The following is a 72,089-nucleotide window of genomic DNA, read 5'->3' as shown; positions in this document are numbered from 1 at the left end:
AAAAGTAGTAGTAAACTGAATATTTCTGAATTTATCTACGTAGAATATGAAAAAGTTCTAAACAAGAAAATTATTTTGCTCAGAATGCTGTCAAATTATCGGTCCTGGTATTCGTCATTCTTGCAACAACAAAAAAAACTGTTTAAAATCTTCACGCCTTAATTATTTTTTAATTACTTGTACACTAGAAAAAATACCTGCTGTTGGTGCTAGTAAAAATATACAACTTGTGACAAGAAAAAAAACTTCTTAAATCTTTGAAAAAAATGTTAGGAATAATGAAGGAGATAAAAAAGATGTTGGAATACAGGAGAACACCTATGCTGATATTACGATCAGGTCACGCTACTTGAATAGGTTTTATAATGTGTTATATTGTCAACTCAAGAACGGTAAAAACTTTCTTGAAAAATATATTCTTTATTTTAATGATCTATCTTTGCTTGTAACTGAACTTAATTCGAAACTTTTAATTCTGTTGCACGTGTTAGTATTGATGAAGTGCAGGGATCTCTAAAGATTATCATAAACATGTTTGACTCATCAGTATTAAATTTTCAAGCAAGAAACCGGAAGTACACCCCGGTCAACAAAGTGATTGTTTTAGACATAGTTTGAATCTATAAATATAAGAGAATCATCACAATTTGAAAACACTTTTCTAACTTCTTTAACTTAATTTATCAAAGTTTCCCTTGGCATCTGACCTCAAATTGATCAACGTCATCCTAGGATTATCAGTACCATATTTCCATATCTTGACTTGATATGCAATGTAAATTTTAAATAAGCAAAACCTATAACTTATTTTCTATAATAAAGAGTCACTGTGAAAAATACTTGTGTTGCTATTGTGATAGGCTAATGGACAAAAAAGGAGTTCAAAGGACTTTTGAATCACTAGCACATGAGTTTGAAAAATACCAATTTGATAACAAACCTTGTATACAGATGCAATATTATAAAATGTTACTAATCCATGTCTGTTGGATGAGAAATTGACTGAGGAAGTTATCAACATAATTCCACCACCTGAATATCTTTTGTGCAGCCGTGGCGCAATGTTTAATAAATATGTGTTAATAAATATGTGAATAAAATGTGCGGCCGTGGTGCAGTAGTTAGAGCGCTTGCTATAGAAGCAGGAGATCGAGGTTCAAAACGAGCTCTAGACAAAATTTTGACAAAAAAAAAAATCATCTTAATAAACACCATGTTAGTGTAATTATTGAACTCCTCTCCACTGATAAAAATCTAAAAGAATTTCTTGAAAAGAAAACGGTCATAAGGCATGACTATAATGGTGGTGGTTTTGATGGACCTAACTGTGTTAAAGTTTTAAGATCTTTCGCAGTTACGGATCAAGGAATTTTTGGTGAAGGGGGTGGGGGAGGAGGGAGGTTGGATTTTGAAATATTTTTGTATTTTGCATCACATTTGCGTCTCCTAAAAATAATAAAATAAGTTCATTCATTTCTAAGATATTTTAGAACTTTCAGATTCTGGTAAGGGTATGGGGGTGGGGGTGGATGGGTGGGTAAGCATATCTCTGATCTTTGGACATCGTCACTGATCTTTGGACAAAATGATACTTCATTCTCCAATTGATATTTGGAATTTATCGAAACCCTGAGAAATTTAAAGAAGTTGTTTCATTGCTTTTTAAATTGTTTTTAACACATCTAAGAATATTTTTAGTTTAATTGGTACAGGTAGGGTACTATTAACCTACCTGTCTATATAAAGTTAGGAGACACGAATATGATAATACTATTATTATCAGCAAGTTAGTATTTGGTTAAATTTTGTTTGATTTAGTTGCTGAATGCTGTTATGGGATGAAACTCGATATATCCTACAAAAAAAAAATAGACAAGTTTGTGAAGTCCATGTTTCATTTAAAAAAATATGTTCTTAATGTATTCGCAATGAAGATTTCTCTGAAGTTTCACATAATCAGGTTCCATCTCAAGGAATCCCGCTCGGTTTTACACCTGAGCAATATGCACCTGAAGCAGTGCATAAAAACTTAAACAAGACACTGAAAAGGTTCGCTGTGTCTGAGAAAATGTCTATCACGGTGAAAAGCTAAGAGCTATGGTTGTTAAATAAAATTCAACGAGATTGTAAGATTTTTCAAGAGTATTTTGAGAATGAAAAAGTACTATATCTTTTTTGTAACATATTATAATATTTAAAACAGTGTTTGTAGCATTTCATTTGTCTGAACTTGTTATTGGAGATTTATTTATGTTTTGTGTGTGTCAGTAGAGACGGAAAAATTATTGCATTTCTAATAAATTTTTGACAAGTAGATAATAACAACTAATGTTTTGCAATCATATCACTAGGTCAGGAATTCCCTTTAAAAACGCCCTCTGCATCCCCCGCGTTAAATTTTAGAACTCCCTTATTTTTTAGTCAAAAAATAAAAAAAGATAATTCGTTTTTAACAGTTTCTATTTCATGTCAACCTGCTAGAATGAGAGCTTAAAAAAAAACTGAAGTGAAATCAACTTCAACTTAAAACATCTAAAAAAGCCTAACCTCTATAGCAATTTTTTTTAACTTTGCTAAAGATGCTTTCTTAACTGTCTGCTTCAAAATACTTCATTGAAAAATGTATTAGACATAAGACGGTACTGTTATATGAATAAATAAAGCGCAGCTTGCACAATACGATGTTGTGTCTAATCAAAATTAAAGGTTGAATTAATAATGGAAAAAGAAATTTTTTCATAAATTTATTTAAAGTAATTCTATATTAAAAGAATAGATGAAAAAAACTGGTTTACAATTATTGCAGATTCTTGAAGTTTAACACCTGTGTAACAAAAAAAGTTTTTGAAATTCTAGTAGCGCAAGTAGTTGTGAAACTATAATTAGCGGTGTGTGTAGCTTGTAAATAATAAGTTTTGTCTTAATTGCTTTTAAAATTTTTTTTAAATTTATTAATTATTATCAAATTACTATTATTATCACTTTTAAAATAGAAATTAGGAATATAACTTTAAAAAAAAATCATTGCCTTTAAGTGAAAATTAAAAGTGAAACTGAAAGCTGTCTAAACTAAATGCAAGCTTTAGAATTAAAGAAACAATAAGAAATTTAGTTTTATTTACTTTTTGAAAAATTTTATCCATCCAAAACCTTTGATTACACCTTACGTTCTATATATTAGTAAAAAAATTTCAGCTCGTTCTTATGCAAATACACTTTGTCATTTTTTTATTAATTATGCGAATATTACACAATATTACAATACTAAACAACCTTACAAAACTAAAAAAAATCCTTTTTTTTTTTCGAACATTATATTTTGTTGTTTAAAAAATGTTACAACCTACATAAATTTACAAATAAAATTAATGGCCGGAGCACGAAGAAAACATTATTTTTGTCTTATCGCCGAGCACAGTGTTACAATATATATTTAAAAAAAATTTTTTTTCAAGAGTATAAAGTATAAACTAAGCAATAAGATGGATGTTTACGAAAGTATTAACATTAAAATAAGACCATCTTAATTAATAAGTAATACCATAAATGAATTAGATAAAATAAAATATAACAAACAAAAATAACAAAGATAATAACAAACAAACAAAACAAAACAAAGCAAAAAAAAAAAGAATGAATGAAAAAGAACTAAAAAGTTTTTTTTTTTTTAAATTAGTGAAGGATCCAGGGAGAGGGATTGGGTTATACATTAATTATTTTTATTTTTAATTTTATCTGAACATTTTTTTCATTTGTAAATAGCTTAAATCCAACATAATTGTCATTCAAACTTTTGTAACTAACTCTTTGCAAAATCGTCAAAGTGGTTATTTATAAAATTAATTACTTTTCTTATCTTACCGCTTATTGAATAAAGTTAAAAAAATTTAATAAATTATTTCTCGTGATCCAAGTGATCTAGCATCTTATAGATCGCATTTATACAAAATGATAGGCGGATGATATTATGAAAAATAATTCAGGTCTCTACGATAAGTGGAAGCTGCTTCAAAAACTAAATTTACGCAACCTATGGAACAACTGCCAGCGAATGTTGCAACAGTATAAAGAGAATCGTTCCAGTTATAGAACTTAAAAGAACAAAGAGTGAATTTTAAAACTTTGATGGAGGAGAACGTTTCAAATACACTAAACATAATGTGAAAAACATACTAGGGTTAGGACTATTGTAATTGTAATTGTAATTGTAAAAATTAAATACAATTACACATTACAATACAATAATATTGAATTGTAATATTACAGAAACAATAAAAAATTTTATTTTGGTATTGTATTGCTGCGATGAAAAACAATTACAATAAGTGTTGCATTGTTTTTTTTCTAACAATACAATAAAATTCGAGAAGTATTGTATTGTTTTATTGAAATAAAATTACAATAATTATTGTATTGTTTTGATGAAAACAATTACAATAACTATTGTAGTGTATTACTTTACATTAAAGTAGAAAAGCTAACGTATTTTAACGTATTTATATTCATCTCTGACGGACTTACTATTATTTTTGCTAATTTTTATTTACGGATTAGCAATATATTGCAAATTTTATTTTTACATATTTAGATTTCGCATCACCTATCTTGTTATTAATTTGATGAACATTCTGTAGCTTATTATTGTAAAATATTCTCTAATTTTTAAACTTAAAGAAAACTATTAATTTCATTTATATTATTTATTTTACCTTTCTCAGGACTTATTTTATGTTGAATCGCTGTCTTAGGTCTGCCGAATTCCTTTCATTTGCAGAAAAATAGTGGTTCCCTTTTTTTTGATCCCGTTAACTTTGATTTTCAATATTTAAAGTTGCCCAATTTACCATTCTGGCATACCTTCCCCTCCCATTATGTTTCAGTAAAATAGAATCAATCATTAAATATTAGTTGAACCCTATTTCAAGGGTACAAGGGTATATAGTTGGCAACTGGACTATTAAAACATTATTAAATTTAAACACTAAAATATATTTTTTTATTACAATAACAGTATATTGTTATTGTATTACAAAGACGAATTACAATACAATATTTATTGTTATTGTAGTGGGTCATTACAATACATATTTTTTTCAGATATTGTTATTGTTTTATAAAGATGAATTGCAATACAATATTTATTGTTATTGTATTACAGAATTACAGTAGTTGTAAATCACAAGTATTGTTATTGTTTCTAAATTAAGTTAATACAATAACAATAATTATTGTTACTGTTATTGTTTTCATTACAATTACAACAGTCCTAACCCTAAAACATACTATCTAGTTGTCAGTACAACTAACAAGGCTAACAACTTTGGTTAACAACTAACTTTAGGCTAACAACTTCGGATACCGTGTTTTTTTACTGGTCGTAATTTTAGAAAGTAAGTTTAGTATAATATTTTACCTGTAATTTCATTTACTGGGTGGTAAAGAGAAAATATAATAAAATAAGCCTCCGAATCTGAAAACATTTTTTTGTAGTACTTACAACGCACAGTGGGCCAGAGGTGAGCAAAACCCTTCAAAACCAACTTTTATACTTAAGTAATTTTTTTTTGTAAATGTAATCTAGAGACCCCTAGCACTCTAAAACTGATATAATTTTTTCCCTACTGTGATATTTGAGCTCAGTATATCAATTTTACTACAAAAATGGCAATATTTTATTTTTCAAATATTGCTAAAAGTGCAAAAAATCATCAAAAATGAAATATGAGAGCAGCAAGACAATTTTAAAACATTTTAATTTCTTAACGGTTTATACTATTCCATTGACATCATATATTGAAATAAGAAGAAGAAATATGAAATTTTTTTTTTATGCTTGCTTTTTTTCAAAGTGTTTTTCAATAAAACCCCTTTAATAAAATTATTTTTTTTAACACTTACCTTTGCACAAGCAGAAAAACACTAGGCCGCTCTAGGCCACACATGTGATCTACTTTAACATACACTCTCATATATAGATAAAAAGTTTAAAATCAAATTTTCTGACCTCTGGTGAGCGCATTGGGTGCTAGCCTTTTTATTATAAATGATATCCAACCGTAGATTTTGCTTTAAAACTGAAGAAAAACAGTTTTAATTATTTAAATTTTGTTAAAATTTTATTTAAATAGCACTTTTAATGTTATTGTGAAAAGTTGTGGAGCATTTTATGAAAGAGGATGGAACAAATAAGGGTTTGGAGACTGGGAACAGGTTAGCCCCAAAACCTTATCCCCCCTCACCCCAAACGTGAGGGCTAAAAGTTGATAAAAAATTTTTTGTACGAATCTCAACTAGACTTTTATTCATTAATAAACTTTAAGTTTTATAGTATTGTCTCTAAGCGTTTAAAAATTATGACCATATAAAATTTGTAGCCCCCTCAAATTGAGGAGGGTTTGAACATTACATGGTCATAAATTTTTAACGCTGAGAGATAATACTATAAAACTTAAAATTTATTGATGAATATAATTCTAGTTGAGAATAGTACAAAAAGTATTTTATCAGCTTATAGCCCTCACGTTTGGCGTAAAGGGGGAGGGGGGGAGAGGGAGAGATGATTTTGGGGAGATAATTTTGAGAAAAATTTTTAGGAGAAATAGTTTTGAGAAAAGATTTTAGGGCTTACTTGTTCCCAACCTCCAATCATCCCAATTTTATGCAAAGCATCATTATTTGACATTGTATAAACATACAAATGTTTGGAGTTTACTCCACGTTTGGGAGTTAGCTATCTCAAACACCAAAAAATACTGGATCCACCAATATTTATTATTTATATTAATGCATGCAAAAAAATTTATTAAATAGTTAAAATTTGATACTTTACAAGAAAAATTTTTTATTTATTTTCATGTTGTGTTAAAAGCGAGAAAACTACATCATCTAGTATTTTTAGTTTTAATGTCGTCTAAATAACTTTTCTAAAATGCCGTTTTCATCTAGAACATTGTACTTTAAATGTGTTTTGTTCATTTCAATAACGCCTATAAAATAGAAAAATATTCATACACCCTAATATTAATGTTTTAGACTAAAATAACAGAGATCACTACACAATGAAACTCTCCAGGCCTCAAGCATGATCTTATAATGAAAATGCTTTGCAGCTACGTTACTAAGGTGTCCAAAATAAGGAGGAGTTAGGGAAAGTCAAAGACTCCAACCAACCTGAGGAGGCCAAGGGGCTCTTAATGTACAAATGTATGATTTATGTCATCACCTAGATTCTTCTACATATAAAAAAAATATGTCAATAAAGTTCAATTTTATCGAATGTTATTCGTTTATATTCATAATATCAAAGAGATTAAGTACATAAAATAAATAAAAATCAAGCAAACGTCTTGACAACCCGTGGCCACACCTACCTGTGAGATCATAACCACTCATAGATACCAAATATGACCAGATTTAATTTTCCTGATATTAATTTCCTATATTTAGACATAAAACATGTACCATCTAATTGAAAAACCATCAGGATATTCCAGGACCACCCTTGACCACCCCTAAAATAATCACCTGAGCAGTCATGACCACTTCTGAAGACTGAATATGCCTAGTTTAAAATTCCCTGTCCGCAGTTACCTACATTTAGATATGCAACATGTCCCATCTAATTGAAAAACTATCGAGTAACTCCATGACTACCCTTGACAACCCCTAAAATAACCAGTTGTGTGGTCATGACCACTCCAAAATTAAAATGGGGCCCTAAAATGAAATCCTTGGCCCCAAAAACCTCTATAAGCATGTATCATATGTCTATATTTAACCCATAAATAGTTTTGCCATTTTTAGTCAATTCTAGTCTACTGTGCAACGCAGTGAAATTAAAAAAAAATATACATTTTTAATTTTGCAAAATAATAACTCCGACGAATTTGTGAAGTTTTTCTAATGAATCTTACTTTTTCTTTTTAGTAGGAGGTAATTATCCATTTATCTTTTATGAAGCAGTTTATCTATTTTAAATCTTTAAGTATTTATAAGTTTGAAGTTTTACAATTAATATCTTAATTAATTAATATCTAATATCTTTAGTTTATTATAACATTTGACGATATTTAATTGAAATAGGAGGTTGTAAAAAATAGGGATGAAGTTAAAAAAATTTTTATTTATTGATAATTTTAATTCGTATTTAACTTATTTTATTAAAGAACAAAATATGTTAAAAGTTGAAAAAGAGAGACAAAATATGTTAAAAGTTGAAAAAGAGAGATATAAATTTAAATCATATATCTTTTTGTTTGTGATTAAAACAGAACAAAAACCATAAATAACAGTAACTTATATATGTCACGCTCACTACAAACCTTTTTCATGCAACAAGAGGCCTAATACTATATTTTTTACGTATACGTTTTGTTTCTTCATCTTGGTAACTCCCGTATTCTGTTTTGAAGCATTTTTGTGCGCTATTGACTTTTATTTATTACATTTTATTCGGTTTTCTTCAGTGCCATTTTTATTTTATTCCGTGATAATCCTTTTAATATTTGTCACTAGCGTTAACTTTTATTTTGATCTAGGCTTAACCATGACCTTGAAGAAAATCTTTTGGAAAAATTTTGTTTTTGCTTAATTATGCTTTCGCCAATTATAGCTTTCGCATAAATTATATCCAATAAAAAACTCATCCACATGCGACTTAAAACAGTTAAATACAGGTAGTTTTTATTATAAGAAACCTGTTTAGAAGAAACTTAATACAAGAAGCCCCGAAATGTTAAGAAACTTTTAGTACTAAGTCACTTTTCAATAAAAAAATAATTTATTAAGAGTTCGAGTAATATTTCCTAGTTTTTTCCAATAAATCGCACCAACATAACGCGAAGTTTAAAAGCAATATCTACAACTAAGAATAACAACTTAAATGAGTATTTAAATTACACGCACAATCGAATGAAACTCCAAACGGTTTTACTCCATACGATTGCGCACAATGATATATTATAAATCTTAGATATTTTAAATAAATCTTTAATATTTTTTAATATATATATATATATATATATATATATATATATATATATATATATATATATATATATATATATATATATATATATATATATATATATATATATATATATATATATATATATATATATATATATATATATATGTATATATATATATATACATATATCATTGATTGCCCGTCAAATACGTTATAAATAAGATTTATACAAATTTTCATTTATAAATATATATTCAATTTATGAATATATATTTACAAGTCTCCGGCCTTATTTTGAATATTCATGTAAATTTACATTAAAGTGGAATCCGATTTTTACTTCGAGATAACTTTAGTTCCTTCGACTTTTTTTTGTTTAAATGTTTATAGATAAGATTCATAACATCTGACATCTGATTTCGGTAGAATGAAATCTTTTTCTTGAAGTAATTTACAAAACTTTGTTTTTTTTTTAATTTTTGTGTCTAATTATCAATTACCAACGACAGAACGACTTTCGTTTAATAATAAGCAAGGTCGATATCAGCATTGTACCAGTTATTTTTTTAAAAACCAAAATGGCTTTAAGTTTTAGATATTCTAACATTTAAGGAATTAACGCTTTGTGATTAATTTCAGTGTCAACAAAAAATGAAACTTCTGATGGTCAGGAAAAAATAGCGTTGAATAAAAAATATTTTTTAAAAAAGACGTAAAAGTTTTAATTTTAATTTGATTTGGCTGTCTTAATCTTTATTTACGTTTCTAATATAATTTAATAAAACTTTATTATAAGTAACCTGACCCTGGTCACATTGCATTTAGCTACCTGAATCTGGTCACATTACTTTTAGCTACCTGAATCTGGTCACATTACATTTAGCTACCTGAATATGGTCACGTTCTTTATATCTATATTTAACTTTTTTTAAACAGTTAATGAAATAATCATATTGATTTTTAATTTAGCAGCGAAATAAATAAAGACAATAGGAGGCGAATTTTTTATATTTAGATAAAACATAATAAAGTAGAACATTAAGAATAAAATTTCTGAATAAATTTTCAAAACTTATCAAAGTTTTGTTATGTCCACTAACTAAATTTAACTCGTCAAATTATTATCTCAAGAAAAAAAATCCAATAAAAAGGTACAATCTATAAATTCATGCCAATCTGCAACATTTTCCTACACTTCGTGTAAGTTTTTTTCAATATTTTCCAAAAACCAATCAGCGCTTTTGAAGTTCTTTTTTAAAATAATAAAAATCTTTAGCAGTCACTTATTTTACTCAAACAAAATTCTTTTGGCTTAATATTGATGTAAAAGTTTAATCTTAAAGTAGCTGTTTTCGCAAATGTTTTAAGATCTTGAATATAGCACATTTAAACTATGTCTGTTTGTTTCCTTTTTTTAAAGGAATTTTTATTGTAAAATACATTGTTTTGTATCTTTTAACTTTGATAATTTTTTCAGTTTATTTGAGTTATTGACTAAAATAAAACTTGAAAACTGATCTGATTTAACTTTTTACATTGCTTTTTCATTTTTCAAATGAGATTTCTAATAAAAAATTTGTTAATAGTGAAATCTACCCGTTGTACCTTTAACCACGTTTTACTTCCATGCGTTTTTTGTCTGAAAAATAAAAATGTACAATCGACTTAATTTGTACATATAACCGGGGTGTGAGTTTTTGTTTTAATGAGAAAAGTTTTTTTTAAAAAAAAAGAAAAAAAAGTGCTAGTATTATTTACAAAATAGTTTAATGATTGCGTGGGATCTGATTTACGCCCTATTATTTAAAAGTTATAGAGTACTTATTGAGTGTGTTGATTTTCACTTTTTCTAGAAATATGATAACGGCTAGGTTTTTATTTATAAAACTGAAGTTTGTCATAATCTCCGCAAAATGATTACAATTCGTTTCCAAACGTAAGCAAACAATTAATACAATCCCAATACAAATCACTTGTTTTAAAATTTTAAATAACAGACAGCACTATAACAGTTGTCAAATATTATATTTTAATTATTTGCTCTCGGCACAGTGGGCCAGAATTCACTTTTAATGGAAAAAATTATTAACTAATTAAATACTAGGTCTTTATTTTCAAAATTGGGCATGAGTAGTAATATGAGGTCTGCGCTTCTTTTGAAAGTGATATTTTTACATTTGGTTGCTATGGATACCTAATTTTGCTAACCAACAACCTATTTTTAGTTGTTGTAGATGTTTTATGTGTGTTATTTACATTATAATTAGTTTGTGCATTAATATGAGGTTTGCTCTTCTTATAAGGAGGATATTTATTATTTGGTTGCTATGGTTACCTAGTTTATGGATATCTATTTTACATAGCAATAACCTATTTTGATAGTTGCAGATTTTTTACAAGTGCTATATTCACTAAATTTGACAAGAGTACTAATATGAGGTCAAACTTTATATGGAAGTCATAATTTTTTAGTTTAGTAGCTATGGATACCTATATTGCTTAACAACCAGATACTTTCCTTAGTTACATAAAGATAAACAGATTTTTGAATGAATTTTTATCGGAATTGCAGCCGTCCTATTTTAAATAACTATTAATTATTAAATATTTAGGTAACTAATTTTGAGTAAAGATTTAGGTTATTATTAATAAAAACTAAAAATATTGAAAAAACATTGACAGTTTAAAGCACTTTATTAATTTATAAAATATACATACATGCATAAAATAAGAAATCATATTTTGGATGAGTCGACAATCGGAGCCTGAAGCAAATTACTAACTCCTTCTGGGAGTTGAAATTTTAAATTTTGAAATTTTTACCTCCTCATGCTGCTGATTATTGGGTTTGATAAGCACGAATGTTGGCATAATACACCATAGTTAGTTTTCGAACGACTGCATTTGCGTGTGTAATTTTCATGGAAACGTTTGAAATTCTTGTTTCGTGCTTCCTGTACCCTTTCAGAGAACATTCCAATAGGCAATAGCATTCTTCTCAAAACCACATGTCCATATAACAATATCTTGTGCAAACTTTGTGGCATGTAATACCATGGGTATCTCTGTGCAAACATGAGCCACCTAAAAGAAGCAATCAATCATGTAATCACAAAGCTAAGTTAGCCACGGCTCAGTATAGAAATAATATTAACAAAAAATTTACCCAGAGGCATTACTTTTGATATGCATCTGCATTAATTAGCAAAGCTGATGACAATGTGGCCAAGATACCATGCAACTTTTTCAGCAATAGTACATCCAGCTTTAAAATTTCAGCCACAATACTTTCAGATTGGAAAAAACAACGAGCTGCATTTCCATTATTGGATGTCCCAGAACCACCAGATCTGGGCACATCAATAATTAATCCAAGACAATTTTTAAAGGCATCTTGGATTCTTTTTTTGTTTGTCGCCACTGATAACTTTTCTTTTGTGCTACGCACCTGCTATTTTTGGTTATCCAATTTGTAAGCAAAGTGAAGACAGCATTCAATTGTTCTAATTCATGCATGTAATAATGACAAGCCATACTGTACACTAGAGTAGTTTGCATTTTTAATTTTTGCTACCATTTTTCAATATTGTTCATCTCTTTTTGTGTGCTGCGACACACTGAACAGGACTGTAATGCATTGGTTTCAACTGATAAGGCTAATTCCACTTTACCATCTACCATGGTTATTTTAATGATATTTGGCACATTTAAATAATGAAATAAAACTTTTAAGTTATGCCAATTCAACTATTCATTTATTATAGCCTAAAATAATATTAGCATCCATAATGCAGCTAAGTATTACCTTTTAAATGTTAAAATGTAATGATATAGCAATCAATACTGTTGTTTTGCAAAATTAATAAAATATTAGGTATCTATAGCAACCAACTAAAATTATAAATTCCATAAGAAAAGTGAATCTCATTTTAATATAAGTATTAAATATACATAGCACGAATAAAAAACTGTTAAAACACCGTTAATATAGAAATAAGTTGTTGCTATGTGAAATTTGGTACCACACAAATTGTACTCAATGTTTGTTTGTTTGTTTATTTCGCCGTTTAATAACTTTTACAATTTAAAAGTTTATAAATAAAAAAAAATGGCGGGGCAAGTAGAAGACATTAATTTGTCTTATCACCGAGCCCCAATCGTACGTATTTACAATAACCGTATTTATACTTTACAAACTATTTATTGAAAATTATAAAAGTTAGAATAAATAACAATTAGGTTAAGAAATACTTCAAGAACAATATTCATGTTAAGAGAAATAATCAAGTAAACAAGAAAAACTAAAAGAAAAGTAAAAAAGAAAAACAAAAAATTAATTAATTATTTAAAGGGCACGTATTTACGAGAGCCCTATCTACCTATCTACGTATGTTATACAAAATATGTATTGAAAAATATGAAAATAAAATATATAACAATTTGTAATAAAGTAATATTTAAATAAAGAATGAAAAATTAAAAAATAAAAGAGTACTTAATTTACAAAAACCGTAATATTTATGTATATTTTAAAACCTATTTGAATAAAAGTAAAATATATAATAATTCATAAATAGTTAAAAAAAAAAAAAATTCAAGAACTCAGATTAGATTTCAACAATAACTTTTAAGATTAGAGGAAACACCATAACTGAATTAAAGAAAAATAAAGTTGACAAATTCTGAGACATATTTTATATAATTGAATTTTAGTTAAAAGAAGCATTTTTTTTTTTTTTTTTTTAAACACATTCATTAAAATTTATTTTTTTTAATAAATTTAAAATATTTTTTTTTTTTTTTTTTTTTTTTTGCCGTTTAAAAATATACATTCCGTAGTTTACTAACAAAATATAAATATAGCAGGGGCGAGAAGAAGACTAATATGTCTTATCACCAAGCCCCTTTATAAATTCCGTAAATATAAAGTTTGATTTTAAAATAAGAAACTTCGTTAAATTTATAAAATAAACAAATGTACAAAAGTGGTAAAATAATAAATAAAACATCTATTAATAAAAAAAAAAAAAGTGAAGAATTAGCTAGAAGTGCTATAGGCTTAGCAAAAAACAAAAACAATAAGAATATATATATTAGGATATAAATAAATTTAACTCAGTCTTTTTCTAAGATTAATATACTTTTCATGTATTTGATAGATAAATCATAATGTAATTTCAGAAATAGTTTTGTGGTAAATCATTCTCTATTAATAGCTGTCTTAGTTTTGTCTTAAACTCATTAAGCATTGTTAGAGTTTTAAGTTCAGTTGAAAGTATTTTATTCCATGCCTTTGGTCCTCTTATTGAAATTGAAAAATCAGTTGCTGCATAATAACTCTTGGGCTGTATATATCTGTTATTTGAATATCTAGTTAAATATTTGTTTTCCTTTATTTTGAATAACGGGTTAAATATTTTTGGAATGATACTTTTATTAATTTTGAACATAAAAATTAGGAGATGATAAATATTTATTTGGTAGATATTTAGTATATTTAAGTTAATAAATAAGGGTCGAGAGGGTGTATAGCGGCTTTTATTGAATATAATCCTGATAGCATGTTTTTGCATATTAAAGAGTTTTTTCAATTTATTTTTATTGGAACTACACCATGCAATGCTAGCGTAATTAAGATAGGAATGAATAAAGGAGAAATATAAGAGTTTTAAACAACTTAGATTTAAAAATGGTTTTGCTCTATATAGCATGCCGATGTTCCTTGATATTTTACCTTCAATATATTTTATATGACATCTCCAAGTTACATTTTCGTCCAGGAGTACGCCTAGAAATTTTAATGATACCTCTCTTTTTATTTCATAATTGTTAATACAAAGATTTGGAAGTTTTAATGGAATTTTGTCTCTTTCATGATAGCGATGGAAAAAAGTATATTTTGTTTTTATTACATTTAGAGATAATTTGTTTGCTCTAAACCATTTAGAAAGATATTGAAGTTCTATGTTTACAGTTTTAAATAAGATTTTTATGTCATTGTGAGCATAAAATAGGTTAGTATCATCTGCAAACAAGATTGAGTCTAATATACTACAAGATTTACTTAAGTCGTTGATATATATTAGAAATAAGAGCGGTCCTAATATAGAGCCTTGAGGTACTCCACAAGTTATATTCATATTGTTAGTTTTACTGCAATTATGAGAAATGTATTGCTGTCTATTTGACAGGTAGCTTTTAAACCATTTAAAGTTCGAGTGTTTAATACCATAGTTTTTTAGTTTGGTTAATAAAATATTATGATTTACAGTGTCAAAAGCCTTACTGAGATCAATAAACACGCCTAAAAAATATTTATTTTCATCAAAAGATTTCAGAATATCGTCAACAAGATAGACAATTGCCTGATCAGTGGAGTGACCGTTTTTGAATCCGAATTGTTTATTATAAAGGATGTTATTAATATCTAAGAAATGGTACTATCTTTTATACATAATATGTTCTAGTATTTTTGAAAAACATGGTAGTAATGAAATAGGTCTGTAATTTGCGACACAAGTTGCATCTCCAGATTTTAGAACTGGTATCACCCTGGCCACTTTTAGTTTGTCAGGAAAGATACCTTGTTCTAAAGAAAGACTAAAAATGTGCAAAAGCGGAGTTTTTAAATAAAATATTGATTTAATTATTATATTGCTACTTACATCATCAACTCCATTACCTTTATTTGATTTTAATAAATTTACAGCATCAAGTAGTTCTTGTTCAGATAACTTATTATTTTCCATGAGATCATTATTAGAGGTCAAATATGACTCGAAGCTAGTTTTGCTGTTTTTTACTTTGGAAGCCAAACTCGGGCCTGTATTAACAAACTCATGATTGAAAGAATTAGAAATTAACGTTTCATTAGTAATTTCACAATTATTTATAATGAGTTTTTTGGGAAGTTCATTAGCGCTTATGTTTTTTTTCATATCACCTCTTCCATTATGCGCCACATTTTTTGTGCATCATTTTTGCAGTTATGTAATTGGTTGGTATAATACTGTTTTTTCGAATACTTTATAACTGTCTCGAAAAGACGTTTGTAATTTTTATATTTTGTTTCATTTTTATAAGTTCTTTTTTTTATAAATTTTTCGTACAAACGTTTTTTTTTTGTGATGACTTTATTATTCCCGCCGTTATCCAGGGATTCTGATGGGATTTGGTTTTGATTAATTTACTAATAATTGGGAAAGCTTCATTATAGTGGTCTTGAAATATGCAATGAAAAATATTATAAGCTTCCTGAGCATTTTTAGTTTTTAAAATAGTTTCCCAGTTTGTTGTGGATAACAGATTCATAAAAGTCATAGTGGATGTATCATTAATTATTCGCTTTTTAATTTCTTTTTTTTCTGATATTTTATAGATGCTTTTTTGTGAAATTATAAAAACCGGAAAGTGGTCTGATATACCAGTGACAAAAATTCCAGTCTTAACTTTTATGTTTTTGAAATTGTTTATTATGATTTGATCGATCAGTGTAGCACTATTTTTTGTTATGCGAGTTGGTTTATTAATTGTTGGAATAAAACCATTTTGAAATATAATATTAGTAAGATTTCTGACGTTTTTATTATTTTCATAATCGAGAAAATCTAAATTGAGATCGCCTACACAATAAATTAGCTTGCCATAAGTATCTTTTTTTGTAATTAAACCTTTAAAGTGTTTGCTAAATGCTTTTATATTACCTGAAGGCGGTCTATATATGACGTGCAGAATTACGTTTTTACTGGCATCGTTTAAGACCTCAACGGTTAGTAACTCAAAATCCTTTGTTATTGAGCACATTTCTTTACGCAGTTTAAAATCTAAAGAGTTATGTATGAAAATGCACACTCCACCTCCTATTTTTTCAGATCCTCTTATTTGATGAATAACTTTATAATTATTAAGTTGAAAGTTAGAGTTATTTTCGATTTCTTTATTCCTGCACCATGTTTCTGTTAGACATAATTTGAAATTTTATTTTAACGCTAAACAAAAATTCTTTAAATTTATCAAAGTTTTTTTGTATACTCCTTATATTTAGATGCAGAATGGATAGTGCATTAACATCATTATTGGATGCCATTATTATTGGATGTGTAATTTTTTGCATTAAAATTAGATAATAAATTAGTTTCCATTTTAAAATAAGAACTTAAACAATAAAATAACAAATAAAAAACATTTATTTTTCTTTGGGAGTCCATTCGCGAATGATTAGTTTATCGCACGATATAACCGCATATTTTCCGCCTTCTCGTTCTTTTTTCAGTTGTTCTCGAAGCTCGTTTCTTATAATTGTAGTTTCGGCGCAGTAGTCTTCGTTTATGTAAATATTTTTTCCTTTTAAATTTTTCGCCTGTTTTAAAATTTCTACTTTGTCTTTATAGTTTAGTAGCTAAACAACTATTGGGCGAGTTTTGTGTGTGTTTCTAAATCCTGTCCTGTGAGCCCTCTCAATTTGTATACTTTTTAAACCAAGTGTATCTTCAAACATCTTTTGTACCTTAGATTCACTTACACTCCAATTTTCGTTTTCGCTTTCTTTCAGGCCTTCTCTTCTGAGGTTGTTCCTTCGTGAACGATCCTCGATTTCTCTAAGCTTATTCTTTATTTTCAGTATTTCGCTATTGTCTTTAATTTTATTGCTTAATTCTTTTGTTTTTTTCTTTACTACTTCAAATTTATTCGAAATAATCTCATCGTTAGTTTGGATAGATTTCATAATATCACTGCAATCAGATACAAGTGATATAACTTTTTTATTCGTTTCATCTAAATCCATTGCAATGTTATTAATTTTATATGAGTTTTCGCTTACGACTTTTTCATTCATATCTAGCCGCTCAGTAAGAATTTTCATATTTGCTGCAGTTATAGATGCGAATACTTTTTCGTGATCTTTCAAAAGCTTCCTCGTTTCTTCTAAAATATCTTTTTTTTGTTTCTATAGTAAATCTGAAATCATCTTGATATCCATTTTAATTTAATTTTAATTTTTTTTATTTTTGAAGCAATAAAAACACGTCTGTTCACCACGATGTTCGGGATGATTTTGACATTTAAATTCGGGACATTTAAAGTCGGATATGTTAAAATCCATAAGCAATAACACCTATTTCGATTCATTTTTAAACTGCTGTATACTAACACTTTTCGTATTTGCAATAAACTAATAAAACTTTTTCCACCAATAAGGCCCACGATATTAAGTTAAATATGTAAATTGTTTTGAATATATTTTGGGACAATGTAGTTATTATCTGAAAATTTTGTCGGGTATATATTGTGTAGCTTGGATACGTCTGTCTACGTCCATTAAACCGAGTGTTTTGACTTCCTATCATTTTAAAGAACAGTTTATGACCATTCATTTGCTGCCCTAACCCACTCCAAAAAAGATGCATTTATTTTGGCACATTTAAGCAATAAAACTTATTTATTAAACCTTAAAATGATATTAGCATCCATAACTCTGACTTATGACATAACTCTGTATTGTCTTTTAAATGTGAAATTTTAATAAAATAGCAATCAATACTGTTGTAATGCAAAAATAATTAAATAAAACTGTGTAACAATGTAAACAAAATTATAAAAAAATTGTCAACTTTTCACCAAATTATTTTAAAGCCGTTCTGGAAAGATGATTAAGAATTATTTAACAACAAATGTAATAAAATAACTCCAGAACTTTAATTAGATATATATATAGAATATTGTATATAATTTTTGGACAAATTGGATCATGTCAAAATTTTTACTTTTGTCCATAGCTGGCCTACTGTGCTCCGATTTGCAAAAGCGGTTTTGCTTTTTGTATTGTATAAAGTTATATATATATATATATATATATATATATATATATATATATATATATATATATATATATATATATATATATATTTATATATACAATTGCGTAGGAAGGTTTTTAAATGTTTAAAAAACCAACTTTTAAATTTCATTGTAAAATATTTTAGTATTCAAAAATTATGGCCATCCAAAATTTGCAACCCCTTCAAATTTGGGGGCGATTAAATAGTTTTTGAATATAAATTTTGCATATAATTTTTGCAGTTGTTGCATATAAATCATTCATTTATTTAGTTCTTAATTGAAAAAATTCACTTTAAAAATTTTTTCAATACTTTTATGAGAATAAAAAAGATTACTATCATCTGCAAATAAAATAAAATTTAATATGTTTGATGTTGAAGATAAATCATTAGTGTAAAGTAAGAAAAGAGAATGCCCTAATATAGAACCCTGTGGAACTCCACAAGTTAGAGCATTTTTGATCGTTTCAATAAGTATCTAATTCTAAATTTATAGTTATAAATAATAAATATCTAATTCTAAAACGCAATTTAATAAGATTTTATGCACCTATTCATTTAAAAAAGGACTTTCAAAATATTCCAAAAATTTCTGACATGGCGACATTTTGGCAAATTTGCAAAACTACCCGCTTTCTCTATAATTGAACTTTTTTCTTGCTTAGGAACAAGATAGTTATTACTGCATAGTAAGTTGATGCTATCTCGGGCCAGATTACATATGCACCTTTTATATCGATGAATAAAATTAGTCTTTACTTAATGCATTTGTTTAAATAAATTCTTTGATTTATAGCTAACCCTCTGAACCAAAAATATAGCTGAGAAAAGCTCTTTTCAGAAAATGTAATTTATAGAAGTCTTTTTTATTGAAACTTTTATTTTATTATGTATTTAGTGGTCGATGGTATAGATTTTAAGTTGACAATATCAAGTATATTATTTGATTGAAACTAGAATGGTTTAACGTAAAATAAGTCATCAATGATCGGATTCCGATTTTTAAATTTTTGACACAGTCGATGGCACTTCTAAACGTTTTGGAATCGTCATTTTTTCCTCTTGGTTTAATTTTTTTCTTTGCTTTTATTTTTACTAATGTATTTTGAGTGTGTATATATATATATATATATTTATATATATATATATATATATATATATATATATATATATATATATATATATATATATATATATATATATATATATATATATATCCCAGTGGGTACGGTACGTTTTTAAAACGTTTTTTAGACGTTTTTATAAGGTTTAAACCTAATTATGTATTTCGACCACTAAATACATAATAAAATAAAAGTTTCAATAAAAAAGACTTCTATAAATTACATTTTCTGAAAAGAGCTTTTCTCAGCCATATTTTTGGTTCAGAGGGTTAGCTATAAATCAAAGAATTTATTTAAACAAATGCATTAAGTAAAGACTAATTTTATTCATCGATATAAAAGGTGCATATGTAATCTGGCCCGAGATAGCATCAACTTACTATGCAGTAATAACTATCTTGTTCCTAAGCAAGAAAAAAGTTCAATTATAGAGAAAGCGGGTAGTTTTGCAAATTTGCCAAAATGTCGCCATGTCAGAAATTTTTGGAATATTTTGAAAGTCCTTTTTTAAATGAATAGGTGCATAAAATCTTATTAAATTGCGTTTTAGAATTAGATATTTATTATTTATAACTATAAATTTAGAATTAGATACTTATTGAAACGATCAAAAATGCTCTAACTTGTGGAGTTCCACAGGGTTCTATATTAGGGCATTCTCTTTTCTTACTTTACACTAATGATTTATTTTCAACATCGAACTTATTAAATTTTATTTTATTTGCAGATGATAGTAATCTTTTTTATTCTCATAAAAGTATTGAAAAAATTTTTAAAGTGAATTTTTTCAATTAAGAACTAAATAAATGAATGATTTATATGCAACAACTGCAAAAATTATATGCAAAATTTATATGCAAAAACTGTCTTTGAATGTTCAAAAAACAAAGTTTTCCCTTTCCTACAAACCAAGCAAATCAAAAGAAATACGTCTTATTTTACCCAATCTCTAAATTAATAAAACTTCATTAAAAGGCAAACTTTTTTTTGTTTTTTTCACGAGTGAATTTTGATGGAAATCTATCATGGAAACAGCATATAAACTCCATTGAAAAAATAATCTCAAAAAAAAAATTGGCATCATCTATAGAACTAAGCCATATTAGGTTCTAAAAAAATAAATAACTATGTTAAATAACTATGTATAAGACAAAAATAAAAAAAAATTATTTTTCTTTTATACATAGTTATTTAACTTACGGCAATATAGTATGGGCAAGTACTAATCACACTAAGTTAAGAAAATTGTAAAGCAAGCAAAAACATGCAGTTAGAATTATATTTGGAGCTGGAAAAGCTGTTCCTTGTGAACCTCTTTTATATAAACTTAGTGCCTCAAATTTTCTAAAACTTATTATCCATCTAATTTAACAGTTCATGTGTAGGGTAACGTCGGGTAGCCCCGGACACTTAAGAAAAAAATAGATTGTACCCATGTACTTACAGAAAGCAAAGTGTCAAAAGACTTTTTTAAAAGTATAAACATTTATCCATTGATTAGAAACAAAAAAATAATTATTGTGTACCTTGATAATAAACAAAGCATAAAAGAAAAAATTTAAAAATTGCCTCTGATATACAAGGAATGGGAATGAAAATGTCATCATTTAGAAATATAAACATTAGCTTTCTATTATTGAAAATAAACACATTAAAAACACTTTTTTCAAATCCAAGGTCTTTTTATTGGAATTAAATGAAATACTATTACAGGTTTGTGTATTATATTAAATGTATTAATATTTATATAAAAAAAGTTGCTCATTTTTAATATGCAAACGGATTAAGTTGTCCTATACCACCCGATCATACCTCATTCACAAATACTAGTTTTAAAACCAGCGAATTAAATTTTAAATTAAAGTGCGTTAAACAAATTTCATTAATAACTATTGTAAATAAAAATGTATCTTTAATCAATAAAAACTTATTGGTTTACTTAAAAATTAGGTATATTAATATTTGAATCAAAAATGATGATACATCGCTCTTTTGGTGGTGGAAAACAATATCTTGCACTCTCAGCCAATCGCTTTGGCATATTATGATATATATTTTGCATATGCCATATTTTCACTCAAATGATGTTTTTATTGTTTTTAAAATCACATAGCTTCTTTAGTTTAAGCTTCACATCAAGTGTCCGGAGTTACCCGCCGTTCGGGGCTACCCGACTTTCCCCTAAAATAAAATGTGGACTTTCAACAAAAAATTTTAAAACTTATTTTTAAGAAATACACCATAAGTATTCTACAATATTTTTTATAAACAACTTTGTTGTACCAAAATCTTATTCAAAACCGAATTCTTATTTAATTCAGAATCGCGGGCCATTTTTGTGGAAAAGTTTTCCAAACATTGTTGCCGAGAAGAAAATTTCACTTAATCAGTTAAAAGTTAAATCAGATTTTGATTTATCTTGTTTTAAGTGTTTCTTTTAAAATAGATCAATAAAATAAAATCATCTAAAATACTTCATCAACTAAAAAGCAATGTAAATTAATTTAAGTTTATCTTAAATTCAATGACCTGTAAGTTCAAAACCCTGTAAGTTCAAAAACGAAATTAAATAATTACTGACATTAATCATTAACCGCATTTTTTTTTTTTTTTTAACTTTTTAGTTCTTTCTTTTTCTTTTTTTTTTCCTTTTTTTGTTTGTTTGTTTGTTTTGTTTTTGTTTGTTTGTTTGTTTTATCTAATTTATTTATGCTATTACCTATTATTTAAGATTATTATTTTAATGTTTATACAGAGGTGTGAAAATTATTAGACTCAACTACGTTTTTTTCAATAAAAATAGTTTTTGTATTCTAAAAAGAATTTATTGAACAATTTAAAGTTACATTAATACTTTGTATGCATTGTTTTAGCCTTAAGTAACAATTCTATACGCTTTGGCATGCTTTCTACAAGAACGAGACATTTACTTTTTATTTCCTCATCATGGTGCCATATTTTGATAAGCTGTTCAATCAATTGAACTTTTGTGGTAATGCTGGTTTTCTTTAGCCTTTTCTTAACAACTGCCCATAAATTCTCTATGGGGTTCATATCTGGGCTGTTTCCTGGCCATGGCAATGTTTGTACATGGTTTTCTGTCAAAAACTTTGTCACTGACTTGTCTTTATGGCATGGTGCACCACCATGCATGAAAACACAGTCTTCATCAGGAAACCAGTTTCTCAATTGGGGCAGCAGTCTTGTTTCTACAACTTTCTTATACTGGTGTTTATTCATTGTGCCTTCAACAATATATAAACGCCCTGTGCCTTTGGCTGAGATGATACTCCACACCATAATTGTGGTAGGATGCTTCACAGTCTGAGCAACACAAGTCTCAGAAAACTCTTCGTTTGAAGATCTCCTCACATATCGACTGCTTTCATCACATATTGAAAATATGGATTTATCAGAGAAGCAGACCTGTAATCAGATAATATAGCAGACTGCAATAACACAGCTGAGTATTGACCGGAATTGGCAAATGAGTCATAAAAAGATCTTGAAAATTGACGGTTAAGTGTCAAAGAAAAAGGAACATGGGTTAGTTGGTGTTAGGGTAGAAATTTTTGTTTAAAGAAGCATGTGTAAGAAAAACTATTGAAATGTTTAAGTTACCCACCTTACTCCAATCAATTATAAAGCGATATTTAACCTCATGGGCCCAGTTAACCCTTTTTTTATCCATTGCCCTTGTTATTTTAGCTTTCTTTCTTGGCCGACGTGCTGGAAGACCTGCATTAATAAGCCTTCTCCTAATCGTAGAACTGCAAATATCAACACCATACTTCTTCAAGGACTTTTTTAAGTCTTCACTAGTGGCTCTTCTATTCACTTTAGCCATATGGATAGGTTTACGTTGGGTTCTCGGGCTCACTTTGGACTTGCATCCACAATTTCCTCGTCGTGCAGAATTGTAATCTTGCCCATTTTTAATAGCTTGGCTGATACGGCTTGCAGATTTCTGTGAAATTTGTAGTCTTGAAGTTATTTCTCGTTGTGAATACGTTTTTTCTTTAATCAATGTTTTAGTAACAGCAACTTTTCTAGGTGAAAGATCTTTGGTTCTCCCCATAACCTCAAAATCTGAAGAAAAAAAACAACAATTTGTAATCAGACTTTTTATACATTTTAAAATGGAAGTTATAGCAAATAAATATTAATATGTTAATGGTTAACCATAATGATTTAATTAAACTTACCTTTTATTTTGATGAATGTACATTGATGAATGTATTTACAGTAAAAGTTCTCCTTACAACAGCTGATTGACCACCTTTATGTTGATAGCAGTGTTGACAACCCACCAAGCTTATGCGTGGTTATCAAGTTACTAAAGGCTTTAAATTGTTCAATAAATTCTTTTTAGAATATAAAAAACTATTTTTATTGAAAAAAACCTAGTTGAGTCTAATAATTTTCACACCTTTGTACTTTCGTAAACATCTATCTTATTTCTTAGTTTATACTTTATACTCTTGGAAAAATTTTTTGAAAAAATATATATTGTAACACTGTGCTCGGCGATAAGAAAAAAAAATGTTTACTTCTTGCTCTGGGCATTAACTTTAATAGTAAATTTATGTAGGTTGTAACATTTCTTCAACGGCAAAATATAATGTTCAAAAAAAAATTATTATTTATTATTATAAATTTAGAATTAGATATTTAATATTATAAATTTTTAGCTGTAAATTATAGTCTATTCACACGTTTAATTAAAAGAAGGGAAAGTTCTCCAAATTTAATGAAAATTAAAAAAAATAAGATTTTTTATATTTGATTTATAAATTTAAAATTAATCTAGCACAGTGGAGTGTACATTCATTGACGGACTATTTAGGAATAGGCACAGTGCAACGTAATTTTAAGGGATAGGTCACACCGTAGCGGAAATAATTTATTTGAAAAAAAATGTCCATCAGAAACGGTTTGCATTTTTGAATCCACAATACTTTGAATAACTATTATCTAAATTTTAAAAATATATTGTAGACGTTTTTCAAAAAAAAAAAAAAAAGGGGTGGAGGGGGGGGGGGTTAAACAGGCAGGTCATGGATTTTTGATGTTCAAGATAACTTACAGAGATGGTGACAGAAAAGGTAATTTACAGAGATGGTGCAAACTTTAAACTTTGTAATATTGATACTGGTATCAATGAAGAATGTTTTAAAAAAAATTCTAATGATAGGAACCTGGGAAGAATATACACCTGAGAAATTGGGACCTACTGTCCTAAATGAATAAGGAAGTAAAAGTAAACTTATTTTTTTGCATTATCTTAAAATAGATCAAAAATTCATCGGAAAAATTAATTTATCAAAAAAAAATTTTTTATTGTATAAATAATGGCGACCTAGGACTTTGAAACCCCTTCTATTTGAGGAGGTTGTCAACTTTACGAGGTCATAACTTTTGAACGTCAAAATAGAGATTTTTTTGCTATCATTGTGCTATCAAGTGCTATCATTGCCCTTTTCCCTAAAAAATATTTAGACTTTAGGGTCCTAATTTGAGGCTAATATTGTTCCCAAACTATGATCACCATGATTTTTTTAAACATATTTGTATTAGTGTTAAAATACATACCTGGAGGTTACTTACCTTGAACAAAAAAAAATCTTGAAATTAATCTTTTAGTATATACTCAATCGTTTTTCAATTAGAGAATGGTTTAAAAAGCACAAATTAATATTTACATTTGTATTTATTTTCATTTACAATCAATAATAGCTTCTGAAAGATACACATAAATATTATAACATATTTAACTTTCAAGCAAAACTGTTTTATAGAAGTTATGTCTGGAGTTGTACGTAATTGTGACTTTAAGCAGGCTTTGCGGATAGTCTTTAAGGCTACTAGAAAATATGTATCCACTCCCCCAAAACTGTTTGAAACCATAATGAACAGATTTAGCGGTCTCTTCAGACCAAAAAACCCAATCCTTTATTTGGATTGGAATTTGATATAAGTAAAAGAAATTCACATGTAGGCTTGATAAGAGGGTGCACTTTTGGTGACACTCGTAAACAAAAGTTAAGATAAGCATCTTTGTTTTGTTAATGGTTGACTCATATTCAGTTAACAAACTAGAACCAAGACATGTAACTTTAACAGATTTTAAACATTTAAAGGAATTAGCTATAGGAATAATATGTTCATCTTTTTCCAGTTTGGAAGATTATATTAATTCTTCTAACACATGAATAGCAGTTTCGAACATAATCTATCTTTAAATTGACAACCATGACCCTTCAGCCATTAAAAACCTAAAATTTGGTTCCACTGGTTTGCCGATAAAGTGGTATCCCTAGATTGAAAATATTTTTCAAGATTATCATAAGTTCTGTTTGTATTTCTACAAAGTAAATAAAGTTCCATTGGAGCTAGGATTTCAATAACTTTTACGTCATCAGGCAGATGGAAGGTTAACGCAATTAATGTAAGATGCAGCTGAAAACTTGGATTTTTTTTTTACATCTTTATAGGTGGTTAAGCATTAGCTAATGAACGGATACTTCCTAGAGTTCTGAGCTTACCATGATTTTCAAAATCTTGCATTTTTTCTTTGCTAATGTTACACAAAGGGCAAGGATGTGTTGCTGCTGCACTTTCAATTCCAAAAAATATATTGGCCGATTTCATATCAAAAGCACAAAAGTATTTTAAACTATTTGATTTTAAAATTGTAATAATTTCCTCAAGATTACTTTTTCTCAAAAACTATTTTAACGTTTCAAAATTATTCTTTTATAATTCAAATATTTTATACAAATTTCTTAATTTCAAGTTTGAAATATTTTATACAAATTTCTTAATTTCAAGTTTGAAATATTAAATCAAAAATAAAAGGTTTGCTCTACCTTTGTCAAGTTCTTCTGTTAAGTTTCTTCTTCTTGTTGGTAGAGTGCAAAGGTGGGGTAATCCTCTTCCAATGACAACCCTATAACTTTTACTTTTTTTTTTTTTACAAGTCATGATGTCTTTATTTCTCCCAACTTGATTCTTCCTCTATTTTCAGATGTTGATCCTGGAGTAATTTTAGTTCGAGCAATTTTACAAATGTCAAAAACACAGAATAACTTATTTCTGGTCGGTATACTTACTTTAATTTTTGTTAAATGTTACACTTCCTTCTTTAACTTTTTTCATTTCCTATCCTTTTGAAAAGCAAATTAGGCAGACAAAGGCTCTACTATCTTTATGAAAGTTTTTATTGTTTAGCATTTTAAAACGATATGAGCAATACTAATCAATTTTACTAATTTTTTTATGAACTACTGCAGATAAAAAACCATAAGGAAGTTTACAAAACAGAGGAATATTGTTTATACAATTGACCTGTACTGAAATCGTTTTTTTTTTACCGTAATTAATGTATTGTTTAAAATTTCCCATTAAGTATTTGTTTGGAAAGGGGGCAATAATAGCACTTAAAAGAAAATTCTACCATTATAAAATCGACTAAAAGTCATCTGTAAAATTCTCATCTAGTAAAAAACTATTTTAATGTTCTAAAGTTAAGACCCCGTAAAGTTGACAACCCCCTCAAATAACAAAAAATGAAGGAAAGTTTGAAACCCTCTAAAATAGAGGGGGTTCTAAACTTCCCTTCATTTTTTTTAAATAAATTAATTTTTCCGATAAATTTTAATCTACTTTAGGATACTGCAAAAAAAAAAATTTTTTTTCTTGATTTCACATGTTGGACAGTGGGTCCTAATTTTTCAGGTGTATATTGTTCCCAGGCTCCTACAACTTTAATTTTTTTGTAAAAAATTCTTATTTGATACCAGGATCAATATTCCACCATCTTTGGAAATTACCTATTTTGAACACCAAAAATCCATTATTTGCCCGTTTAAGCCCTTTTTTTTGTGAAAGATGTCGACAGAATATTTTCAAGATTTAGATAATAGTTGTTCAAAGTATCGTGGTTTTGAAAATGCAAACCGTTTTTGGTGGACATTTTTTTTCAAATAAATTATTTCCGCTTGGGTGTGAGGCACACAGTGCAGTGTATATATACAGACTGACTATAGGGATATTAAACAAAGTTTATTTTATCTGTTAGCCTGTTGTCGTTTTTTTGAGAACGAAAATTGAATTATATATAAGTAATTTTAGTTTTTAATAATATTTCAAATTAAATTGCTTCAAAATACACGATTTAAATTAGTTTTTGTTAATTTTTATTGTAAATAATTTAAGTTTAAGTTTTTTTTCTTATGTGCAAATAGACTGCATATTATTATAGACTATAATAAGATAGTCTATTTGCAAGTGATTGTGAATAGACTCACCCATAAGATGTAAAAATCGTTATATAAAAAGAAAAAAGCATTCAATCTTCATAGAAATATACAAGTATTTAAAAGTATTTAAAGTTAAAGTTAAAATTTGATATAAATGTAGAACTTTGGATATGGCTGATAACTATTTTTTATTTATAAAATCATTCAATGTTATAACCAATGAGAAAAATAACAAAAATGAAAAGTTTATTCTAATTGGTTGATCACTAAAAAAGGAAGAGAAAACTAATTTGCATACGAAAACTTATTAAAAAAAAAAAGATGCATCTTTTGCTCAATATTAAAAATTATTTTATTGATTATTGACCAAAGTAATTGAGGAAGTAAGCACATAGATAATTATTGACCAAAGTAATTGAGGAAGTAAGCACATAGATAATTATTGACTAAAGTAATCGAGGAAGTAAGCACATAGATAATTATTTATTATTTTAATAACAATCGACGTAAGCAGAATATTACTTTTTTTCAGCTTTTATAAAATACTTTCCAATAAGGAGGAGAACATCATCTGATTGAGACTGTCCTCCTTTATTTTTTTGACTATTTTTGACGTCATTAATCTTTTTTTAGATTTTTTTTTGATAGTGAATTTTTTCATAGTGCAGTTAGTGAAACTGAGTTTTGCCAAATTTAAGGATAGTCATATTTATTTTTCAGGAAACATATAAAGTGATTCAATTATAATTTAATTGTTACTAAAAAAAAATACTCAATCCACGTTTTTTACTTTACATACATTCAACAAAAGTAATTTTTTTTCGCTTTAAATAAAAATAATTTAAATTATCAATTATAAAATTTATTATTAATTAAATTTAAAAAGCTTAAATAATCAAACCTTCCATAGTTTAGTTGTTTTTGTGCGTCTAACCATCAAGTTAGATCGCACAAAAAAATAAATAAATGTAATTTCGTACGTGAGGTTTATAATATACAGTAAAAGCGAATCTACAAAAACAAAGCGCATTCAGTAAACTGAATGCGCTTTTTTTTTTACATTCATTACATTTTTTTTACATTCATTTTACATTCATACATTTTTTACATTACATTTTTTTTTTACATTCATTTTACATTTATTTTTATTGTTATATATATATATATATATATATATATATATATATATATATATATATATATATATATATATATATATATATATATATATATATATATATATATATATATATAAAAGAGGTTTCGAAGTGACAGAGTAAAACAATGTTTTGGTTTTTGGCTAAAAAAACTATTGTAGTGTACAACATGAATCTAAGAAAAACAATGCTTAACGCAAGTTTAAATTTAATAATAAAGTTACAAAGATACGTGCTATTTTTGTTTCGTGAATTTGATAAAAAACATACTACTTTGAATAAAAGCTGCGACAATTAAATTCGGTATCAACTTCAGTTAAAAACAAATACCTTCTGGTGAAAACTCCAGGTGCGATCTACGCCTTAATTACATATTCCAATCCTATTTAAAACCATACTTATTTATATATACTCTTTTATATAAATTCGTGTGTGAGTGTTTAAGTCTTGTCAGGGATTTTTCTCAAAATCTGTTTACCTAAATTGTTTTACGTTTTACTAGTCATGGAAACTTATTTCCTTTGGTGGATCGAAAAACATTACAGCCACTACAGTTGAGGAGGCTGCTTTAATTGTGGTTGCAACCCTCTTTCAACTCTATAAATCACGAACCTTGAGAATTAAGTTGAGCGCGGTACTACCAGAAACGTGGTGGGGATCGAACTTGGAACTTCTCGCTTATACCCCAAAAGCGAGAAGTTCCAAGAGCGCTCCACCACTACCGCATAACTCATTCATAAAGTAAATATTATTACCATTAGAAATGATTATAAATCTTGAGTCAAAACGGTGAACGGTTTTTCCGTAAAAAAAGTTTTTTGTTTGTAAAGTTTGGTAATACAAAGAGGCAGTACAACATCACTTTAGAACTAGAATTTTTAAAACATGCTTTTACTATATATGTTTTTTATCTCTAATAAGTATACCTATTAGAGATTAAAACTTTAATGACAAATAAGTTTCTTATGACATATAAGTTTATAAATTAAAAATCCAATGTAGTAATTTTAAATTTATATTGTAATACGATTTGAACTTGCTTTTCAACAGTTTATTTGTTTTACTCAGGTCATCCATAAATAAGAGATACCACACTCTCAGACAGCACCGCACTTATTTTATCTAAACAAGCAATTATTGGTTGCTAATTCTAAGCAATTTATAAATTCGTGCAATATTCTATATCTCTTTCATTTACATAACCGAGAACAATAACTTTTTTTGTGCAGTCTTTTTAACAAAAAACTCTTAAAAAATAAAAGTTATAGCAACATAAGCACTTTGAGGTCTTAGCAACAAAAAAAAAATTCATAGCAAAATGAGCATGTAGAGGTATGCTCCTAAACTTATCAAGTCTAAAGCAAAAGGCTTTATATTTCATATACGGATGACTAAGGGCCAAACCAGCCTATACAATGAATATGTTGAAATGAGATAATTTGACGCAAAAGGCTTTATAGAACTTTATAGGTCTTATCGAATAGGTTTACATTGCTGTTTTAGCTAAATCATTTTAACAATTCCACGAATAAAGTCTTTTTAAAATATGAACGACAATAAAATCTCCGCCTGACATAAATTCCTTTTTCATAAACGGATGACTTAGGGCCAAACCAGCCTATACAATGAATATGTTGAAATGAGATAATTTGACGCAAAGTTTATAAGTCTTTGACAAAAGCCACTAAACCGAAAAAATTAAAAGTAATTGCAGTTTAGTCCACTTAAAATTTTAATTATAGTATTTTGTTTTTTGCAAAGAAACACTACATAAATCATTTTTTAATATTAACTAATTTTTTTCAACTTAGTTGTATAGGCTGGTTTGGCGCTTAACCATCCATATGTTAAAGAAAGCCAAGCTAGGTTCCTCATCTCCAGTGGCGTTGTCCATGTTAATTTTATTTGTTAATAATAAAGACAAATATGGGTCAAAAGCGTACAAGAATAACGCCCTAACCAATATTTAAATCAAATCTCAAAAAATTTTAGAAGCGGTATTTAAACGTTATATCCACAAAACTTACGATATATGAGGCTAACCTCATTTGCAAGCTGAAGTATACTTTCAAGTTAACAAATTCAAAGAAAATGATTATAACAAGCGAAAGTTTAAAAATATTGTTATAAAACGATCGGCAATCAAAAATTAAGTACCATCAAATTTATAATGATGTCGCTCTATTTTAATGAATTTCCATCAATCGCTAACCTCTTACCATTACGCTAACCTCTTAGCCATTTGTCGCTCTATTTTAATGAATTTCCATCAATCGCTAACCTCTTACTATCGCTAAAACTTAAAAAAGTAATTAGAAAAAACTACAGAACTGCTTTTAATTTTAATCTAAACTTGAGAACATTACTAACGTCTAAAAACAAACTAAAACTACCAAACAACAACCATGAAACTAGCATGCAACAACCATGCAACAACCATACAACTGAACTATAAAACATACAGGAGAAACAAAATTGTAAATTAAACAAGATACTATCAATACAAAAAAAAAAAAATTAAAGATAAGTATCGTAATTCTTTATCTTGCTTTTTATCAATTTGCATATGAAAAAAGTTTTCTTTTGTTTAAAAATAAGAACACTTAAACTAAAAGGAGGTTTGGAAAACATTGGAAATACAAAACTCTAACGACCTATTACACGATCTCTTTACACCCAGAGGGCATGCGTCGTCTGGAGGACGTCCATTAATCGGGTTGGAGGTAAGAAAGTGTGCCTACTGGGCGCCCAGCAAAGCCAAAACCTAAAGTTTAACTTATCGCTCGTATTAAAAAAAAACCACAAAGTTTTTTTTACCAGTTATTGATCGCAACGCGATCAAACTTCAAAAAAGCTAAATTCACGTGCCTTAAAAGGCGCGGAATTTTACATTTTTTATTAAGAAAACATTTGTACTTTATGTTTAATATATTGAAACTACTTTCTTTTGATGCTAAATAAATTAAACAAACTTAAATAATGGTACAATTACAAATGTTACATCCTTGATTTATGTTACTAATACGGATAAAAATAAAAACTATATTTGAGTAAACTAAAATTTCTAATAATACTCTGTTTCAGACAATAACATTCCAACCACTCCTCCATTCATATTGGTAATGATGTAAAACGCTCTACAATGGAGTTTTGTCATTCTCTTAAACGAATCAAGCATTTCGTCTTTAAGTGCAAACAACGACAAATTAGCTTGAAAACGTGATTTATTTTTTCCTCGATTTTATTATTATATAAGTTAATAAAATTGGAGCAAAACATTACTAAAATTCATTGTTCCTCGTTTCGTTATTGCCTTTAATGTTTTGTATGAAGAAAAGTTAATAATGACAAAAAGAGGATCAAAAAAAGGGAAGAAAGGAGAGAAAAGTATATCCAAGGTACAAATTCTTGTTCATCTTCTTTCTAAATTGTTTTAAACTTGCTTGATTTTAAAAGTTGAAATAAAATAAAAAGTAATAAACGGACGTATCGTATCGAGTTTTATCGTTTGTCATACGATCGAACAAAACATTTTGAGCTTATTACATTGAGTTAGAAAGAAACATCAAAGAAGGTGTGTCGCTTTTAGACTATGACTTTAAAAAATTTAATGATTCATAAAAGCAATTATGAATGAAGCGTTAAACATAGAAACCTTTAATTTATATGAAAAAAATTTGTAATAGCCCCATAGGTTTACTAATGCTAGTAAACGTAGGGGCCTATAGAAACCTGTCGTTTATAAAAAAAGTCTTCAAAAGGTTAACGGAAATAAGTTACAATAAGAAAAAAATATATAAAGGAAATACAATAATAAATAAATAATATAAAAGTAAATTGAAAAAGGGAAATGATAACCTTAAGTCTACTTCTGTGATTTCAAAGCTATATAGAAAAAGTAAGGACCGTATAAATATAAATATAAAGCTAGATATTATTACTAAATATGAATTATTGTTGAAAGAATTACAAAACAAAAATTTCAAAGTGTAAGATTTTAGGCTGCTATGCATGCAAATTCCGTATATCTATGCAAGATCTAACCACATAACTAAATAGACATTTTACCGCTCCATTTTATGTATTTTAGCGCTTCATTTTATGTATTTTTGAATTTAAGTACAACACAATAGTTTCAGTAATTAAAGAGTCTTAAATAACTCAATGTTCTAAATAACTCAAACATGCATAGTTTTTTTTTTTTTTTGCTTTATATTATTTTTACAATAAATATATATTTATTTATAATTTTCCCCCGGATCATAAAAAAAGACATAAACTGTCTAATCACCAAGCCTCGTTTACACACACAAGCACACACACATGTATGGTTCAAATAATGCATTAAAAAAGTTCTTGCTTTTAGAGTTTACGACAAAAAATGAGTTATTTTACACCTTGGTAATAATAAACTATTACAAAAACAATTGTATGGTCTCCGTTCTATATTTTGACTCTCCATCGTATTCGTCTCATCTCTATATAACTCAGTATTTTTTGCAACCTTGTAATATACATTTAAAATAAACTTGCTTCTTATAAGTTGCAATTCAAATGAAAAATACACCAATTAAAAAAAGACGTTGGTATTAGATACTTGATTACTTTTTGGCAGAGGTTCCTCGGTTCTAAAAAAATAAAACGCTAACTGCAATATAGATCTGTAAAAAAATCTTAAATTTTATTATTTTGATGCGTTGGTTGTCAAGGATATTGATTTATTTAGCTCATTGTTGTTTAAAAAAACTTTTAATAATATAAATCCTTCGTCGTATCTAATTAAACTGTGCACACAAACAAAAAAAAGCAAACAAAGATAAAAAAAAACAATTAATTATTAATGTCAATAATTAAAAGTTTTTTTTTTAACTATTTTTTGTTTTCTACTTTAAGGAATGTTTTTTCCTATTTGGTAAAAATTTGTTGAAAAATTTCGTATTCTTACTCTGGGAAAGTATTATAATCAATAGAAAAGTCTATTATCTCTAGAAAAATTATTTCATCTCAGGAAAATTTCTATTATTTCTGTAAATATTTACATAATGTGCTGCCTAGTTATTTTAATCATAAAGATTATATCCATTAAAATTGAAGATAAAACGTGTCAATATGCATTAAACCGATTAATTTGAATATTGTGAAAAATGTTTGCGAATGCAAATATAGCATTTTAAAATAAATCTGTTGTAGTTTACTTTTGGGAGTTATAATATTAAAAAATGTTTCTACGGTAATTATAGATCTATGCTTAAAAGAAGACGCTTTGATTGATTAAAAGAAGTTTTTTTTTTGTTTTTTTTTTTGTTATATTACTTAAGAACAGAGTTTGTTTAGTAGTGTACTTGATTTATAATCAGTAAAAGATTTAGTGATACATTTTTGTATATCGTGTTATTCTATTGAGTAAGCGTTTCATGTTTTGTAGAAATTGTTGTCTCTTAAATTGACTGATGTCGAGTTTTTTGCAATAAAAATTCAAAACATATATTTTATTGGTCCCCATGTAAAAATTTTCTTTTGAGCTAACTTTTTTTTTCTTTCAGTATTCATCTGCCTTCTCTTTTTTTTATTTCCACCTGTCTTTTAAACGTATACATACTTTAATTTTACTCTTGATTAAACCATTTTAAAAATAAAAATTTTGAAATTTTAAAATGTTTTAATATATTTAAGACCAAAAGTCAAAGGAATAAATAATATATATCAAAAATAAAAAGAAATAATAATAAAAAAAAGTTTATTTAAAAAATGGAAATATTACTGCATTAAGGATACCGTTTTTCTATTAAACAAAAGAACCAAAAGATTTCTTTTTTATTCTTATCAGTACAATCAATCGCTTTTTATTAAAAAATACTAGATTTTTTTTTATATGCTCGACTTCGAAAAAATTAAATGTTCTGATATTTTTTAGTTACGTAATTTCTTTAGAAATATAACTGAAATTTTTTTTTGATATTAGTTTTTACAACATTGGCATTTCTTTTTTCCGACAAGTAAATAACCTTATAATGTTACATTGCAAAACAGTTTAACAATGTAACTTTGATCAAACATATATTTGCATGTAAACTTGGTTTTACGTAGAAATAATATTAGTTGTAATTTTACTTAAGAAATATTATAAAAATTACATGTGATGCCCCGCAAACAACGCAGTAGCATTAAATTGAAAAGAAGACCTTTTTCTGAAGGAGACGGTGTATCGATATCTCCATTAACACAGGTATGTTTCAGTTATAACTTCAAACAATAAATAATTAAAAAAACTTTAAATTGTGTATTTAAAAACCTTTTTTTTTGTCTCATTAAAAATAGATAATAAATCTCATTAAATTAATACCAACTAAGTTACACAATTTAGCTAAATTATGTGAACTGTGTTAATTATGTATAACTATGATAAACTATGCGAATTACAATAAATTATTGTGATTTTTAATTTGCTATTTAATTTTTATTATTTTAAATTAATTGATTCGTATTAAAATTAGTTACTTTTCAATTTATTGTGATAACAACCTAAAAATATTATGAGGTAGAAGTCTAACTTTGTTTTTGTTTTAAATACTTAAACACGATTGTTAATTAATTATTCCTTAAAACTAAAGAATTTTAGTTAAAAAAAAGTTAAACTATATTATTAAGAGCCCAAAAGATATTGTAGTATACAACAATTAACGAAACTCTTATTAAAAATATCTCAAAAATTATTACGCCTTTTTCACGCAACTGTTTTGAAAAAGTTTTTAAAACTTGAAAGCATATTTGCGATCAACTAACAAGAGCAGTGGATAGTAAGGGTTGTAAAGGGAAAGCTGTTTATTGATTTTAGCAACGTTAAGCGTTTTAAGATTTTCGTTTTTTCTAATTTCAGAAGGTAGTCATTATGTTTAACTATTAAATACATCAACCAATAAACAACCTAACTCTAAAACGCAACATAAAAAGTGGAGATAAAACGGCAAAACATTAAATGAAAAATAATTCAAAAACATTTAAAATAAATAAAACGAAAGATTTTTTTTTTAGCCAGTTCAAGCTTGACACAGTATAGTTTTTTTTTCAAGAAGGTTTTTAAGCTTAAACAGCCAACCTGGAATTAAAATAATGTCAAGAAATACCTTTTGTTATGTTAACAATAGATTTTTTGTTATATTAAAAATAGGTATTCGTGTCATTTTTATACTACTGCAAAAACTTGTTTTGACAGTCTTCAGTTTCAGTCTTCAAAATCAGTCATTTAAGTTGAAGATTTTTAGAATAAAAGCCGTCAACTTTAGACTAAAATTTACAGTCGTGTAAATGACTTTTTACTAATATGACTTCTAGATTGCTAGATTTGCAGCTAGATTTTTGTTATTCTAATATCTAAATATCCAAAATAATTCTTTTTTTGTTTTATTTTCTTGAAACAAACCTAAAAGTTCAAAATAATTCATAAAGAAAACATGCTTTCTAAAATAAGATTTAAACAATGATAACGGAGCCAGTTGCGACGCAGAACATAAAATGTAGTCTACAATAGGTTTATATATATTATAAAATATATTTAAAATGTTTTATATTTTCAATTACAACATTAAAACTAAAACCTAGTCGAAAATATTTTTATCTATAAACTCCTCTCAAAATATGATTGATTGGTCGGAATTTACAATTTTACAAGATTTACAATTAAACAACTTTTTTTAGTTATGATATATAAAAAAAAAAAATAATGCGAAACATTATATATAAAAATCTTTAGTACCTTTTGGATTATTAAATACTTCATTGCAACAAAATCAGTTTTTAAATATAGTTTTATATTTTAGAGTGATCAGATTTTAGGCACAAATATTGAAATTTAATATTAATATTTATGAAATATATTCGTTTTTGTAATAGTTTATTAAAAATAATTATTACTGAACATGTATTGTTGAATTTTTTAAAACACATGCATTTTTGAATGGACAATATAGTACCCAACATAAAAATAAAAAGTTAAAATGATTTTGGTAAATGCACCTATTCTATGTTAATGGCTAACTACGTCAATGAAAACGAAAGTTTTGAATTGTGTTTAAATGCGACTTCTATGTTAATGGCTAATTATGTTAATGAAAACGATATGTATGTTGAAATTAAAGAAAGTTAAAAACGTTAATAAACTAGATGTTTTCTTTTGTTTTTTACAAATTTATTTAAATGACAACTTGGCTACATAAGCCATCCTATAAAAGTAGCTACTTAAATTAAGCACAACTTTGTAACAACATAAGCCAAAAAATCAATTCTTTAATCACTTAAAAAATGAATACCAAAATAAAAAGCAACAACGCATATATTACAAAACACGTTTTTTTTAAAAAAATTTTAAAACAGCGACAAAGCGTTATGACGAGATTATTTTACATAAGCAAAACAATCTCGCGATTAATGGTGTCCGAATCAGGACGCTAAGGATTCTGGGATGTGTATTACAGTCAAATAGTAAACATAAGCAGAAAAATGCAAATAAACTTGTTTTGTTGTTAATTAACACATGTACTTCGTTAAAAATAGTACTATATTTATTATTTCAAATTAAAAAATAAAATAAACAATAACAATAAAAACAACTACGTTTGGTAGCATATAAAAAACCTTTATTTTTATATTATTCTGTTTGCATTATTTTTTGTTTTTATACTATTGTTTGCATTATTCTTATTTTTAAATTATGTTTTATATCAATTTATATTTTATACGAATTAACTTATTCAACGTATCACGTTAAATAAATAGATCGTTAAATAAGTAGACAAATTGAAGAGTCAAGGCATTTTTTGTTTACCCAGACGAACAAGTTAAAATATACATACGTTAACCAAACTAAAGCATTAACTTTGTCAAGCGAATTATTATTATTTTACGACATTTTTATAATGATAATTTACTACTTTTAATAATATTCAAAAAAATATTCAACTCACGATATATATTCAAGTCGAAATTTATATCTTAATGGTATAGTTTAACAATACTATAAAAACATAAACACATACAAGAAAAAGCTTTTTTAAGAAAAAGCTTTTTTTTTTTAGGTCACCCACCGGATTAGTATACTAAAATCAGACATACTTTAGTGATATCAAATAAAATTGTTATAAAATAGTCATCTCACGAGGAAATATGCTGTATTCCTAAACAATTTAACTGTGCATTTTTGCAAAATGTTTCACGTTAAATTATTTATCTTTAACCCTTAAACCAAACAATTGTAAAAGTTTGTGATCTGTAAAAACGAAAGAATATTTAATTAAAAAAAAGTTCTCACTAACAATTAAGCTTTTCGATGAAAAGTAATTGTTACTTGATTCTGCGCAGTTAAATAGTAAGGAAAGTATTCTGATGTTTTCGCAGCAAAAAGTAAAAAAAGAAAGAAGAGAGTTTATTAATTCGTGTCTAGCCTTTTTTTTTTTGGTCTTAATTTACCTCCTAAAGTCCGAAAAAGCCACTACAGTCGAGGAAGCTGCTTTAGTTGTGGTTACAACCCTCTCACAACTCTATAATTCCGAAACACAAACCATGACGAACAAGGCCGCTGCACGGAGAAACAAGTTAACCGCGGTACTACCAGGGACGTGGTGGTGATAGAACTCGGAACTTATTGATTATGAGGCAAGTGCTTTACCACTACTGCACTACCGTTGAACAACAACCTAGATGGGTGTTATTTTAGCGGTGTTATGTATATAGCACTATAATAATAAAATGTGACCTAAACTTAGCTTACTATTTCTTACTGTGTGAATGTCTTAAATAAAAACGACATTAAAGAAACGACACACTTCATGCTAAAACTTTATTTTGAAAATAAGATCAAAATATCTCTACACAACACAATTAACAAAATAAAATAACATGGTTTCTAAGTCCTTTTGAAGAAATTTAACTTGGTTGAAACTTGGGCATTTTTGGAAGAAATTCAATTTTTCCACATGGAATTACAAGCCTATATAGTATAGAAATAATAGTATAACATAAATAGTATCATAAAATCGCAATGAAAAAATAAAATAAAAATTACCTGCTTTTGTGACAGAAAAGTACCAAATAAATGCATTGATCAATATGTGTCGATAAATTGATTTACAAAATGAACTCTAAACGTGTGCCTGAAAAATTTGAATATTTGAATCACATGAATGTTAAAAATGTTAAAACAGTCATGGCATCTACATGCCAGAATAGTCTATACTTTTACAATAATCTATAAAAAATTGATCAAACATCTCATTAAAATTAAAAATAACATAACCATATTTTAAATACTACTTTCATCAGAGTTGTAATAAAAGCTATAGTTAACTACAACTGCAACAAATATATGTAAATAAAGACTTAAATAACTGCACCAATTAACTATATCTTATATTGATAACCCTAGTTAATAAAATGAATAACTGATGACAGAACAAAATAAACAACTACAAAGTGAGCAAAACAAATTATCATGCGAATAACGAAATAAAAAACATGCTGTTGATAAAAAATTGGCTAATTTATTTAATTAGCCAATTTTTTAGCCATTTGTATAATTAAGACATCTTTTTAAAATAAAATAAATAATATACATATAAATAATAAAAGACACTTATAAAAATAAAATAATTAATGAACTTTTTAATTATCAACTAAAACATAACGTACATAAACAAACCAACAATAAAAAACAAAAAAACTTATTTACGTATATTGATTGAATTTAAGTATTCAAATAAGTCATAAAAACAAAAACAAAAAAACAGCAGATATAACAGGATACCTTTACATAAATGATAGTAAAGGCACACCCTTTATGACAGTCTAAAACAGTAACAAAAGGAAACATCTCTAATTTACCATTACCAATACATTTCAGGTAATGTTGCCTCATATAATTATCTTTTCATATAATTAAAGGTGTCATCATGCCAGTCAGATGGGTTTCTTAAAATATCTTGAATTTCTACAGCCCCTTTCTATAAATGATACTATATTATATTATATACTATATTATATTATAAATGATACTAATATACTATCATAAAATAGATAAAAGAGCAAAAGAAAAACAAATAAAAATTGTTTAGAACATAAGATTCGAAAAAAAAAAAAAAGTAAAAACAATGAAAATATCAAAGAATAAAAAGAGGAAGAAAAACATCGATTAAACAGAAGAACTAAATGCATAGTTAAAAGAATAAAAATGTTTGTGACAAACTCAAAATTAAAAACTTTAATAAGTTATTAGAAGAAAACAAAAATAACATTTTTTAAGTTTTATTAATTTGTTATATGGATTGTTTATACTGTCGTGTATTTTTGTGTATTTTTTATATTGTTGTGTATTTCTATGTTTTGTTTATATTGTCATATCATAATCAATCATAACATGATAGGGGAAGTTCATGTACTCTGGGCCAGATTTTTTTAATGCCCAAATTCAAGGCCCCAGACTTGTCTAAAAATGGTGAAACTGATATGATCACATCTCTATACTAATTAATTTGTATATTATAAATATATTGACTTAAACTATAAAAGTCCATCAAATAGATGGGTTTAAAAATTAGTGGCCTTAGGTACAATAATCTTTTTTTGAATTGTACCTCGGGTCTTTTTTCGAAAATTAGGTTTAAATTTATAATAAATTTACAACAAAGATAGACACATAAACTTGATTAAAATTTTATTTAATCTTATATTGTTTTCAGTTAATTTATCTAGTGTTTTTAATTGCAAGACTTAAATATATAACAAAATAGTTCTGAATTGGCAAAATTGACAAATAAGTCTATGCATAAAATGATAGTCCCAAAACAACTATGGATTTCAAGATGCTGAGACATAGTACAAAATTAACTTCAGAAACATACAATAATATATATATATATATATATATATATATATATATATATATATATATATATATATATATACATATATATATATATATATATATATATATATATATATATATACATATATATATATATATATATATATATATATATATATATAAAATACAATAATAATAAATTATTATTGATAAATAATATTAAGTTTAACTTAAATAGTTGATTATATATACACATACCATAAAGTTGAAATTTTTTTAACTTAATAATTTATTATTCCATCAGAGAAATACTTCTAAACATCTTTAACAGAGTAGTTATAGGCTGGAATTTTAATTATATAATTTAAAAAAAATTAAAAATACGATTATTGCTGTAAATATTACTTATTTAACGATCTACTTATTTAACGCGATACCGGCACAACTCAGAACAAAGTTGCACTTGGTTTCTGTTGAGCGTTAAAAACCTTCAAGAAAAACGCGTGTCAAAAACGGTTTTCATTCCGTGAAATAATATATAACAATATAGTAATGAAGTAATATATAACAATATATAACAATATAAGCTATTACTGTTTACCATTAACACTCGTTAGATATTAATGGTTTCACCGTTACGGAAATGTAGTGTTGTATTATATTAACTTTTTGTAAGGAATGTGAAACCATTGATAAAAGCATGCAACAGATAAATTTTAACTTAAAACCTCGTGTTTTACTTGAGTAAAACAGCCGGTAATATACACGTGTTTTTTGTTCACGCCAGTATCGTGACAAACACGTGTCTATAAAATTTCTAATTCCGAAAAAGAAACAAGATGCGCCGGTTGGTTTATATTTCAGTACTGTCAACTAAATCATTTGATTTTAAAGTTAAAAAAAAAAAAAAAAAATTGATATAATATCTTTACAATTTATTTTTATTTTAAAAGCAAGTCAAACCATATTTTTAAAACCTATATTCTTCATGAATCAGTCAAAGCGACATTAAAAAAGCATCATTCTTTGTAAATCTGGCTGTACTAGAGATATCTCAATACAATACTGTTCGAAATTTTACACAAAATATGAGCGAGTCAGACAACATTGATCACCATATTGTTTAATTGTTGCTTTACACAGCTTTTTACCCAAAAAAAATTGATACGCATTAAAAAAAAGTGTTTTGTTACTATTGTGAACAAGGTATTATAGTTCTATTTTGGGTTTAATTTTCTCATTTTATATTTTTAGTAGATCATTTTCTAAGAAGCGGTCAAATAAACGTACTTTATAATATTATAAGTATGTTTTTATTTGATGGTTTCTAAGGAAACGGTCAAATAAAAATTTATAAAAATATTATATATACTAGATCTTGAGAAAAAAAGCGCAATACATTTTGTTCTAATTGAAAAGAAACAAGCTTTCTTATTCCAGGAATACTTACAATCCAAGGATTCTCAAAATGGGATAATTGACATGCGCAACATGCTTAGTTGTCATGCGCAAAACTTTGGGAGGTAAACAAACCTTTTTGTCGAAAATCTAAATAAAAAGTGTCTACTTATTCATGCCGTATCCCTTTATCGTTAAAAAAGTGCTAATGGAAAAGGAAATCTCAAAACAAAAATAGAAGTGTTGCAACAATGCCATGTTCTGAATTTATATAGCTTGGGAAAAAGAATAGTATTTATAAATCTTTTAAAAGGAATAATTACTATAAGATATCCTACTCTAATATCAACAATCCTAATGTCAACAACAATAAAAATACATAAAATCTTATTTCTGATACTATAGTAACTCTTGTTGATACCAAACAAGAGTTACTATAGTATCTGGTTTATTTGGATTTGATGAAACCTAAATCAATGTTTATTATAAAACATTTAGTTCTTTTATATATATCTTTTAATGTTGTTACAAATTTCAAGGGCTGAGGTGTCACTTCAGTTAAGAAAAATACTTTTTTTATTTTAATTTTAGTTACAACCTCTCTTAACTTCAACTCTAAAGCAAAAAACTTGACAAATAAATCCACTGTGCAAAGAAACAGGTTGAGTGCAGTACTACCAGAGGTGCGGTGGGAATCGATCTCAAAACTTTTGGTATAGTCCTTACTTTGCTTACAAAGTAAGCAATCTATCATTACATTGCTATTGCAATGTAATGATAGTGTTTTCCCATTTAAAATGGGAAAACACTATCATTACATATGCACTGCCAAATATGCCACAATCTTTAGTAATTTGTTTGTCCGAAAAAGAACAACAATATAAAATGTAAACAAAAGTTATGGCTTTATTTTGTTCTATTCTATTTAATTTTTTTTGCTGTATTTTGATATTTATAATTTAAAAAAATTACAGACTATCTTTTAAAAGAAAATTTTAATAAATGCCATTAAAGGTATTTTAATAAATAGTTTGTTGCAGTCTAAAATTATTTTTATAATTAAATTATTAGTTCATATTTCCCACCAAAAATTTTTTATATCAATACTTGTACAGTTTATTTTGTTTCTCAAATCAGTAGGATACACATCAGTCCATGTTGCTATGATTTTGTTATCATGACTAATAGATATATCAAAACATAATGTAATGTATTCGACTAAAAGGCCAAATTGGTATCTTGGTAAAACTAAAAATAACTCTGAAATCATTATGCACCCTCTTCATTTTTATTATTGCCATTAAAATCTCTTGTTTTTTTCAATGTTTGTATTTGACTCCCACTATATAAGTTAGCTTGTAGCAGGTTTTAAATATTCTAGTATCTAAATATTCAAAGTCTGTCATCTTTAAACTTTGATTTATTGATTGTGTGACTTTCATGTAATAACTTGGTTTGTTTCTTTTATTTTTAGTTTTTATAATGTTCAATTGTCCTTTAAAATAGTAATTTCTTTTTTTAACTTTTCGGCCTTAGCTTCTTTAAATAAAAAATTAATATAATTGTTCTTTTCAATTAGTCAATTAGAAATTTTTCTGTAAAATTTTTTGAATATTTTGTTTTAATTGTTTTCATTCCAACATTTTACTTTTTGATAATTTTTTTTAGTTTTTCAAAGCAAAAAAATTAAGGTGGCATACTCAAATTCATTTGACCCATTATCATATAAATCTTTAAAATGTGAATATAAAATAGTTCAGATTTTTTAAACCTTTCTGATTTTTAATTAAATCTATATATCACTAATTGGTACATCAATCTCATATCATTTGATTTTCTTCATTAATTGATTTTAAGTTTTTTAATCATGACGATTTGCTATGATCATGATGATGATAATAATGATGACGATAATGATAATAATAGTGATGATGATGATAGTGGTGATGATGATGATTGTGATGATAAAAATGGGAATGAGGATGGTGGCGACAATGATGATAATGATAATGATAAAGATGACAATGATTATGATACATACATACATACACATATACATACATACATACATATATATATATATATGTATATATATATATATAATATATATATATATATATATATATATATATATATATATGTATATATATATATATATATATATATATATATATATGTATATATACATATATATATACATATATATATATATATATATATATATATATATATATATATATATATATATATATATATATATATATATATATATATATATATATATATATATATATATATATATATATATATGTATATATACATATATATATATATATATATATATATATATATATATATATATATATATATATATATATATATATATATATATATATATATATATATATATATATATATTTATATGTATATATACAAAATTAAATTTATTTATATTGAATGTATCTTTAAATAATAAATTTAAAATCAATTTACAAATTACTAAAATATGATTGCTTTTTGAAAATCTTGCATAATTTATGATGACAATCTTGTATAATTTATGGTGATTTATGATGATTTATGAAGCAAAATATGATGTTTGTAATGTGGTTTAACAAGTAAAAATTCAAAGAACTATGACAAGCTGTGAATCACAGTCATAATGATAATGGTAATTAGAATAGTGCTCAGTTGGTTTGTGTTTGTATTAATTTTTGTTGTGTTATATGAATAGTTTAATCTTGATGATGACAAGTCAATCTTTTGGTACATTTTATGCAGTAACATTTTTTTTTGAATTTATTAATTTCTTAAAAAATGTCTGGATTTAAATAAAGGTTTTTAGATCTTCATTATTTTAATTATCTTCATTGTCATCTCCATTATCTCCATACTTTATTGAAGCAGGTTTTAGCATCTAGTATACCTGCAACCGTTACCATGTAAATCATGAGATGGTCTAAAATTAGTGCATTTTCAGAGTTGTAAGAATAAAAAGTTTACTAAAAAGATTTTATTGTAAAAATAATTTTATTAAATAAGATTATCTTTGCATCATAGCCACCCATTTTCTGGAGCTATTAAGTTCCAGACCTTTCTTTCCAGATTTTTTTTTATATTCTTGAGTTTTTTATTTTAGTCTACTGAGGCTGGAGCAGTCAAAGATGATACTTCAACTAATGTAGAAGTTGGAGCAGTCAAAGATGAGATTTTAAATAAGGTAGTAGTTGGAGCAGTCAAAGATGAGGCTTCGGCTAATGTAGAAGTTGAAGCAGTCAAAGACAAGACTACAACTAGTGTAAAAGTTAAAGAAGTCAAATATGACACAACAAAAAGAAATGTTGGAGTGACTATAAATGTAAGTCTAAATTCAAAAGTTTTTTATAATTAATTAAAAGTTAATGTGTGTAATTAGTTCTGTTTGTTTTGTTTGCTTTCAATGAAATTATTGTTTAAATGTTTTTGTGTATTATGGTTTTTATGGAATATTTGCTTTAAATATTTTTTTGTTTTGTTTTTGTTAAATTAAATTTAATGGTACCATTGTCATTTCACAATCACCTAAGTCATTTTTCATGGGGGAAAGGGAGGGGGGGGGGAGGGTTAGGGGTTTTATGACAAGTTGCCATATCTAACTATAAAAGTTTAAATTTTACTAAATGGCTGTATATAAACAAGGTTAGAAAAGGTTGCACACAAGGTCCATACATTTACCAGGCAAACTATACTTTTTAAAGATTTTTTTTGAAAACATAAAATTTGTAATTAAGGAACATAATATTTAAATGAAATAATACAGAAGTTTTAGTTGAGATACATAAAAAGTTATTGAGATAACATTAGGTAATATTGAGATAATAACATTAGATAATATTGAGATAATAACAGATAATATTGAAGAAATGATATTTGTACTTAAGAAACATAAGATGTAATTGCAAAGGCATTATATTTAATTTGAAACTTCTAATATGTAACTTTGAAATATATAGTTTGAGTAAGCTTTGTTTTAATCTAAGCTGATCTAGTTAAATACACCCTCACACTCACATGCACTAATTTCAATAAAAAGATGTGGTGGTTGTGGCTACGTGGAGGTAGCTAAATAAGTTCAGTTGGGTGTCAATTTGAACAACCATTTTTTATGAGTATAATGGTGAATAAAAACTGAAAACTCAGGTAATAAATTGAGTGCTACTTTTAAATAGACCCAGAAACCACCAATAAATAATAATCTGATTTTGCTGACGCTTTTTGATTTTGAACATATCGATGGCAAAAGCAAGTTCCGAAAATTTCATACAATATCTAATGTTGTTCTTGAGAAAATACTATACAAATAATGAGTTACTTTTTATAAATAATGAGTTACTTTTTATAAATAGTGAGTCACTTTTTATGAATAGCCTTAAGATATCAAGATAATTAAAAAAGGGACAAAAATCTAATAAACACTTTACCTTTAAAGACTTATAACTCACTATTTATATCAGAAAAAACAAGAAAAATAATATTTCACAATTTGTAAAAAAAAGTTATGAAAAAAATTTACATAAAGTTTTAAATATAAAATGTATGAGAATAAAATTCTTTTAAGGTTTTTGTTATTACATTATTTTATGTATATCCTAAAGTTATAGTTTTAAACGCAATAAATTAAGTCCAAAAATGTTAAAGTAAATTTCTCAAATAATAAATTTATTATGTTGCCTTCTTTTAAGTTAATATTATGAAAGCTTCTTCAGTTGAATTGGACCTTGAGTAATTGAACTTTGCATAATGTATGCATTAAGAGTAAACAACAGAGGTCATCTCTGCCTGGCCTTGTAAGTGTATTACAAGTAGCAGGCTTTCTTAAGAGATGTATTTAGTCTCACGCCTTGCCTGACCATGCATATAGTATTTTGTTTTGACTATTTCGGCCATTGTTCTTTGCATGCTTTGACAATTTGCCCATTTTAAAAGTGCACTAAAAAATTTAAACTAAACTAAAGAAAATTTCAAAAAAAAAAACAACCATAAACTGAAAAAAGAAATTTAGTATTAAAAAATGAGAAAATATATATAAAAGATATACTTGAAAAAAACTAACCTATGAAAATAACGTACATGTCTGTACATGAAACCTAACGTACGGTGGTTTTGTGTCCCAGGTATTGTATAAGATGCATCCTCCCAATGAGCACAAGATGTGTTTAAGACATATTAAAATGTAGTTTATTAGACATCTAAAACACATCTTGTGACAATTGGACTCTTACAAATTAAACTTTGTAGTATGTGTTTCTATAGAAACTTTGACAGCAAAAATGAACAATATGTGTTGAACTCATCATTACAAGGACTTTTACCATGCAATGTCATGAAAAGTGCCACTCTGCACTATCAAAATCTTGCTTATAGTAGTAATAGTAAGTTGTTAATATTTTTGTAATTTTCATATATTGAAGCAGCTCTGTCACTAAAATAGGTAAAGTAGTAATAATTAACTGTTTAAGTTTATCAATAAGGAAATTGATAAAGAAATAAAAGGCATCTGTTCTGTGTTTCAGAACAGATGGCTTTTGATGGTCTGTGTTTCAGATGGTCTGTGTTTCAGATGATCTGACATAATGCAGTAACTTTAAAAACAAGTTTTTTTACCTGAAAATAAACATGATTTCCTGTATTAGAGAACTTTATTAGAAAATAAACTTGTATTAGAGAACTTTATTAGAAAAATTTAAACTGTATTAAAAAGTTTTCTGAAAAATCAAGAAGAACTAAAGTTTGCTTCTTAAAAGTTTTGACTTTTTGATATAAAATGATGTTCTTTTAAATTGTTTAACTGATCACAATCTATTTCAAAAAGTTCATCTAAAGGTAATGTTGTTGGGGCTAAAGTACATTGGGAATTAGGTTTTTGTCATTATTCAAATGGCACCATATTCATTTTTCATTAAACAAATTAGCAAATTCAGTCTTTTTCTATATAACTATTACAAAAATATCTTAATTTTTAATTGTTTATGCGACACAGTGATCACATATAGGTGACCAATAGAGCTGTCCAGTTAAATTACATTGAAAGAAGTTGGATGCTCACCAGCCACAAAAAACCTTTATTTTTAATGCTACAAACCATAAATTTAAATAAGTTTTTGTAATCAGCTACACCCATATTTTTCTGTACAAAAATTTTGATGGTATTATATGGCACAAACTGTATACAGACCAGAAGCACCATGATTAGGTATGCCGCACTTGGGTCTTAAGTTTTGAAAAATTTAGAATATTAACTTTTTAAAAAAAATTCAATATGGAGTTCTTTGGTATTATCTTCATAATTTTGTTATTAGATACGCTTTAAACCAATCTATTTTAACTGACACAAACTCTTTATTTTCTGGACTAATTGTAACTAAAAACTTATTAAAAAAAAATCATATTTTAATTTGTTTTCATTGATAATTTACCTGACTTTCTAAGACTATCTTTTGGGATTATAAAAAGTAAACATTATTTTTTTAAGTTTATATTAATAAACACTCAGCTTACTTTAAAAGAAAATTAAATTAAAAACATACTCTAAAAAACCTTTTTTATCATATTGCAACTGTGAACACTGAAAAGTGGACTTTTTAGAATAGCTAAACAATAAATAAAACCCAAACAAATGTGAGATTTTTGTTATTATTTTTCAAAGATTAAGGAAATATTAATAGGAAATATTGTTATTAATAACAATAAGTTGATTCACTAAGTAAGAAAATATATTAACAAGAAATATAAATTTTCTTGTTTGACTTTTCAGGCACAGTCCAACACTTAACAAAACCTTGAACTGGTAAATTTTCTTAGGTTGTTAAATATTATTATGGTCCATTTTCATAGTTAAAATTTCAATTTTTCTTTAAAATTTTAACTAGGTGATACAATTTTTACTAGTGATAAAATTTTTACAAGTTATAAAATTTGATCTAAAGGCGCTATATGCCAAAAATTTTAAATATATTATGTGGAACTTTATGTTAAATATATATTTTCTTTCACATGTTTAGTTTTACATATATGCATTTCTAAAATTTAGTTATACCTTTATACGTTGTGTAATTAAAACTTATGCTATATACGTTGTATAATTTTTTATTAAAATACAACTTGATGACTAGATTTTTTTTTTTTTTTTTTTTGTTATTTACTTCCTCAAGGCCGATAAAGCCGCTACGGATGATGAGGCTACTTAATAGTGGTTATAACCCTCTCTCAACTCTATAACTCTGAAACACGAACCTTGACGAACAAGGCCGCTGCGCGGAGAAACAAGTTGAGCGTGGTACTACCAGGGACGTGGTGGGGATCGAACTCGGAACCTCTCACTTATGAAGCGAGCGCTTTACCACTACACCACTACCGTATATATTAATAAACCTGTCTCTGAAAAAATATTAAAGTATTTGGGACAAAGAGTTTCCAGTAAAACAAATTTAAAAAAAAATTTTTTTTTTGTAACAAAAAATAGATGAATTGTTATTCTAAATAATAGTAAATAAACAATTGTATAATTATAAATTTATATAACTATAAATTTATAATTTATATAATTTATATAATTATAAATTTATATAACTATAGACTGATAATGAAAAAACGAGCCATGAGTATACAAAGCAAAATAGCACACGTATTCATTTGAGTCATGGAGTTAGAACAAAGTTTACAATAAATGTTGGACCAATTGACAATGATTTAAAATATACTGTAAAACAGAATGTACCACAACTATCACCACAATTGGCGTCAAATTTTGGTGAAGCTAAACAGAATTTTTCAGATAGTGCTAAAACTTTTACAAGCAAAGAACCTGTACTAGAAGAGGTTTTTATAGAAGATATAAGACAAAATGAAGAATCACTTCCCGTGAACGTATGTATAAAATGAGAATTTGTAGATTGGAAAAAACTATATGACCTAATATATTTTGTTATAAAATACACAGATAGAAAAACAGTTCTTGAAATTAAATTGTGAGTAATTCAATAAAATTTTTTAATTTCAGGTTGAAGAAATGCTTTTCTTATCAGAAGATATATTAGGTGAACCACAAACCAATAAAACTGTTGAAACTCAATACAAAAAAGGTAAATGTATACAGTATAATGCCAAGATATATATATACATATATATATATATATATATATATATATATATATATATATATATATATATATATATATACACATATATATATACATATATGTATATATTTATATATATGTATACATATATACATATACACACACATATATATATATATATATATATATATATATATATATATATATATATATATATGTATATATATATATATATATATATATATATATATATATATATATATATATATATATACATATACATATATACACACACACACACACATATATATATATATATATATATATATATATATATATATATATATATATATATATATATATATATATATATATATATATATATATATATATATATATATATATATATATATATATATATATATATATATATATATAACTCCGAACTGGTTGTCAGAAAGTTTTTCCGTATTTTGTTGACACAAAAATAAATTAAAATACAAAACCAAAATTTTTTTTTATTACTTGATAGACTGCCTGCCCCAACCAAACCCTCAGTCGATGTAGCAGCACTCTCTTACGAGTCAGGCTATAAGATAGTTGATGTAGCAACACTCCCTTGTAGCAGCAGGCTATAAGATAGCCGATGTAGCAGCACTTCCTTGTAACAGCAGGCTATAAGATAGTTGATGTAGCTACACTCCGCGGATGATTTACAGTAAAAAAAAATTAAAATAAAAGCATTTTATTAAAAAAAATAAAAATAAAAACATTGTTTATATTTTTAAAAACATTCAGAGTGTTTTAAAAGTATTCAGAATGTTTTTAAAAACATTCTGGTCAGTTGAATTTGTGTTTTTGCGGTTTTTTTAAAAAACAATTAATTTCCAATTAAATTAATGGTTTTATCTTTTTGACTACACGGAAATGTTGGATGAAAGTCAAAAGTATTTAAAAGTGACGTATTTATTGTCATTTTTTACCTTCCGTACTCTCAAATGCAACAATTTATAGAACTATATATCTATATACATATATTTATATATCAGGCCTTGTTACAAGATTTTGCTGCGTAATGAAAACACATAACACATTTTAAAGTAACTCAACTCAGCAAATATATTTTGTATTTTAGAAGTTATGTTGCGTCACTAGCATCTTTTCAAGTACCGCATTGTAATTAAAGTTATTGACACGTTAAAAATCATACAAACAGTTTTTTTTTTTGCTATAAAAAAGTTAGAAATAAAATCTAAGTTCCTATTTGAGAAATCATTTTTATCAATTTTTTCAAATATGAACTAAATTTTATTTTGAAAAAAATATTTTTTTCATAATGCGTAATAATATTTGTTTATTTTCTTATAATTTTAGAGTTATTTTATGAACTGTTATTAAATTTTTTCTTATTTATTTTGTGAACTCTTTTTAATAATGTTTTTAAACAATAAAGAGTTTTATCAGTTACCAATAACATATTTGTTGTCATAATTTATTTTTATAAATTAAACGAACATCATTAAAACTTTACGTTATTGAATTGACAATAAACAAAGTATTTAAATTATTAATAAAGTATTTACATCAAAATAAATCGTGCATTTTTTAAACTATTATGACAAAAAATAATTTATATATTTAAAAGGAATTTATATATTTAATTCCTTAAGATAAAACTTAAAACACTTTATTTTCTTCAACTAATTTTTAACAACAAAAAAAAATTGTTAAACAAACTGTTTCCTTAACAAAAAATCTATTAGTTTACAATTGCGGTTAAATGCTTTATGACTTTTTAACTTATGAATTTCTTCTGAATAAACGTCACATAAACGATATCAGAAGATAATTTAAATATTCTAAATGATAAAAGTTTTTGCGTAATGCAAAACTGCTGAATGCGTAGGCAAATCACCTTTTCACAGGCAAAATGCAAGCTGTGTAACGCTTCTTAACAAGGCCTGATATATATATATATATATATATATATATATATATATATATATATATATATAATATATATATATATATATATATATATATATATATATATATATATATATATATATATACTGTATGCAAGAAAAAATCTTACACAAAAAAAAATCATAATTTTAAAGATTGCACCAAAAAAATGAGTTTTGATGGCCTCAACAAGACAATTTGGCATTAAGTTGACCAAATTTTGGGTTTCTTCTGTTTTTATATTATCCCATGCGCTCATTATAGCTTTTTTCAAGTCGTTTTTACATCTAAATGCTTGGTCGCCAATTTTTCTGTCCAAAATATACCACAAATTTTCTATTGGATTCCGGACTTTGAGGTGGCTATTTCAAAACATTGATGTTATTTGTATCAAACTATACCTTCATTTTCTTATCCATATGTTTTGGATCATTATCCTGCTGGTGTATGAAATCGTTTCCCATTCTCAATTTTTAAGATGGTTGCAAAATGGCTTTGAGAATTTAAGAATACATTAAAGCATTATTTTGTCATCAATAAATATAATTTTCCCCACACTTTTCTAACTCATACTACCCCAAACCATCACATTTCCTCCTCTATGCTTAGCACTTCCTCACAAATAATTCAATTTTTCTCTTTTTTTTCGCCACACTTTCTGCACTCCATCCAATGCAACGAGGTTGTATTTTGACTCATCTGACTACAAAATATTTTTCCAATATGATATATTGGCATTTTTTCGTACTTCTTTGCAATTTACAATCGACGTTTCATTTGTTTAAAAGTTAATTTTCAAACTACTCTACCTCTATATCCTTGTTCTATAATTCGTTTTCTGATTGTTTGAGGAGTCACTGGTGTTGTGATCTTCTTGAATTTTTAAAGCTAATTTAGCTGCAAAAACAAATCTGTTTTTCTTCGTATTAATGATGCTATTTCGATCAATTGCACTGGCAGTCATGAATTTTTGTCCTCTACCTACCACACTAGCAATAGTTTCAATCAAATTATGCTTCTTAACAATTAAAAAAATGAAAGTATACTTTGAGACAAATAACATCAATATTTTGAAATGGCTGTCTCAAAGTCCGGAATCCAATAGAAAATTTGTGGTATATTTTAATCATGAAAATTGACGACCAAGCAAATAGATGCAAAGATGACTTAAAAGAAGCTATAATAAGCGCAAGGGCAATATAACAACAGAAAAGACCCAAAACATGGTAAACCCAATGCCATATTGTCTAGCAAAGGGCATCAAGGTCAAAGGAAGCCCCATTAAATATTAACTTTCATGGAATTTGATCGATTTGACATTATTTTTAAACTGTGCAATTGTTTTTTTTGCAGTCTATTAAAAGTATCAATAGACCAATTAAATAAAATTCAATAGGTTTAGAAAGCAATTAATTCATCAATACACAAATAAATTCTTAAAACAATATTTGAAATGATATTTAAAAAAAAACATTCAATTGACATTCAACAAACAACACTTAATTAGATAACTAATTAAAAGTTTGAAAGTTTTACCAGAAAACTCATTTTATTTATGCAATTCTTAAAATTATGATTTTATTTTAGAGTACTATTTTTTTTTTAATACCATATAATATATATACATATTAAAAATAAATTATTTATGGATACTTTATAAATATTAAACGACTTTAAATGCAAGTATATCTAATAAAATTAAATTAAAAGTATTATTAAATAAATTTAGTGTCACCAAAAGAACAAAATGTCGAACATAAACATATAGCCTCACCATGTAACGATAATCTACATGTGGTTATTAATTCACGTGAAAACAAAAGTTTACATGTTTTTGAGGAGGAAATTTCTCCATTGATCAGAGAAAATAATCTTGAATCAATGTCATTTGATACTTTTGAAATCATAGCAGATGAAGATAAAGAGCCTTACATTACTGTTCATAAAAATAAAACCCCGCAAATAAACTTTTCTATTAGTGGACTCGGATTGAACGTTAGTGGTAAAAAGAAGAAAGATACTGGCGAAGACTCTGATTCTGACGATGACAGCGAGAAAGGTAAAAAGAAAAAGGACAAGTCTGGATTCGGATTTGGAATGAAGATGCCAAAGTTTGGCGGAAGTGGTAAAGCAGATATACATGGTCCAGAAGTTGATGTTGATGGAAAGTTGAAAGGTGGAATATCTGCTGATGTGGATGTACCCCATTTGAAATCTAAAGTTGAAGGACCTGATGTTGATGTTTCTGCTAAATTGCCTTCAGGCAATGTTGATATCAATGCTCCGCATGGTAAAGGAAGCATTCCTGGTATTGATGTTAAAGGCGGACTCGGATTGAACGTTAGTGGTAAAAAGAAGAAAGATACTGGCGAAGACTCTGATTCTGACGATGACAGCGAGAAAGGTAAAAAGAAAAAGGACAAGTCTGGATTCGGATTTGGAATGAAGATGCCAAAGTTTGGCGGAAGTGGTAAAGCAGATATACATGGTCCAGAAGTTGATGTTGATGGAAAGTTGAAAGGTGGAATATCTGCTGATGTGGATGTACCCCATTTGAAATCTAAAGTTGAAGGACCTGATGTTGATGTTTCTGCTAAATTGCCTTCAGGCAATGTTGATATCAATGCTCCGCATGGTAAAGGAAGCATTCCTGGTATTGATGTTAAAGGCGGACTCGGATTGAACGTTAGTGGTAAAAAGAAGAAAGATACTGGCGAAGACTCTGATTCTGACGATGACAGCGAGAAAGGTAAAAAGAAAAAGGACAAGTCTGGATTCGGATTTGGAATGAAGATGCCAAAGTTTGGCGGAAGTGGTAAAGCAGATATACATGGTCCAGAAGTTGATGTTGATGGAAAGTTGAAAGGTGGAATATCTGCTGATGTGGATGTACCCCATTTGAAATCTAAAGTTGAAGGACCTGATGTTGATGTTTCTGCTAAATTGCCTTCAGGCAATGTTGATATCAATGCTCCGCATGGTAAAGGAAGCATTCCTGGTATTGATGTTAAAGGCGGACTCGGATTGAACGTTAGTGGTAAAAAGAAGAAAGATACTGGCGAAGACTCTGATTCTGACGATGACAGCGAGAAAGGTAAAAAGAAAAAGGACAAGTCTGGATTCGGATTTGGAATGAAGATGCCAAAGTTTGGCGGAAGTGGTAAAGCAGATATACATGGTCCAGAAGTTGATGTTGATGGAAAGTTGAAAGGTGGAATATCTGCTGATGTGGATGTACCCCATTTGAAATCTAAAGTTGAAGGACCTGATGTTGATGTTTCTGCTAAATTGCCTTCAGGCAATGTTGATATCAATGCTCCGCATGGTAAAGGAAGCATTCCTGGTATTGATGTTAAAGGCGGACTCGGATTGAACGTTAGTGGTAAAAAGAAGAAAGATACTGGCGAAGACTCTGATTCTGACGATGACAGCGAGAAAGGTAAAAAGAAAAAGGACAAGTCTGGATTCGGATTTGGAATGAAGATGCCAAAGTTTGGCGGAAGTGGTAAAGCAGATATACATGGTCCAGAAGTTGATGTTGATGGAAAGTTGAAAGGTGGAATATCTGCTGATGTGGATGTACCCCATTTGAAATCTAAAGTTGAAGGACCTGATGTTGATGTTTCTGCTAAATTGCCTTCAGGCAATGTTGATATCAATGCTCCGCATGGTAAAGGAAGCATTCCTGGTATTGATGTTAAAGGCGGACTCGGATTGAACGTTAGTGGTAAAAAGAAGAAAGATACTGGCGAAGACTCTGATTCTGACGATGACAGCGAGAAAGGTAAAAAGAAAAAGGACAAGTCTGGATTCGGATTTGGAATGAAGATGCCAAAGTTTGGCGGAAGTGGTAAAGCAGATATACATGGTCCAGAAGTTGATGTTGATGGAAAGTTGAAAGGTGGAATATCTGCTGATGTGGATGTACCCCATTTGAAATCTAAAGTTGAAGGACCTGATGTTGATGTTTCTGCTAAATTGCCTTCAGGCAATGTTGATATCAATGCTCCGCATGGTAAAGGAAGCATTCCTGGTATTGATGTTAAAGGCGGACTCGGATTGAACGTTAGTGGTAAAAAGAAGAAAGATACTGGCGAAGACTCTGATTCTGACGATGACAGCGAGAAAGGTAAAAAGAAAAAGGACAAGTCTGGATTCGGATTTGGAATGAAGATGCCAAAGTTTGGCGGAAGTGGTAAAGCAGATATACATGGTCCAGAAGTTGATGTTGATGGAAAGTTGAAAGGTGGAATATCTGCTGATGTGGATGTACCCCATTTGAAATCTAAAGTTGAAGGACCTGATGTTGATGTTTCTGCTAAATTGCCTTCAGGCAATGTTGATATCAATGCTCCGCATGGTAAAGGAAGCATTCCTGGTATTGATGTTAAAGGCGGACTCGGATTGAACGTTAGTGGTAAAAAGAAGAAAGATACTGGCGAAGACTCTGATTCTGACGATGACAGCGAGAAAGGTAAAAAGAAAAAGGACAAGTCTGGATTCGGATTTGGAATGAAGATGCCAAAGTTTGGCGGAAGTGGTAAAGCAGATATACATGGTCCAGAAGTTGATGTTGATGGAAAGTTGAAAGGTGGAATATCTGCTGATGTGGATGTACCCCATTTGAAATCTAAAGTTGAAGGACCTGATGTTGATGTTTCTGCTAAATTGCCTTCAGGCAATGTTGATATCAATGCTCCGCATGGTAAAGGAAGCATTCCTGGTATTGATGTTAAAGGCGGACTCGGATTGAACGTTAGTGGTAAAAAGAAGAAAGATACTGGCGAAGACTCTGATTCTGACGATGACAGCGAGAAAGGTAAAAAGAAAAAGGACAAGTCTGGATTCGGATTTGGAATGAAGATGCCAAAGTTTGGCGGAAGTGGTAAAGCAGATATACATGGTCCAGAAGTTGATGTTGATGGAAAGTTGAAAGGTGGAATATCTGCTGATGTGGATGTACCCCATTTGAAATCTAAAGTTGAAGGACCTGATGTTGATGTTTCTGCTAAATTGCCTTCAGGCAATGTTGATATCAATGCTCCGCATGGTAAAGGAAGCATTCCTGGTATTGATGTTAAAGGCGGACTCGGATTGAACGTTAGTGGTAAAAAGAAGAAAGATACTGGCGAAGACTCTGATTCTGACGATGACAGCGAGAAAGGTAAAAAGAAAAAGGACAAGTCTGGATTCGGATTTGGAATGAAGATGCCAAAGTTTGGCGGAAGTGGTAAAGCAGATATACATGGTCCAGAAGTTGATGTTGATGGAAAGTTGAAAGGTGGAATATCTGCTGATGTGGATGTACCCCATTTGAAATCTAAAGTTGAAGGACCTGATGTTGATGTTTCTGCTAAATTGCCTTCAGGCAATGTTGATATCAATGCTCCGCATGGTAAAGGAAGCATTCCTGGTATTGATGTTAAAGGCGGACTCGGATTGAACGTTAGTGGTAAAAAGAAGAAAGATACTGGCGAAGACTCTGATTCTGACGATGACAGCGAGAAAGGTAAAAAGAAAAAGGACAAGTCTGGATTCGGATTTGGAATGAAGATGCCAAAGTTTGGCGGAAGTGGTAAAGCAGATATACATGGTCCAGAAGTTGATGTTGATGGAAAGTTGAAAGGTGGAATATCTGCTGATGTGGATGTACCCCATTTGAAATCTAAAGTTGAAGGACCTGATGTTGATGTTTCTGCTAAATTGCCTTCAGGCAATGTTGATATCAATGCTCCGCATGGTAAAGGCGCATGGTAAAGGAAGCATTCCTGGTATTGATGTTAAAGGCGGACTCGGATTGAACGTTAGTGGTAAAAAGAAGAAAGATACTGGCGAAGACTCTGATTCTGACGATGACAGCGAGAAAGGTAAAAAGAAAAAGGACAAGTCTGGATTCGGATTTGGAATGAAGATGCCAAAGTTTGGCGGAAGTGGTAAAGCAGATATACATGGTCCAGAAGTTGATGTTGATGGAAAGTTGAAAGGTGGAATATCTGCTGATGTGGATGTACCCCATTTGAAATCTAAAGTTGAAGGACCTGATGTTGATGTTTCTGCTAAATTGCCTTCAGGCAATGTTGATATCAATGCTCCGCATGGTAAAGGAAGCATTCCTGGTATTGATGTTAAAGGCGGACTCGGATTGAACGTTAGTGGTAAAAAGAAGAAAGATACTGGCGAAGACTCTGATTCTGACGATGACAGCGAGAAAGGTAAAAAGAAAAAGGACAAGTCTGGATTCGGATTTGGAATGAAGATGCCAAAGTTTGGCGGAAGTGGTAAAGCAGATATACATGGTCCAGAAGTTGATGTTGATGGAAAGTTGAAAGGTGGAATATCTGCTGATGTGGATGTACCCCATTTGAAATCTAAAGTTGAAGGACCTGATGTTGATGTTTCTGCTAAATTGCCTTCAGGCAATGTTGATATCAATGCTCCGCATGGTAAAGGAAGCATTCCTGGTATTGATGTTAAAGGCGGACTCGGATTGAACGTTAGTGGTAAAAAGAAGAAAGATACTGGCGAAGACTCTGATTCTGACGATGACAGCGAGAAAGGTAAAAAGAAAAAGGACAAGTCTGGATTCGGATTTGGAATGAAGATGCCAAAGTTTGGCGGAAGTGGTAAAGCAGATATACATGGTCCAGAAGTTGATGTTGATGGAAAGTTGAAAGGTGGAATATCTGCTGATGTGGATGTACCCCATTTGAAATCTAAAGTTGAAGGACCTGATGTTGATGTTTCTGCTAAATTGCCTTCAGGCAATGTTGATATCAATGCTCCGCATGGTAAAGGAAGCATTCCTGGTATTGATGTTAAAGGCGGACTCGGATTGAACGTTAGTGGTAAAAAGAAGAAAGATACTGGCGAAGACTCTGATTCTGACGATGACAGCGAGAAAGGTAAAAAGAAAAAGGACAAGTCTGGATTCGGATTTGGAATGAAGATGCCAAAGTTTGGCGGAAGTGGTAAAGCAGATATACATGGTCCAGAAGTTGATGTTGATGGAAAGTTGAAAGGTGGAATATCTGCTGATGTGGATGTACCCCATTTGAAATCTAAAGTTGAAGGACCTGATGTTGATGTTTCTGCTAAATTGCCTTCAGGCAATGTTGATATCAATGCTCCGCATGGTAAAGGAAGCATTCCTGGTATTGATGTTAAAGGCGGACTCGGATTGAACGTTAGTGGTAAAAAGAAGAAAGATACTGGCGAAGACTCTGATTCTGACGATGACAGCGAGAAAGGTAAAAAGAAAAAGGACAAGTCTGGATTCGGATTTGGAATGAAGATGCCAAAGTTTGGCGGAAGTGGTAAAGCAGATATACATGGTCCAGAAGTTGATGTTGATGGAAAGTTGAAAGGTGGAATATCTGCTGATGTGGATGTACCCCATTTGAAATCTAAAGTTGAAGGACCTGATGTTGATGTTTCTGCTAAATTGCCTTCAGGCAATGTTGATATCAATGCTCCGCATGGTAAAGGAAGCATTCCTGGTATTGATGTTAAAGGCGGACTCGGATTGAACGTTAGTGGTAAAAAGAAGAAAGATACTGGCGAAGACTCTGATTCTGACGATGACAGCGAGAAAGGTAAAAAGAAAAAGGACAAGTCTGGATTCGGATTTGGAATGAAGATGCCAAAGTTTGGCGGAAGTGGTAAAGCAGATATACATGGTCCAGAAGTTGATGTTGATGGAAAGTTGAAAGGTGGAATATCTGCTGATGTGGATGTACCCCATTTGAAATCTAAAGTTGAAGGACCTGATGTTGATGTTTCTGCTAAATTGCCTTCAGGCAATGTTGATATCAATGCTCCGCATGGTAAAGGAAGCATTCCTGGTATTGATGTTAAAGGCGGACTCGGATTGAACGTTAGTGGTAAAAAGAAGAAAGATACTGGCGAAGACTCTGATTCTGACGATGACAGCGAGAAAGGTAAAAAGAAAAAGGACAAGTCTGGATTCGGATTTGGAATGAAGATGCCAAAGTTTGGCGGAAGTGGTAAAGCAGATATACATGGTCCAGAAGTTGATGTTGATGGAAAGTTGAAAGGTGGAATATCTGCTGATGTGGATGTACCCCATTTGAAATCTAAAGTTGAAGGACCTGATGTTGATGTTTCTGCTAAATTGCCTTCAGGCAATGTTGATATCAATGCTCCGCATGGTAAAGGAAGCATTCCTGGTATTGATGTTAAAGGCGGACTCGGATTGAACGTTAGTGGTAAAAAGAAGAAAGATACTGGCGAAGACTCTGATTCTGACGATGACAGCGAGAAAGGTAAAAAGAAAAAGGACAAGTCTGGATTCGGATTTGGAATGAAGATGCCAAAGTTTGGCGGAAGTGGTAAAGCAGATATACATGGTCCAGAAGTTGATGTTGATGGAAAGTTGAAAGGTGGAATATCTGCTGATGTGGATGTACCCCATTTGAAATCTAAAGTTGAAGGACCTGATGTTGATGTTTCTGCTAAATTGCCTTCAGGCAATGTTGATATCAATGCTCCGCATGGTAAAGGAAGCATTCCTGGTATTGATGTTAAAGGCGGACTCGGATTGAACGTTAGTGGTAAAAAGAAGAAAGATACTGGCGAAGACTCTGATTCTGACGATGACAGCGAGAAAGGTAAAAAGAAAAAGGACAAGTCTGGATTCGGATTTGGAATGAAGATGCCAAAGTTTGGCGGAAGTGGTAAAGCAGATATACATGGTCCAGAAGTTGATGTTGATGGAAAGTTGAAAGGTGGAATATCTGCTGATGTGGATGTACCCCATTTGAAATCTAAAGTTGAAGGACCTGATGTTGATGTTTCTGCTAAATTGCCTTCAGGCAATGTTGATATCAATGCTCCGCATGGTAAAGGAAGCATTCCTGGTATTGATGTTAAAGGCGGACTCGGATTGAACGTTAGTGGTAAAAAGAAGAAAGATACTGGCGAAGACTCTGATTCTGACGATGACAGCGAGAAAGGTAAAAAGAAAAAGGACAAGTCTGGATTCGGATTTGGAATGAAGATGCCAAAGTTTGGCGGAAGTGGTAAAGCAGATATACATGGTCCAGAAGTTGATGTTGATGGAAAGTTGAAAGGTGGAATATCTGCTGATGTGGATGTACCCCATTTGAAATCTAAAGTTGAAGGACCTGATGTTGATGTTTCTGCTAAATTGCCTTCAGGCAATGTTGATATCAATGCTCCGCATGGTAAAGGAAGCATTCCTGGTATTGATGTTAAAGGCGGACTCGGATTGAACGTTAGTGGTAAAAAGAAGAAAGATACTGGCGAAGACTCTGATTCTGACGATGACAGCGAGAAAGGTAAAAAGAAAAAGGACAAGTCTGGATTCGGATTTGGAATGAAGATGCCAAAGTTTGGCGGAAGTGGTAAAGCAGATATACATGGTCCAGAAGTTGATGTTGATGGAAAGTTGAAAGGTGGAATATCTGCTGATGTGGATGTACCCCATTTGAAATCTAAAGTTGAAGGACCTGATGTTGATGTTTCTGCTAAATTGCCTTCAGGCAATGTTGATATCAATGCTCCGCATGGTAAAGGAAGCATTCCTGGTATTGATGTTAAAGGCGGACTCGGATTGAACGTTAGTGGTAAAAAGAAGAAAGATACTGGCGAAGACTCTGATTCTGACGATGACAGCGAGAAAGGTAAAAAGAAAAAGGACAAGTCTGGATTCGGATTTGGAATGAAGATGCCAAAGTTTGGCGGAAGTGGTAAAGCAGATATACATGGTCCAGAAGTTGATGTTGATGGAAAGTTGAAAGGTGGAATATCTGCTGATGTGGATGTACCCCATTTGAAATCTAAAGTTGAAGGACCTGATGTTGATGTTTCTGCTAAATTGCCTTCAGGCAATGTTGATATCAATGCTCCGCATGGTAAAGGAAGCATTCCTGGTATTGATGTTAAAGGCGGACTCGGATTGAACGTTAGTGGTAAAAAGAAGAAAGATACTGGCGAAGACTCTGATTCTGACGATGACAGCGAGAAAGGTAAAAAGAAAAAGGACAAGTCTGGATTCGGATTTGGAATGAAGATGCCAAAGTTTGGCGGAAGTGGTAAAGCAGATATACATGGTCCAGAAGTTGATGTTGATGGAAAGTTGAAAGGTGGAATATCTGCTGATGTGGATGTACCCCATTTGAAATCTAAAGTTGAAGGACCTGATGTTGATGTTTCTGCTAAATTGCCTTCAGGCAATGTTGATATCAATGCTCCGCATGGTAAAGGAAGCATTCCTGGTATTGATGTTAAAGGCGGACTCGGATTGAACGTTAGTGGTAAAAAGAAGAAAGATACTGGCGAAGACTCTGATTCTGACGATGACAGCGAGAAAGGTAAAAAGAAAAAGGACAAGTCTGGATTCGGATTTGGAATGAAGATGCCAAAGTTTGGCGGAAGTGGTAAAGCAGATATACATGGTCCAGAAGTTGATGTTGATGGAAAGTTGAAAGGTGGAATATCTGCTGATGTGGATGTACCCCATTTGAAATCTAAAGTTGAAGGACCTGATGTTGATGTTTCTGCTAAATTGCCTTCAGGCAATGTTGATATCAATGCTCCGCATGGTAAAGGAAGCATTCCTGGTATTGATGTTAAAGGCGGACTCGGATTGAACGTTAGTGGTAAAAAGAAGAAAGATACTGGCGAAGACTCTGATTCTGACGATGACAGCGAGAAAGGTAAAAAGAAAAAGGACAAGTCTGGATTCGGATTTGGAATGAAGATGCCAAAGTTTGGCGGAAGTGGTAAAGCAGATATACATGGTCCAGAAGTTGATGTTGATGGAAAGTTGAAAGGTGGAATATCTGCTGATGTGGATGTACCCCATTTGAAATCTAAAGTTGAAGGACCTGATGTTGATGTTTCTGCTAAATTGCCTTCAGGCAATGTTGATATCAATGCTCCGCATGGTAAAGGAAGCATTCCTGGTATTGATGTTAAAGGCGGACTCGGATTGAACGTTAGTGGTAAAAAGAAGAAAGATACTGGCGAAGACTCTGATTCTGACGATGACAGCGAGAAAGGTAAAAAGAAAAAGGACAAGTCTGGATTCGGATTTGGAATGAAGATGCCAAAGTTTGGCGGAAGTGGTAAAGCAGATATACATGGTCCAGAAGTTGATGTTGATGGAAAGTTGAAAGGTGGAATATCTGCTGATGTGGATGTACCCCATTTGAAATCTAAAGTTGAAGGACCTGATGTTGATGTTTCTGCTAAATTGCCTTCAGGCAATGTTGATATCAATGCTCCGCATGGTAAAGGAAGCATTCCTGGTATTGATGTTAAAGGCGGACTCGGATTGAACGTTAGTGGTAAAAAGAAGAAAGATACTGGCGAAGACTCTGATTCTGACGATGACAGCGAGAAAGGTAAAAAGAAAAAGGACAAGTCTGGATTCGGATTTGGAATGAAGATGCCAAAGTTTGGCGGAAGTGGTAAAGCAGATATACATGGTCCAGAAGTTGATGTTGATGGAAAGTTGAAAGGTGGAATATCTGCTGATGTGGATGTACCCCATTTGAAATCTAAAGTTGAAGGACCTGATGTTGATGTTTCTGCTAAATTGCCTTCAGGCAATGTTGATATCAATGCTCCGCATGGTAAAGGAAGCATTCCTGGTATTGATGTTAAAGGCGGACTCGGATTGAACGTTAGTGGTAAAAAGAAGAAAGATACTGGCGAAGACTCTGATTCTGACGATGACAGCGAGAAAGGTAAAAAGAAAAAGGACAAGTCTGGATTCGGATTTGGAATGAAGATGCCAAAGTTTGGCGGAAGTGGTAAAGCAGATATACATGGTCCAGAAGTTGATGTTGATGGAAAGTTGAAAGGTGGAATATCTGCTGATGTGGATGTACCCCATTTGAAATCTAAAGTTGAAGGACCTGATGTTGATGTTTCTGCTAAATTGCCTTCAGGCAATGTTGATATCAATGCTCCGCATGGTAAAGGAAGCATTCCTGGTATTGATGTTAAAGGCGGACTCGGATTGAACGTTAGTGGTAAAAAGAAGAAAGATACTGGCGAAGACTCTGATTCTGACGATGACAGCGAGAAAGGTAAAAAGAAAAAGGACAAGTCTGGATTCGGATTTGGAATGAAGATGCCAAAGTTTGGCGGAAGTGGTAAAGCAGATATACATGGTCCAGAAGTTGATGTTGATGGAAAGTTGAAAGGTGGAATATCTGCTGATGTGGATGTACCCCATTTGAAATCTAAAGTTGAAGGACCTGATGTTGATGTTTCTGCTAAATTGCCTTCAGGCAATGTTGATATCAATGCTCCGCATGGTAAAGGAAGCATTCCTGGTATTGATGTTAAAGGCGGACTCGGATTGAACGTTAGTGGTAAAAAGAAGAAAGATACTGGCGAAGACTCTGATTCTGACGATGACAGCGAGAAAGGTAAAAAGAAAAAGGACAAGTCTGGATTCGGATTTGGAATGAAGATGCCAAAGTTTGGCGGAAGTGGTAAAGCAGATATACATGGTCCAGAAGTTGATGTTGATGGAAAGTTGAAAGGTGGAATATCTGCTGATGTGGATGTACCCCATTTGAAATCTAAAGTTGAAGGACCTGATGTTGATGTTTCTGCTAAATTGCCTTCAGGCAATGTTGATATCAATGCTCCGCATGGTAAAGGAAGCATTCCTGGTATTGATGTTAAAGGCGGACTCGGATTGAACGTTAGTGGTAAAAAGAAGAAAGATACTGGCGAAGACTCTGATTCTGACGATGACAGCGAGAAAGGTAAAAAGAAAAAGGACAAGTCTGGATTCGGATTTGGAATGAAGATGCCAAAGTTTGGCGGAAGTGGTAAAGCAGATATACATGGTCCAGAAGTTGATGTTGATGGAAAGTTGAAAGGTGGAATATCTGCTGATGTGGATGTACCCCATTTGAAATCTAAAGTTGAAGGACCTGATGTTGATGTTTCTGCTAAATTGCCTTCAGGCAATGTTGATATCAATGCTCCGCATGGTAAAGGAAGCATTCCTGGTATTGATGTTAAAGGCGGACTCGGATTGAACGTTAGTGGTAAAAAGAAGAAAGATACTGGCGAAGACTCTGATTCTGACGATGACAGCGAGAAAGGTAAAAAGAAAAAGGACAAGTCTGGATTCGGATTTGGAATGAAGATGCCAAAGTTTGGCGGAAGTGGTAAAGCAGATATACATGGTCCAGAAGTTGATGTTGATGGAAAGTTGAAAGGTGGAATATCTGCTGATGTGGATGTACCCCATTTGAAATCTAAAGTTGAAGGACCTGATGTTGATGTTTCTGCTAAATTGCCTTCAGGCAATGTTGATATCAATGCTCCGCATGGTAAAGGAAGCATTCCTGGTATTGATGTTAAAGGCGGACTCGGATTGAACGTTAGTGGTAAAAAGAAGAAAGATACTGGCGAAGACTCTGATTCTGACGATGACAGCGAGAAAGGTAAAAAGAAAAAGGACAAGTCTGGATTCGGATTTGGAATGAAGATGCCAAAGTTTGGCGGAAGTGGTAAAGCAGATATACATGGTCCAGAAGTTGATGTTGATGGAAAGTTGAAAGGTGGAATATCTGCTGATGTGGATGTACCCCATTTGAAATCTAAAGTTGAAGGACCTGATGTTGATGTTTCTGCTAAATTGCCTTCAGGCAATGTTGATATCAATGCTCCGCATGGTAAAGGAAGCATTCCTGGTATTGATGTTAAAGGCGGACTCGGATTGAACGTTAGTGGTAAAAAGAAGAAAGATACTGGCGAAGACTCTGATTCTGACGATGACAGCGAGAAAGGTAAAAAGAAAAAGGACAAGTCTGGATTCGGATTTGGAATGAAGATGCCAAAGTTTGGCGGAAGTGGTAAAGCAGATATACATGGTCCAGAAGTTGATGTTGATGGAAAGTTGAAAGGTGGAATATCTGCTGATGTGGATGTACCCCATTTGAAATCTAAAGTTGAAGGACCTGATGTTGATGTTTCTGCTAAATTGCCTTCAGGCAATGTTGATATCAATGCTCCGCATGGTAAAGGAAGCATTCCTGGTATTGATGTTAAAGGCGGACTCGGATTGAACGTTAGTGGTAAAAAGAAGAAAGATACTGGCGAAGACTCTGATTCTGACGATGACAGCGAGAAAGGTAAAAAGAAAAAGGACAAGTCTGGATTCGGATTTGGAATGAAGATGCCAAAGTTTGGCGGAAGTGGTAAAGCAGATATACATGGTCCAGAAGTTGATGTTGATGGAAAGTTGAAAGGTGGAATATCTGCTGATGTGGATGTACCCCATTTGAAATCTAAAGTTGAAGGACCTGATGTTGATGTTTCTGCTAAATTGCCTTCAGGCAATGTTGATATCAATGCTCCGCATGGTAAAGGAAGCATTCCTGGTATTGATGTTAAAGGCGGACTCGGATTGAACGTTAGTGGTAAAAAGAAGAAAGATACTGGCGAAGACTCTGATTCTGACGATGACAGCGAGAAAGGTAAAAAGAAAAAGGACAAGTCTGGATTCGGATTTGGAATGAAGATGCCAAAGTTTGGCGGAAGTGGTAAAGCAGATATACATGGTCCAGAAGTTGATGTTGATGGAAAGTTGAAAGGTGGAATATCTGCTGATGTGGATGTACCCCATTTGAAATCTAAAGTTGAAGGACCTGATGTTGATGTTTCTGCTAAATTGCCTTCAGGCAATGTTGATATCAATGCTCCGCATGGTAAAGGAAGCATTCCTGGTATTGATGTTAAAGGCGGACTCGGATTGAACGTTAGTGGTAAAAAGAAGAAAGATACTGGCGAAGACTCTGATTCTGACGATGACAGCGAGAAAGGTAAAAAGAAAAAGGACAAGTCTGGATTCGGATTTGGAATGAAGATGCCAAAGTTTGGCGGAAGTGGTAAAGCAGATATACATGGTCCAGAAGTTGATGTTGATGGAAAGTTGAAAGGTGGAATATCTGCTGATGTGGATGTACCCCATTTGAAATCTAAAGTTGAAGGACCTGATGTTGATGTTTCTGCTAAATTGCCTTCAGGCAATGTTGATATCAATGCTCCGCATGGTAAAGGAAGCATTCCTGGTACTGATGTTAAAGGCGGACTCGGATTGAACGTTAGTGGTAAAAAGAAGAAAGATACTGGCGAAGACTCTGATTCTGACGATGACAGGGAGAAAGGTAAAAGGAAAAAGGACAAATCTGGATTCGGATTTGGAATGAAGATGCCAAAGTTTGGTGGAAGTGTGAAAGGTCATAAACATTGTCCAGAAGTTGATGTTGATGGAAATTTGAAAGGTGGAATATCTGCTGTTGTGGATGTACCCCATTTGAAATCTAAAGTTGAAGGACCTGATGTTGATGTTTCTGCTAAATTGCCTTCAGGCAATGTTGATATCAATGCTCCGCATGGTAAAGGAAGCATTCCTGGTACTGATGTTAAAGGCGGACTCGGATTGAACGTTAGTGGTAAAAAGAAGAAAGATACTGGCGAAGACTCTGATTCTGACGATGACAGGGAGAAAGGTAAAAGGAAAAAGGACAAATCTGGATTCGGATTTGGAATGAAGATGCCAAAGTTTGGTGGAAGTGTGAAAGGTCATAAACATTGTCCAGAAGTTGATGTTGATGGAAATTTGAAAGGTGGAATATCTGCTGATGTGGATGTACCCCATTTGAAATCTAAAGTTGAAGGACCTGATGTTGATGTTTCTGCTAAATTGCCTTCAGGCAATGTTGATATCAATGCTCCGCATGGTAAAGGAAGCATTCCTGGTATTGATGTTAAAGGCGGACTCGGATTGAACGTTAGTGGTAAAAAGAAGAAAGATACTGGCGAAGACTCTGATTCTGACGATGACAGCGAGAAAGGTAAAAAGAAAAAGGACAAGTCTGGATTCGGATTTGGAATGAAGATGTCAAAGTTTGGCGGAAGTGGTAAAGCAGATATACATGGTCCAGAAGTTGATGTTGATGGAAAGTTGAAAGGTGGAATATCTGCTGATGTGGATGTACCCCATTTGAAATCTAAAGTTGAAGGACCTGATGTTGATGTTTCTGCTAAATTGCCTTCAGGCAATGTTGACACAAATTCTTCTCATGATAAAGGAAGTTTTTCTGGTTTTGATGATAAAGGGGTAAACATTAGCTCTAATATTTCAAATATTTCTAGCGATTCTTCTCCTGCTGTTATTGAAATAGATAAAGTTGTTAAAAAAAGGAAAGATAAGGATAAGTCATCCTTCGGTTTTAAACTAAAGATGCCAAAGTTTGGTGGAAGTAGTAAAGCAGATTCTTGTGTTTCTGATGTTGTTTCTGGTGGTACAATAAAATCTGATGTTTCAGTTGATCCACTTTCCTCAAGATCTAAAAGTGATATTCCTGAGGCTCATTTATCTGGTGATAAATTGAATGTTACTCTTTCTGATGTTTCAGAGTATAGCGATAAGTTGTCTAAGAAAGATAAAAAGCGTCATTTGTTTGGTAATAACAAGAAATTGAAAAATAATTCAAATTTTTTTTGTTCTTTGGATAAGCCATCTGTTGAGTCTCCTAAGTTAGATTCTCATATTGAATTTAACCAACCATCTGGTGAAATTGCTCCTTCAGACTCTTTCGTTGCTATAGATATCGGTGAGAATTCTTTAATTGACAATCAAGATTTATCTGTTAATGCAAGTCCAAGATCAGCATCATTTTTGCAAAAGTACTTTCAAAAAAATGAACCTAAACCTAAATCCCAGTCACTTTCTGATGATAGAAATCAAGAAAATAAGAAACTTAGTTCTGTAGATAAAAAGGCATTTATGCAAGAAGTTTCTATTGGTGACGTTAAACAAGATTTTGTAATTATAGAATCTTCAAGTTCTCCAAAGTCTAATGATCATATAAAATCTCCTAAATCTCCTAGTCTTCTTCGGCGTATCGGTATGTTTTTCCATTTGCATTCTGACAATTATAACCTTGAAAAAGTTGATTCAGAATCTCATTCAAAAGAGGATAAGGCTTCTGATCTGAAAGATTCACATTCTGTTAAAGGAGACGATTGCTTTGAAATTCCTGATGTAGTTATAACTGTATCTAAAAATACATCTTCTACATTGTCGGTTACACATTCTTCTGCTAACTCTAGTGGTCTGCCCACAGGTATCTATTTATTTTGTTTAAAAATTTGATGAAAATTAAAAAAATAATTTATATTTATTTTTCTGCTGTTTTTTATGTTTGCTTATATATGTATCTACTTTAGCAGTTTAGGTTGACACAATATAAATGTTTCTTCCTGGTATTTATTTATAAAATTTATTACCTGTTAAAACTTTTTTCTTTAAAAAAAAATGAAAAGAAAAAAAATAATATAAATTTTTTTCGTATACTTTTTGTACAAATCTGCATACATAAAAACCTTTTAATTGACGTCATTACAAACATACTACTGTCAACTGATACTTCAAGTATCCTAAACATAAAATAAGCGCTCGCCCACATATCCGCATTGGTGGATGTGTGGGCGAGCGCAAAATTGCAAGAGCGCGACAGCGCTCATCAAACGGAGAAGACTGGAGTAATCATTTTTATACCATTTTACTAATTATTATTTCACAGTTGAATTTCTTAAAGTTAATTTATTATATGTAATTAATTTATAATTTTTTCAATTATCACGGAAAAAACAAAGTTGTTAAAATAATGCATAATTATTTTAAATATTTTTGAATTTGTTTATAAATTATACAAAATATCCAGATTTAAACACAAAGAACCGTATCATAGCAAAAGGTGAGGGGAAATGCTTCAGTGACATCAGCCTTGATTATTATTATACAAACGACCAATTATTATTAATCACCTAAACGTAAACTAAAATTTAACACTTAAAATTAAATTTAACACCTAAACTTAAATTTAACACCTAAACTTAAATTTAACACCTAAAATTAAATTTATCCGCTTTAGAATGTGACACTTCTTTTATTATGCTATCATATTTTTGAGGTCTATAAATCCTTTTTCTTCTCCAAAAATCTTTCATAATCTTGCTTTAAAATGAATAACGGGTAGCTCCATACAATTTTCTGAAATCCCACTGCATATTTTATTTAACAATGCATTATAAAGGTTTCATGGCATGATTAAGCTCTCATCACATGAATAAATTTTCGATTATCATAAATTAATATAAATTAGGTTCCAGAGTAATATAAGTGATTCTAATGTAATGCAAATAGTTTTACAAAGGGTTTAAAATTCATACAATATATAATTATGTTATTAATTCAAATGAGAATATATATATATATATATATATATATATATATATATATATATATATATATATATATATATATATATATATATATATATATATATATATATATATATATAAAAGTATTGCAATATATAGTAACAAATATATTTTGAGCTATGTGTTTTGCTAATTATACATAATACCTGACTTTTCGTCAGTCCTATATGCTGGCTGTTTTTTTTTTAGTTGTGGAAGGAAATGTTTCGTCGGCTATTTCCGGCGAGAACATCGTATCCGACGGCGATTCCACTCAAAAAACAAAATCAACTATAACCAGTGATTTTTCAATATCTGGAGAAAGCTCTGTCAAGTTCTCAATAAGTACGTTTTCTTTAAAGCTTAGTAGATAGCAATAAAATAAATTATATTACAGTTAATAAAAATAACTTTGAATATTCTTTTTAGATTACAGTTAATAAAAATAACTTTGAATATTCTTTTTAGATTAAAACCAGAGTAAGTAACCAAGCAACTGTTTAAAACCTTAGCAAGTATTACTGTTTAGGCTCTGATGTTTATTTGGGACTCTAAGGACACTTTGTGGTATAAAAAATTTAAAATGAATTTGTAACAAAAGAGGCGGTTTTACATTTGTATAAGTTGTGTTTGACTCTTAGTATGATAATTTATGATAAATATGTAAATATATTTATTATTTTTTAAAAAGGAAGTTTTTAAAAGTTTTTATTTCTAACTTTTTGCTAAATTTTGCAGAAATATGCTGAATTTTGCTCTATTCTGACTTTTTGCTAAATCCGTGGATTTTTTTGTGAGCATTTTATGTTTTCTTTTTTCGAGTGTTTTTTTAAGTTTCTTTTTTTTATCTTTTTTTTTTATAGAATTAAATAGATTATTTAGAAAAATTTTTAAAGAAAAAAAAATGATTTTTTAATAACTTTTGTAATCTTCTTATATCTTTAGTGGCAAAGTACAGCTCTTCTCGCGTTTAGTACAGCTCTTCTCGCGTTAGGTACAACTCTTCTCGCATTAGGTACAGCTCTTCTCGCGTTAAGTACAGCTCTTCTCGCGTTAAGACCAATCTTTATTTAGAGACTCTAATATCCCGATTAGAATTACTTTGTGGACTAGAATCACTTCTA

At 29.4% G+C, this 72,089-nt stretch overlaps 2 protein-coding genes and 1 long non-coding RNA gene across 3 annotated transcripts in view; 1 reads left to right on the top strand and 2 right to left on the bottom strand.

The window, feature by feature from the left end:
• LOC136082822 (uncharacterized) overlaps positions 1–12,632 on the bottom strand; it is a 16,231-nt gene extending 3,599 nt beyond the window's left edge. The window contains exons 1-2 of the mRNA XM_065802232.1: positions 12,135–12,632; positions 11,792–12,052 (exon numbers count right to left, since the gene is read on the bottom strand). Of these exons, the coding sequence (XP_065658304.1) occupies positions 11,792–12,052; positions 12,135–12,166 (293 nt within the window). The 5' untranslated portion in view covers positions 12,167–12,632. The remainder of the gene's footprint in view (positions 1–11,791; positions 12,053–12,134) is intronic.
• Positions 12,633–35,219: 22,587 nt separating this feature from the next.
• Positions 35,220–71,881, top strand: LOC136071957 (neuroblast differentiation-associated protein AHNAK-like). The gene is given in 8 exon segments (XM_065800835.1): positions 35,220–35,575; positions 45,738–45,956; positions 50,213–50,503; positions 50,637–50,718; positions 54,410–58,427; positions 58,429–69,827; positions 71,176–71,310; positions 71,434–71,881. Coding segments are annotated over 8 exon segments (16,236 nt in total). The 5' UTR covers positions 35,220–35,488; the 3' UTR covers positions 71,439–71,881.
• On the bottom strand, positions 39,208–41,592 carry LOC136082249 (uncharacterized). Its single transcript, XR_010639523.1, has 3 exons — positions 41,459–41,592; positions 39,407–39,494; positions 39,208–39,331 (listed from the first exon to the last, which is right to left on the bottom strand). It is a non-coding gene; the product is annotated as an uncharacterized LOC136082249 (long non-coding RNA).
• Positions 71,882–72,089: the final 208 nt, after the last annotated feature.

This window comes from Hydra vulgaris, chromosome 07 (assembly GCF_038396675.1).
Source record: "Hydra vulgaris chromosome 07, alternate assembly HydraT2T_AEP".
Classification (NCBI taxonomy): domain Eukaryota; kingdom Metazoa; phylum Cnidaria; class Hydrozoa; order Anthoathecata; family Hydridae; genus Hydra; species Hydra vulgaris.
Note: the sequence above shows the minus strand (reverse complement) of the source record. Positions and strands in the feature narration are given on the sequence as shown.